Source organism: Populus nigra, chromosome 12 (assembly GCF_951802175.1).
Source record: "Populus nigra chromosome 12, ddPopNigr1.1, whole genome shotgun sequence".
In the NCBI taxonomy this organism is placed as follows: domain Eukaryota; kingdom Viridiplantae; phylum Streptophyta; class Magnoliopsida; order Malpighiales; family Salicaceae; genus Populus; species Populus nigra.
In genome coordinates, this window is record NC_084863.1 from 4,713,900 (window position 1) to 4,785,988 (window position 72,089).

The following is a 72,089-nucleotide window of genomic DNA, read 5'->3' on the forward strand; positions in this document are numbered from 1 at the left end:
CTTACCCAAACTCTCGCAGACCATAGGTTCCTAGTAACCATAATACTAATTGGCAACTTCTGAACTTTAATCATAATATTGATTAAACCCAAACCTTTTCCTTCTTAACAACAATACCTTCTCGGGAGGCACGAAAAGCTTGTCAGTGCCCCGATTTCGCACCTGTGACAACCATGATCCTTAATTTTTGATTAATTTCAAATTGTATCATTACTAAATATAATAAAATGCCTAGTTTTTTTTTTAGAATGGAGAGGTGACAGATGCCTTTTTGTTGTCTCCCAGAGTTAGACAGGGATACCCTCTCTCTCTCTCTCTCTCTCTCTCTCTCTCTATATATATATATATATATATATATATATATATATATATATATATATATATATATATATATTTCTTGGAAAGATTAGCTCATGATCTAGCTGTTCAACAAGGATTATCGAAGCCTATTCAATTATCTAAGAATGGTCCCCAGCTTTATCATTTGTTTTTTGCGGATGACTTACTCCTTTTTGCTAAAGCATGAATGGATCAAGTTCCGGTCATTAAAGCTTGCTTGGAGTCCTTTAGTGTGGTAGATCAGATCATTCACCCCAGAGTCTGTTGATTAATTGTACAAGAGTAAAGATAGAGTCCCATTCTACATGTCAATATCAACAACAAAGAAATTTATATTAAAAGAAAAATCCGTCGACTTTATAAATCGTGGGGGTTCAAGTCCCTTTATCCCCAAAAAAGGGCTCACTCAACTCCCTAATTGTTTATCTTATTCTCTCTTTTCGTTAACGGTTCAAAATTCGTTAACGGTTAAAAAAGTATGCAATAGTCTAAAATAAAAAAAATGGTCAATCTAAAACTCGGGGAAAAAGTTCTTTTTAATAAGCATACTTTTCTTTTTTTTCCTTTAACATCCCTGTAGTTTTTGTAATTTCAATGTTGGTCCTAAAGTTCATTTTCTTTACATTTATGTCCCTGAGTTTGAAAAATAAGAGAGAAAATCGCATGAAACAATAAGAAGAGAGAAAATCATCGGTTTAGCCACTTTTCGACTATGAAACTCGTTATTGATGGTGTTAATAGGTTCTATTTAATGAGGGGAATTTGATTGTGCTGGTTTTTTCTCTAAGAATCCATGAAAAAAAAGATTGAGTTCAATCTAGATTTTTTTTTTAATAACTTCAATTTTAGATCCAAAAAACTCCTCCTCTAATTTTTCAACCACCACAATGGTAATTGAAATCTAGGTTAGTGGCCAGTAGATGACATGTTGCTTGCTTTAAAAAAAATAAAGGGTGGACGACTTGTTGTCCTCCCTTTAAAAAAAAAGGCTCAAGCACATGGGCTTGCCTCAAACCCGTGTATCTGGTTTTTTTTTCTTTTTTTTTTGGTCTTTTGATTTTTTGTCAATTTCATCTTTCAATATTGGATTTTTGTTTTTCAATCTTATTCTTAATATTTGATTTATTTTGAATTGGTTTTTGTATTTTTATTTATCATGTAATAAAATAAATAAAAAAAATTGAACCTAATGGAGTTCGTGACCTTAGTCATAGATTTGACAGGTTATTTTGAGTGAACAAGGGTTGATTTTTTTGGACATGCCAAGTCAACATGGTCTTATCAGGATAACTCTTGTAACGCCCTGAAATTTGACAACATTGCATGATACTTTGAACTTTAAACTCAATGAAAAATAGGGTAATTTATTTACACATACACACAAAGCTCATCGCACTGCATAAATCATACTATTATGATTTGTGTCACTTAATTCCTATCAAAATTTTAGCAGAGTTTCCTCTACCCCGGTCCCTTTACAGTTTTTCTCTTCACTTTAAAACATCTATACATCTCATCTCAACTAAATTCACATTCATTTAACATCCATAATCACAATTAGAGCCTTAGGCCCTTCTATCAACAATTCTAATCATAATATTACATATGAATTTATCTTCAAACATGTTAAACTCATGTATAATAACATTTCGTTAAAGATTCATTTATATCATGTTAGGCTTTAAATTCACTAGTTATAATTTCCAACAATAACACCATGTACAAGAGGAAGAATAAAAATACATAACTACTCATTTATATGACATAACTCCAAACATATGAGCAAACACCTAATGATATCTAAAAAAACTAAAGCACCGTGTCAAAAAACCATACCTAAAGATATAACCTGCAAAAACACATTTCATATACAATATCTATTACAGTATAACTAAAAGCACCAGTATAGATTTATCACATCATTTTGAGAAAGTCCACTACATTTCATAAACAACACAGAGTATTTTAAGATCATCTACTTCCATACACATTGTATAACCTCTCATTATACAAATAAGTTACTCCTTTTCTTCTTATTTGAATCCTTATCTTTTAGTTACTCATTGTCTCATACCAACTCTTTTTTATTATTTTCAAAGATTCACATCTGACCTCTATGACTATGGTTGATTTGTTACTTAATATTGGCTCTTACCCTAAAGGCATATTACATGGGCATATTTTCTATGACTTTATTAGTGGCGTCGTTTGTGGAAACTTGAATAAAAAGCCTATTAATACCCTTTCAACTTCTACAAATATTTTTCATGGTTGATAAGACTTTATTACATTGGAGATTAATTGATCCCCTTACAAAGACTTCAGTTCCCCTAGGTATCCAACAACTCTCCCAACAAATACAAGTACTCAACAACGATGTTTTAGCCATAGAGGAACAATTTTGCTCTTTTTAGTACAATCAATAGCAAAGTCAATCCATAACATTAGATGCATAAAGACAACTCTGATTTTAGGAAGAAACTAGACAAAACAATATGTTAAGTAGATATCATACTTCAACTCTCCAAATGAGAAAACACTCATCAGTAAATCCAAGCCACAAACATGGCTATCTGCATCAATCATTTTCTAAGTCTTAGTTTTCTTATTCGCATACTCCCCATCAGAAAAAAAAACTAGACGCGATGTGTACGAGACTGCACCAACTTTTGCATGTCATTCCCCCAAGTTGAAGCGTCTTTATTTTATCACAAAGTGTTATACACTCACCTCACCAAGGATTGTGTTAATGTTAAAGCCAATTTAGACAACTATGATGGCCTTACTTATCATAGAAAACATGTACAAAAAGTTAGAAACATATTAAAGCTAGTGACAAAAGAGAGTGATGTCATGTGCAAGATTTTCCCTATAACTTTCCATGGATATGCTAGGGTGTGGTATTGTAGTTTTAAATCTGGCTTCATTCTAAGTCTTTATAATCACTGTATAAAGTTCATCTCTCATTTTAGCACCAACAATCCTTCTAAAAAGAGCACACGGAGCTCTTTACCATCACTCAATGAGATAATAAAAACATGAGGGCATATCTCTAGAGATTCAATAAAGAAATACTAAGCGTGAAGGATCTTTTTGAGTTTATCACCATTGAAACCCTAATCAATGACGTCTACAACTATTCCTAATAGGAAAGGTTATACACACTTCCTAACAAAAATCTTCTTAACATCAAACACGGGATGAAAAATTACATCAGAGTGTAAGAAGTTAGTGTTACCAGATAAGGTCATCCACACTTCTATACACAAGAAGAGTCTCTACCATGACATCAATCTCCAATAAGAGCATAAAAAAAACACCAAGAAGCACATCCATGATTTTCTGATATTTTTTAAGATTACGACCACACCTCTTATAATGATACTTAATGAGGTGTTGGCTAGTATAAAGGGAAAAGACTTTCTGCAATACCTACCTCTAATGAAATGTGGTTCAAACATAAAGAACCCTAACAAGTTTTGTCTCTATCACTATAACTGTAGATATGACATAGAAAAGTGCCTTGAACTCACAATAAAGGTATAAATATTGATCTCAAATGGTAACTTTAATAATTTATATATATATATATATAAAAGAGATACAATATGAACAAATAGAAAACAATCTTCGTGATGTACTTCCTCGTATAAGATAAATCTCAAAAATTATATCTCTATTATATTTTAAATTTTTAAAAAACAATAATAATGCATCTCCATGTCTTCAAACACAGAAGATCTCCATGAAATTTATGTGAAAAAGTTTTCATTAATCTCTATTATGTCACTACGTCCCCATGATCAATTTTCCCCAAGTTTAGTGATCAATTGTGTTTTAAATCCTTGTGACCATGCGTCTATAAGTCCTGGTGACCAAGTGACTTTAGGTCCTCATAACCAAGGTGTCTCTAGGTCCCTGTAACTACTGTTTCTAGGTCCAGCGACCAATTTTCTCTAAAATTTTTTGCATCTTTCTCCATAAATTATTGATGAAAATCTCTCACAAATTCACCAAAAATGACAAACATTTTAAAGCATACAGCATTTTTGTGCAAGCATGGAAAAGGTTAAATTTTACTTTGTAAATATTTTCTCTCTTCTTTTGATAGTTAAAATCTTCCAAACATGTATGTTTACAAGACTTTGGGGGGAAATGATAATACATAAAAAAAAATGTTGTTGGCTCAGTTAGGCCCAAGCCTTAACAAAGTCATACAATGCTCGATTGGGTCGAGCCCCACCAAGCTCACTTCGGCCAGGCCCTAACTTAGCTGAACGAGATTTAATTAGGTCGAGGCCCAATGGAGCTTCACGAGACTCGATTAGGCTGCGGGCCAACAAAACTCCACGAGGCTTGATCTTCACCCGTCCAAACTCGGGCTGGTTTTTCTAGCCTAGACAGATTTTCAAGCCTATATTCTCTCTCTCTCTCTCTCTTCTCTTACTCTCTTTTATTTTACCACCTGTACAAGCCACAAGTTCAGCTAAGTGTCACCTTTCATAATAGGCTATTCCAAATATTTTTCTAGATATTTTTCAAAGCTAGATATTCTCAAGTTTAGTGAGAGAGATGGGAGTGGATGATTTCATCTCGATAATACAAAAAGACATTAAGCTAATCTCTTCGTATAGAAAACACACAAAGAACACAAATCTCTTTTCTACTAAAAAAAATACATCTTTTATCTTCTTAATTTTTATGATTGTCACTTGAGCATCCAAAACTCAAATAATAACTTAAGCATAAGAGTGTCTCGTATTCTACAAGGGACTTGTTTTACAAGTACAACTTCAGGCCCAAAACTCATTAGCCAAAGAAAGTCCATTCTTGTAAAGTTTTTATATGACTTCATTAGTTCCATTTTATTATTATTATTCATAGTTGTTTGCTATCCTTGCTAGCACTTCAATTTCCCACACACACTCCTTGATTTCCCCTTTCATAATTTTTTGTCCCTTATCTTTTTATTAATGACTCAATTGTGCATAATTCACCTTTTATACTTATTGATATCTTAAGACCAATTTTGTTCCCTTATTTTCTTCCTTCACAAACCCTTAAAATCATATGTTTTTTTAGTTGTTGTTCCTATAGTATTAGGCGACCAACACTAGAACATGAGGAACTAACTAGTTATTGTCTAATTAAGTAACAATAAGTAAAAATCTCGCAATGAATAATTAATAATATAATAACTTTTACACTTTAAAAAACTTATTGATAATACAATTGCAATGTAATATTCTTAATTTCCTAATAAAATCAATTTAATTATCTATTAGTTTTGTATCTTTTTTTTAAATAACAAACAGATTTTTATGCAATGTAAATATTACGCATTCAATATATGTATCAAAATTACGTGGTTATTTAAATATAAAGAACATGTGGAAAGGAAAAGAGAATCCTAAAATTAAAAACAAAAAAAACTTAAACTTGCTTATTTTTTTACTGTGGAGCAAGACTAAGTGCACTATATTTGCCACAGGGCACTAACGTTCTTGCCCTTCATGTTTACAAGGAAAAGGTTGAATTATTGGAGGGGAGATGGTTTTTTTATTGGGCTCAATTGGCATTTTCAATTTGTATAGGCGTAAATCGATCTCTTTATATTTTTATTGCATAATAGAATTCCTAATCTACCTTTTAAAACAAAAAAAATAACTTACGGGGAAAGGGTGTTTTTGGTTTTTTTTTTTGAAAATGTATAATTACTTACCTATCTTTGTAAATTGTTTTCTTCAACTTGGGTCTGGGAGTGTTTTTGTCATTTCAAATTGGCTTTTCTATAATTATCAATTAGAGATAGGGGCAATTGGATATATATATATATATATATATATATATAAAGAAAAAGTTGTTGGTATGTGCGTTCAAGTGGGAAAAGCCTGTGCCATTCGGGCGACGCGTTTGGGTTCCTTCAACAGTCAAACACTATTTTTCACAACGATGTATAAAGTGGTGTATTAAGATCTTTATAGTGGTTGTGCGTGTGGCGGCGACGAACGGATGGTTTAGTTCTAATAGACTTTTTTTATATCTTTTCCTCCCTTCTTTTCTCTCTTCTCTCTTTAGCAAAGTACAACAAAGTACAAAAGTTTCCTTTTATTTGTTTTATGTAAATAAATTGGTCATTATTCTTTTTATTTTTATATATTTTGTTTTTTTGAATCTTTTATAGGTTAGTTTTTTTCCAATTTCACCTCTCATCATTTAATTTCATTTAGTTTTTATTTCAAATTTGGTTCTCATTCTTTTAATTTTCATCTAGTTACTTTCTTCTTCTTTTTTATCTTTTGTAGGTTTTTTTTTCAATTTCACCCCTCATCATTTGATTTTATTTAGTTTTTATTTTAAATTTGGTCTTTATTATTTTGATTGCTATTTATTTTATTTTAATCATTTTCCTAACTTAATTTTTATTTTCAATTTCATTTCTCAACATTAAGAATTGCAATTTAATATGAACCTGATAGATATTGCCTCACCCTGCCCCGAACAGGTTGGTTTTTTTTTTTTTTTTATGGTTGTCTTACCAATAAGTAATGAATGTGGTATAAATATTATCAAAACATACTCGAAATCCGCCCGAACCGAACCTGAAATGTATATTTATATTATACAAATACATTCATAGAAAATTTAGATTTGTTTAAATATAATGTGAGATGTATGTATGTATGTATAATGTTTTAATTTTATAGATTAATAATTTGATACACACACTTCAAATTTATATTTTAGTTCATTTATTTTTTTATATAATAATAAATAATAGTTAGATAATAGATATCCATAACAATAAATATTATACAAATACATTTGAACTTGATGGATACTGATCCGACTTGAACATGTCAGTTTTTTATGGTTACCTTACTCAATAAGTAATAGATATAGTATATATGTATCAAAACTGACCCAAAACACGGCCGTAGTTAACATGAAATGTATATATATTTTTATATAGATATATTTGTTGAACATTTATATTTTTAATACAATATCATAAGGTGTGTAATATTTATAATTTTATAATTTAATACACACACACTCTTCAAATACACATATTAATTATTTTATTTTTTATTGAATAATAAATAATAATCAGGTGATTGATACCCATATGAATACTCAAAACCTGATGGATAGTTTATGAATATCTAAATTTCTTACCAAATAAGTAACAAGTAGGGTATGAATATTAAAAAATCTAGCATGTGAATATTTATTGTCATCCCTACTCAACATTTGATTTCAATTTATTTTTGTGTCAAATTTTATATTTTTTTTTATTACTTTTTTTTTTTAGTTCCTTTTTATTGCTCTTTTTTTTCTTCAAATTTCATCTCTTAATGTTTTGTAATTGAGAATTTACTTATTATTTTTTAGAGTTTGCTTTCAATGAGGTTAGTTCTGAGCTTGTAACTAGAGTCACGAGTTTCAAATATTAACACAGATTGACCTCGGTCTCTTTTTAGGTTCTTTATTGAATTTTTTTTCAAATCTCATCCTTCAACGTTTGATTTATTGTGAATTGATCTTTGTATTTTTTTTTTACTTTTCTTTCTATTAGATTATCCCAATATCATGCTCATGGTCACGAGGTTAATAAGTTAACTCGGTTTGATATGTTTTTTTTTTCACTGTTTTTTTTTAATTTGTCATTCGACATTGAATTGTTTGATAATTGAGTTTTTAATTAGCTTTTGATGGAATTACCTCGGTGTTGCGGCGAGGTCACAGGTTTTACATGATAACCTGGATGGATTCGGGTCAGGTTTTTTTACTTTTTTTTTTCTTTGTTATTTTTTTTCTTTTTTATTCATATTATCAAAATTATGCAGGTTTATTAAATTGGATCATGTTAATTACCCGAGTGTCAATTTCTTTTACTTATTTAGCAATGTTTGTGTTGCCTTAACTTCACCTTTTTACTATGAAAAAAAAGGGTCCGCTCATGATGGATCACGAGCCACTCATCTAGTAAATCTCTGAACTATCCAACAATTCTTAATTGTATCCAGGATCTGTAAAGTATAATTATATTTCTCAATCAAGTACTTTACACAATAAAACAACACTATTTTGAAGAAAATCTGAAAATTGTGATACTTTAAACAAAAACATGAAAGGATAAATTTGACAAAAGTAATATATTTGAGATGAAATTGAGAATTAGATAATTTATTAGTGACAAAAATGAGGTTTAATGGATCTGTCGAGAGCTATACAAGAAAAGCAAAAGAAGATACAAAACCTGAGTTACAACAAAATAACTAAACAGCACATAAACTATATATGAATTACCAAAATTATGAAAGTTAACATCCTTTTCTTATTATTCTCTCTTTTAGTTACCAATTTCTCTCTGATTTCTTCAACCAAATCATCTATCATTTCCCTCCTTGGAGTTGCCCCTCAAGGTACCTATGCTTGTGCCTCTTCTTTTCTTTTATGAAATTGCGTTTTCTTTAATTTGTTTTGATTTTTGAGTTCATGAAATGATGGTGTAATTTGGACCCAGATGAGAATTACTACAAAACAGAGACTATAAAGTGTAGGAATGGATCCAAGAAGTTCGCTAGAGTTCAACTTAATGATGATTTCTGTGATTGTCCTGATGGGACTGATGAGCCAGGTATATTCTCTCCTTTCTCTTTATTGTTTTAGTTTTAGTTTTAGTTTTTGTTTGATTGTTTTTTTAAATGGGTTTATTATTGGGATTTTTTATTTATTTTGAGTAATTTGACACTAAAGATGGGTTTGGTGCATAATTGCAGAAACTAGTTGGAATGTTCTTGAGTCTTACATGTATACACTTGCATTTAGTTTTTTTTTTTTTTTGTAATTGAAATGATGGGTATTGTGTTTATGATGGTAATGTGATACTGGAAATGGGCTTGCTTTATAATTATAGAAAGTTCTTAAATTTAAGGTAGATACGTTTGGGGTATTATTTAATTTTTTTTTAGTTTGCAAAATGATGGGTTATTATTTACTTAAGGCTCTCTGGTGACTGCAAAATTTTGTAGAATTCATTACCATATAGCTTTTGTAACGGTAACGGTTTTGTTTGTTTCTTATATTTTTGAAAGATTTTATGGTATGCAAATTGTGTGTGATATCTTTTGTAGGAATTATATTTCCTAGCCGAAAATTGTTTTTCAATTGCTGTGTTGGTTGCAGGAACATCGGCATGCCCACATGGAAAGTTCTACTGTATGAATGTGGGACACCTTCCCGTTTCATTACATTCTTCAAAAGTGAATGATGGAATCTGCGGTAAGATGGGTTATGGATTTGTGAGTTTTTTTCTTTTTTTATTTTTCCCAGTTTGTAAGCACATAGAGTTATGCTGTTTAAGTTAAAGCTATCAAGTCGCATGCAAGCTCGTCTGCGTACATTCATATTTCATGTAAAGACTTGGGTGCTCCAGGAGTGTCCTTCTGTAAAGACAAAAAAACATGTGAGACTGACTGATTTGGTATAAGTTGAATAGCAAGAAAACGTGTCTACTGGCTGGAGATAATGAATAAAATATTGATTGACTAGGACTTAATGGTGAATACTTAAAAGATCTTAGACAGGACCAACAGATGAAGATGGATGTGTACAGCCTATGCTAGTTGGAATTCTTCAGTGGAAGCCTTAGATGGCATGTTGCTTTTTCGCTGTTTGATGACTGGCATCTAACTTTAGAAATGTGTTCATGCCACATGATTACAAAAATCTCTTTGTAATATTCAGCATCTGTAATTATTAATAAACCATGTTGATAATCTCTTTTTTTCTGGTGAGAAATTGATTCCTTTATAAATTCTGCCACTTCTCCACCCTCCTCTGGGCTTGAAAACATGGTCTGGATGTCAACCAGGGTCTGAGAATTTCTCAACATACCAGAAGCTCGTGCCTCCCTTTTCTTTCCTGTTTTCGTGCTTCATTAACACTACCATTTTTATTAATAAACCAGTGAAATTGTTTCGTCTGTTTTTTATGGCAGTGTTTTTTTTCTTAATGTTTGCATGTTTAAAGGTCCTTTTTTAGTTAATTCATTGATCGGGAAGTGTCCTTGTGGTGTACTGCTTCAAGGGCTTTTAGTGGTGTTTCCCTTGTTCATATTCAGGAAAGATTAGAATGCACTTTAGTTTGTTTTTCGTTCTTCTGTGTTAATTTGGAGGATGCTTACCATCAACAGTACTTCTGAAAATTTAGTTCAGTTTGAGAATCTTTATATCCCTTTCTTTGTAGATTGACTTTCAGAATTCTCTAGGTGTTTGTGTACACTGAATATAAACCTTTTAATTGTTGAAATTTCTTTTATTGACCATTCTGTATTATGAAATAAAATGAGCAGATTGCTGTGATGGAAGTGATGAGTATGACAGTGAAGTGAAGTGTCCAAATACATGCTGGGAGGCTGGCAAAGTGACCAGAGACAAGCTAAAGAAAAAAATTGACATTTATAAAGAAGGTGTCACCATAAGGAAAAAGGAAGTTGAGCAAGCAAAACAAGCAATAGCGAAAGATAAAGAAGAACTGTCAAAACTGAAAAACAATGAAAAGAGTCTTAAAGGGCTTGTTAAAAATCTTAAAGGTAATTCATCATTTTCTAGTAAGGTTAATTTCTCTTCAATTTCAACATTTTGTTCAATATACTGTCACTGTTAACTGTCAAGTTCTCCTCCCTTCCCTTACTCTTTGATTTTCCAGCTTTAATTCCACTACTAATGGCCTTATGGAATTTTTAATCAGATTCGGTTAACACATAGATGCGCTTATGCCAAGCAAAATGAAAAGGCTACACATATGCATCTATATGTATTGTATAGTTATGCATGCCTGCTTGATATTGGCTCTAATTTACAGTGAGTTTGCAGAAAAAAGAATACATGCTGAAGGTTGAACTGCATAGTCTCAATAAGAACTCATAGAGCAACCTTAAATGAACCAGTTCTTTAAACAAAGCAAGTCCCTTGTTAGATATCTATAATTCAATAATCTTGCAGTATTTTGATTGAAACACTCCACTCTGACTTGTTTAAGACTCTGCTTCTGCTCTGTTAAAGAATTGAGAAATTCTGTTTCTTCTTGCTATCTTGTTAATGCTTAAATTTATAAATTTGTTTAAATATAGCAGTTGTGTGACCTTTCAGCCAAGTAACTGATTATTCACGTCTACCTTCCATCATTTATTTGAGCTGTTAAATAGCACGTAAGGAGCAGATTGAGAAGGCAGAGGAAAAAGAACGCCTGGCGAAAGAAAAGGAAGAGATGATGAAAATGGCTGCTGAGGATAAATCTGATGATGAGCATAAGGAAAGCTCTAGCTCTACAACTTCAGATAGTGAGAACAATGGGCTGTCCGATGAACCTTCAGTAGATCAGGTTAGTGAGCGTGGAGGTCTGCCTTTTAATTTCTCTCCCTCTCCCTCTCCCTCTCCCTCTCTCCCTCTGTGTGTGTGTGTGTGTTTGTGTGTCATTAGATCAGGTTATCGAGCGTGGAGGTCTGCCTTTTAATCTCTCTCTCTCTCTCTCTATCTGTGTGTGTGTGTGTGTGTGTTGCTGTGCTTAACTGCAAATGAGCATGTACTCGCTCATGGTATTCAAGGGCTTGAATTTGTGTACAGACAGCAAATTTATATACAAGATCAAGCTATAAAATATTATTGAGGCTTGAGCTCTGCTTCGGCATATGAATACATGAAAATCCTATGCCAAGTTCAGCTCAAAGATAATTTAAGCTGTCAAGCCAAGCTGCTTGTATCACTTTTGAATGTTAGAGAAAAGAAAATTGACAATTGTACACTTAAGTATTAAATGATCAATGTGCATTAGCAATAAATAGTATTTACGTCAGTCACATTGAGCCCAATAGTAGATAGCTATGTATACAACTCTCGTGACTGCCAAGAGCACCCTTGTACATTAGCAATTTGATATTGATGATGGTGAACTTCAAGATTGCTAAAGAAAGTACCTGGACAATTTGCTGTTTCCTATTGAACTGCTGTACCCTTAACCTGTCTCTCATGAAGTTTGCTTCTTTATATGTGATACACTTTTGCAAGAATCAACATCAAATTGAGCAGTGGAGGGAACAATAGAGAAGCAAGTTGATTACTACTTATTCAGGATGTCCTTTACCTGGGACTGCAATGAGTTGATTTTTCCTTTTTAGTTTCATATAGTTGTAATAACAACACATGAAAATTCTATTTAATAGCATTGAAAAAATTGGAAGTTCTCCATTTAAATTAGTATTTCTGTATTTATATTGTTGAGTTTCGCCATGAACCTGAATAGTATTCGTTGCTCTCAGCAACAGAAAGATGAATATGAAAATACTGAGGGATTGCCAACTGATGGATCTGAAAGCACCGAGGGGTTGTTAAGAGAAGACCTGGGTCGCCTTGTTGCTTCGCGTTGGACAGGAGAAAAAACTGAACACCAAGTTGAGGAAGTTAGTCCTAATAAAGATAACTATGGAGGCAACAATGAGATTCCAGAGGGCACTGATGACAAGGACCATGACAATAGTGATGGTAAGGGAATCAGCTGTAGGAAATGATCTTAATAACTCTGGTGCCGCATATATGTTTGGCATAAGTGCAAAAAGATTTATCAGATTAGCAATTGTTCTTTTGAAGCAGTTGTTTTTCTTCTCTCTGCTAAATTTTTCTCCTATTTTTTTCAATGCCGTAAATTCTCATAGTTACAGTCTTTTTCTAATGTCTTTAGGAGTAACTATTTTGAATGGCCCATCTTTGTTGGAAAAGATACAGGATGCTGCTCAAAACCTGTTTCAGGCGATTAATTTGTTTCCTGCTCCACTAGATAAACTAGGTGAGTGTTGGTTTCCATATGGCATACCTTTTAAGTTATTAATAATTGCATGAGAGTGTGTGTGTGTCTTGCTTAATAGATGCAAATCGTGTTCGGAAGGATTATGAGGACTCCACTACAAGGTTGTCTGATATACAGGAAAGAATAGCAAGTTTGACAGAGAAGTTAAAACACGACTTTGGTGAGTCAGTATATCAATGAATTTGTATTTAACAGCTAAAGGATACTTTTAACAGCGTATGGTTAATAATTTTCTTCACTTCAAATCTAATTTTGAATTCTAGGCATGGAGAAGGAGTTCTATTTCTACTACGATCAATGTTTTGAAACCAAACAGGACAAGTAATATTCAAAACCCCTCTTCTCTCTGTGTTGATGGTTGCCCTGCTCTCATATCAATTCAGATGTGTGGGAATTTACCTTCGTTGCTGGCTTTGCTTTTGGTGTTGGTTTCTTTCCCCTCCCAGGTACGTGTATAAAGTTTGCCCATTTAAAGATGCATCCCAGGAGGAGGGCTATCACATAACTCAACTAGGGTATGTCTTCATGCTGTTTTTATCCTTTGTCTAGTCATAGGTATACCAACAGTATTAGTTCTACGTTGTTATACATGTTTTCCGCCCTCTGAGCAGTCAGTACTTAAATTTAAGCTGATGATGGCAGCTGTTTAAAAAGAGGCCATTGGGGAAGTAGGAGCTAACTTTGTGAAGTGGGAGCTAACTTTGTTGTCTTGCCAATTAGATCAAACCTTTGAAGAGGAAATATCAACATTAGCATTTATGTAGAGATTTTAAATTATGGATATCTCATCAGAGTCATGATTCAGCGCTTGTTTGATTAGGGACTAAGCAGTTTAGTTGAACATAGTAATACTAGGGGATGGAAGGCTGGTGACTAGCAACATGTTTGACTCTTTCCCATCGACACAATCAGCAACAAAGAGGGCATAAATTTATGAACAGAACTTTGATAAATTGTCGGAAGGTGAAATTACAATGCTCTTTCAATACAAGGATAACTTTATTTCAGTTGAAGAAATATGGGTCTCAGCTTTCTAATGGAGGCAAGCCTTAAAACATAGCAGTATGGCTATAACCTAATCAATTTAATAGAAGTTGAATTGTAACAATGAACAGGAGAAGGAACAAACTATTGAATTCAACTTGAAAGCAAAGTGATATACTTACTTTTCAGAATAAAGGAACAACTAGTTCCCATTGTTCTCTTTCTTCATTTCCCATCACCTACATTTCACAAATCAATCCGGTCTTCATGCAAGACATTAAAATGCAGGATGTGTCTCAATATGTGATGATAGCACCATGCTGTAGAGTAAGTCAATGATCCCATATGGTTACTATACTCAAGCAATTCTTCCTAAAACAGCTACACTGGCAGATGTGGTGGGGGAGGTCAAAAGTGTTGCATGTACTTATGTTTTGGATCTAGAACTAGTTTCTGTATATGCTCGTGTTAGTGTCATTTTTAGATTAAAAAAAGTGGTATTAGAAAGAAGGAACTGACTAATACAAAATTCAAGAACAAGACATCCCTCAAAAAGCGATAAGAAACAAAAATATAGTCCTTGTGAGATAGGGTAGTTTTCTTGGCTTCTTTGTTCATGTTAATGTCTATACGCTGAAGATTCATGTTTTCTTTTCTGTTCTCTATGCAGGCAATGGGAGAAATTTGAAAACTCATATGGCTCCATGCTGTTTTCAAATGGTGATGGATGCTGGAATGGACCTGATAGAAGTTTAAAGGTATGAGAGATCTTATTATTTGTTAAAACTCTTGACTAAGGCAAATGGAGCTACATTGGATCTTAAATATGTCTAAAATACTCTCTTTTTTTCCAGTTTATTGATCATTTGAGCTGTCTGGATCCCTTTTGATATACGGACCACTTTAGGATGCATTGTGATGTGTAGAAGACAGTAAATCAACATATTTTTTGTTTGTTTTTTCCTGTCATAAAGTGTGTTCTATGGTTATGTCGACAATCAATTGGGTGACAGCGAATGACAAAATGGCTTGGTATCTAATTAAGGCATAGATTTTTGCTAGTCTTTTTACGAGTAAGATTTTTGCTAACAAGTCCTTTCATTTTAACAGGTCAAGCTTAGATGTGGACTGAAAACAGAACTGACCGATGTGAAAGAACCAAGCCGCTGCGAGTATGTCTCGCTCCCTCCCTCCCTCCTCCCTCCTCCCTCCTCCCTCTCTTACCTGCTTGCATGCATATAGTTGAACACACATCGTCACATGAAATTCAGCTGTCTTACTCTTTCTTCGTCATGGCAGATATGTAGCTCTGATGTCGACCCCTATCCGTTGCCTAGAAGGAAAGCTTGAGGTATATTTTATTTAACGAGCAGCCAGTTTTCTCTGCTCCTATTTTTCCTTGTCTTATTGAAATGTGAAAATTGATCTGACAGGAACTTGAGCGTAAACTTGAATCAATGTACAATGAACAACTGCAAGGTGGCCATGATGAGCTGTAAACTGGGTGCATCAATTGGCAAATGCTCCAGATATTGCATCAAAAAGTGGCCATCCGAAGCTATCCGAGTTAATTTATGATGATGAGATGCAGTTATCTCCTCGAGTATTGGACCAAAACAATGCATCAAAGCTTCTACATGATGTTCTTTGTGCATGTCTTTTATGGGCCTTTACTAAATCTCCCAGTTTAGATTATTTTCCCCACGGCAGAGAAACTAGTTTGAGATTTTACCGAAGTTTTGGGTTGGGATCCCATTTATCAATTTCAGAACTAGATGTTTATCTTTATAGAGTAGCTTTGAGTTTTTAGAGGGATGTAATAAAGTTCGTCAATTTTGTTTGTGTAATATTTTTCTTCAGGCTGTACAGAGAGACATTAGAAACTGGCAAGTTGTGAACTTGTAATTCTTCATATTTGCATCTGCACCAATCCCTTGCTAGTTGTGGTTTAAATGTATGTATTGACATGCAGGGTGCTAGCTTCAAGTGCCCAAATAGAGGAAATGCTTCTGAACATCTTTAGCCGTGCTTAATTTGCACGCATTCAAAGATTGCTCTCTCTTGAGTTTGCAGTGGGGAAGACTACGCCTGTTTAGGATTGTTATAGTGGTTATGGTTTAAAGTATTTTTTATTTAAAAAATATTAAAATTTTATTTTTGATATCAGTACATTAAAAATTATGATATAAAAATATAAAAAAATTATTTTAAATAAAAAAATTTTAAATTTTTTTTTAAATATTGTTTGCATCTTTCTAAACACAAGTAAAGAAGAAAAGCCACCGTATTGGAACTGACTTTTCATTCTACTCTTGGCGTCAAATCCTTCCTCAAAACACTCATTCTTAAAATACTCTGGACACTTCCAAGCCCCAGGCATCCGGGGGCGTAAACAGGAAAGCTCCCCCTTCCTAGGTTTCCTATAAAGAGATCCTCCGGAACCACAAGAAATTAACAAAAGCTTGATCCTCTTTGAAAAACAGTGTTAAACCAAATCTATTTGCACCGTTAATTGGAATAGTATAGTAGTGATTTTGCCTCTTCACCTAAAAGAATTAACATTAGCTATGAAGAGTATTAAAATCTTTTTACATGTTTTATTTATTGTTATCAAAATAATCGGGAATAAATAATTTTTTTTCATTTTAATTATATAGTAAAATTATCAAAATATACTTGAAAGCAAAAAAATTTAAAACTGGTATCAAGGGTATTTTTCTATTTCACAAAGGTTTTTTTCCATATTATAATATCAGTTTAAGAAAATTTTAGTATTTGATCAAATATAAAATATTAAAAAGTACAGTGAAAAGATCAAAATATCTTTAAAAACAAAAAAAGAGTCAAGGGATTTTTTTTTTCCACAACGTTTTTTTTTTGTTTTGTTATTATCAAGTTAGTTTAGGAGCAATCTAGTATTTGACCAAATATATATATATATAGGGGTGCGTGTGACGTGCTCTCCAGCATATGAGGCGACTTCTCATGTCTAAAAATGCTCTTCCGTCGTGTTGTTGGAAGCGCTGCTACATTTTCTTTCTGATGGAGTGGCATGTGTTTGTGATGGTAGTCTAGTTTATCTCCAGTTGATATTTTTTTTTCTCTCTCATCTCTTGAAATGTATTGCAAATTCCTCTTTATTGGTGATATTTCAACTCCTTGACCTTTTTATAGAAGTTTTTTAAAAAAATTTCATCATTCCATCCCAATTTGATTCTTATTTTTTTTTAATTTTGAGCTTTTTGTTGAATTGATTTTTCTTTTTAGTTTCACACTTAAATTAAGAATTTATTTTTATTTTTTGTGTCAATTTTGATCCTTATTCTTTTTATTTTATTTTTTTTTATTTTGGATCCTTTCAAGTAATTGATAATCTTTTTCAAAATTAATCCTTCAACTTTTAATTGATTGGAAATTGATTTTTGTGATTTTTCCAGACAAAGTGTTTCCAGTCTAATACCTCAAGTCACAGGTTTGAAAAGTTAACACGGGTTGACATAATTATTTTTCCTTTTATCCTTATGATTTCTTATGTTTTTTTTTTTCTACCAAGTCTTATGATTTGGATCGCAGATTTAGTGGGTTAATCTAGGTTGACTCATCTTTTATTCCTGGAGTTATAAATTTGTAATATTAACACAAATCGACTCAAGCCAGTTCTTTTTATCTTTTTTCTTACTCAATTTTACTCAATCATATTTAATGAATTGAGAATTAAGTTACATCATTTGTTTTCATTAACAAAAATATTTTTTTTATTATAATTTTTTTCATAAAATTTGATCCACTTGTTATTATTATTAATTTGTTCATTATCTGGTCAAAATAAAAAGAAGATCTAATATGGTGTACAATTAAAGTCACATATTTCTTTTAAAACATGATCGTGCTAGCTAAACATCAATTTTCAATGTAAAAAAGAAGAAGAAGAAGCCACTAACAGAGAGGGAAATACCAATATTTTTCTGAAGCTTGATTCGCAATAGCTATGACTCGCAGCACGAAAGGTGGTCTTTCACCAATAATAAAATATTTTCTCGAGGAAGAGGATTATAATTTAACACTTGTCTTTATACTATGGTTCTGGAAATCAACGGTCCAAGTTAATACAAGCCACTAACAGAGAGGGTATAATAATGGACGGTGGATTCACATGGCAATGCCTTTAGAGGGGATTGTACCTTATGCTTCTTCAGCTTCCCGGTGCAGCACATGATGCCACCAATCATTGTTATTCCTAAAATGAACGGGTTTTAATTGACTGTTTCACTGTTCGACCGTGATATTATTTTTTATTTAAAAATATATTAAAATATTTTTTATTTTTAAAAAATTATTTTCAATATTAACATACCAAAACAACATAAAAATATAAAATTATTAATTTATAATAAAAAAATTAATTATATTCTTTGTGCTATATATATATAATCAAAGAAAGGAACTTTATTCCACATTAATTGTGGAAAATGCTTTGATAGAAAAAAATATATATAAAAAAGTAAATCACAATAATTCTTTTTAAGATATATCGTAAAACTACAATTACCATCCAGTATATATATAAACTATTTTTCATCCAAAGTACAATGGGCTTATTTTCTTTAAAAAATGAAGGGTACGTATAAATTATAATACTAATTAATTCATTAACATCTATGAAAATATTATAAAAATCTCTTTTTATACTCAAATTAATGATCTTAGTATTTTTAAAACCAATATCCACTTTAATTAATAGTGAGAAAGATTTTAAAATATTAAGGGCACTGTTTCATTGAATGAGGTTTTTTAATATTTTATAATGCTTTAAAGGGTTAATAATTTACTCAAAAAATGAATAAATTAAACCATATTAAACCCTTAAATTCCCCTCTCTATTTTCAAACAAAAAGAAAAAGAAAAAAAGAAAAATAGCATTCTAGATTAAGGGGAAAAAAAAAAACAGCTACGTACTTTATTGACAACTAAAATAAAACAGCTCATCATATTTAATGTTCTTGGGAAACCCATAATTCCTATTTAATATATCTTTGTTTGTCCCTCAAGAAAATATTTTCCTAAGAAAACCAAACAAGATCTTACCAGTTTAATTTCTCCTTTTTTGACTTGAGTCATAAGGGAAACTAATTAATTAAATAAACATGATATTCTTTTTTTCTTGTTTTTTTCTCCGATTCACAAAGGGTTTTAAATTATACAACTATTTGTACCATAATTAATGGCAGTACCAGCAAGTAAAACCCGTAAACTATCCCATCAGGAAGACGACAACCCCATATATAACCCTATATATACACAAACATGGCCCTTAGCCCTAGTCATTAACTACTTGTGTCGTGCACAAAAACCCTTGAAAAACCCTTTTAGGCTCCCCCTACTTTTGTAGTAAAAATCTCTGTTGTTGCTTTCTTCAAGGTTTTAACGAGAATGGAGAATATTTTGGGTGGTCAAAACTTGATGGTAGGGGAGAACACGAGGAATAGAAAGACTAAGATAGTATGCACGTTAGGGCCACAGTCAAGGTCTGTTGAGATGACTGAGAGGCTTTTGAGGGCTGGCATGAACGTTGCTCGCTTCAACTTCTCGCATGGAACTCATGCTTATCATCAGGAAACCCTTGATAATCTTGGGACTGCCATGAACAATACTGGCATTCTTTGTGCTGTCATGTTGGACACCAAGGTATATTTTCCTCTTTAATGCATTAGCGTACGTCTGTTTTTAGATTTTCTGTTTTCTTTTTTTTCCTTTGAATTCTGTGACTTTGTTCGTTTGCCATGATATCACTGATTCGATGTTATTAAACTTAGTTTAATTAGAAATTAACTAATGGCAATTCTGGATCCCCCAAGCATGCAGTTCGACGAACAAATTTTATTAATTTGCTCTAGATCAACTAGAAAATTCTTCGTTCAATTCATATTGTTTTTCCAGAAGAATTCCAAGAAAGATACAAAATATTATGTTTTTAATGGTTTGGGATTTGATTATTAAATATTAAGAAAAGCAATATAAGGTGCAGACACTCTTCTTTCTGTGGCCATGATCATCAGTTTGTTGTGCTTCTATCTGTGGAAAATATTGATGTTCTCTTTAGGCCAACCCGGCCTGTCCCGTGTATAGGCATAATTCTAAGTATAAACTTCCATTTGCTGTTGTTTTAGTACAATCAATGAATTATGGAAAGAGACAAGGGAATTAATGTTAAGTTCCACAGAATATAATTAAGTTCTCTACTTTTCGAAGAATAAAATAAAATTGTTGGTCATGTACTGTGTAATTGCATATGGGGGATAGGCTGCCTAGGGAATCAACTTTGGTCTTGCATGGTATTGGATTTGGTTTGCAAATATTTTCTTCTTCCTTATGTGCTACCTTATTTTATTCTCAATGATGAGGGTTTCAAATATGGCTTAAAGATCATGCTGAATTTTTCCATTTGCTTCGGAATTCTAGCTGCAACACAAGGAACTTGGCTAACTTTTAATGTTCTTAAATTGTGATATGCTCAGGGACCGGAAATTCGAACTGGATTCTTGAAGGATGGGAAGCCTGTACAACTCAAGCAGGGTCAAGAGATACTTATTTCTACTGATTATAGCTTAAAGGGTGATGAGAATATGATCTGCATGAGCTACAAAAAGCTGGCTGAAGATGTCCAGCCAGGGAGTGTTATTTTGTGTTCTGATGGCACAATTTCACTGACAGTGTTGGCTTGTGACCAGGAAGGAGGGTTGATCCGTTGTCGCTGTGAGAATTCTGCTGTTTTGGGTGAGAAGAAGAATGTCAATCTTCCTGGAGTTGTCGTTGATCTCCCTACCTTAACAGAGAAGGATAAGGAGGATATCCTGAAGTGGGGTGTCCCCAATAAGATTGACATCATCGCACTGTCCTTTGTTCGCAAAGGTTCAGACCTCACCGAGGTCAGAAAGCTGCTAGGTGATGATGGAAAGAACATCCTTCTCATGTCAAAGGTTCTAACTTTCTCATTTAGAACTAAAAAGTGACTTCTTAAGATTGATACAGATTACTATGGTAACTCAGAAATGCCTACAAATTGACTCCACGCTATGAATAGCTAATATCGAGCTATAACGGATTTACAGTTTTGAAGCAAAAATATCATCAAATTGACCTTCTGGTTCTGTATTTTGGCAGGTAGAAAACCAAGAAGGGGTTGCTAATTTTGATGACATTCTTGCAAATTCTGATGCATTTATGGTGGCACGAGGTGACCTGGGAATGGAAATTCCAATTGAGAAAATATTCCTAGCTCAAAAAGTGATGATACACAAGGCCAACATACAAGGAAAGCCTGTAGTGACTGCTACTCAGATGTTGGAATCCATGATCAAATCTCCAAGGCCGACTAGAGCTGAAGCTACAGATGTTGCCAATGCCGTTCTTGATGGTACTGATTGTGTGATGCTCAGTGGAGAAACTGCTGCTGGAGCCTACCCTGAGCTTGCTGTTCAAACCATGTCCAGAATATGCATGGAGGCAGAGAACTTCATAGATTATGGACATCTTTTCAAGGCAATCATGGTTACTGCTCCTATGCCTATGACCCCATTAGAAAGTATGGCTTCTTCAGCAGTCAGGACAGCAAACACCATCAAAGCAGCATTTATTTTAGTCCTGACCAAGGGTGGAACCACCGCAAAGTTGGTGTCTAAGTACCGACCAAGCATGCCAATTTTGTCAATGATTGTTCCAGAGATTCGAACTGATTTCTTTGAATGGTCATGCAGTGACGAAGCTCCAGCAAGACATAGCCTTATTTACAGGGGTCTTATACCCGTTTTGAGCTCAGTGTCCGGAAAAGTTTATCATAGTGAGTCAACTGAAGAGACAATTGAGCAGGCCTTTCATTATGCAAAGATAAAGGGACTATGCAAGCCAGGAGACTCGGTTGTGGCATTGCACAAGATTGGCGCTGCTTCTGTTATCAAGATCTTGCAAGTGCAGCAGTGATCATATCGTGCACGGCTTCAATTGAAAGATTCTACAGATTTTGAGGCATTTAATTTTTTGTTAGTTTATCTCTAGTTTAACTGGTGTTGGATCAATGATAAATAATTGAATATTGGAAGAGTGCATCTTCACAATTTTGGCAATTTATTTTTTGCTCTGCTTATGGGATCTGTTTTTTCCATGTTCCATTAGTCTTTCTGCACCTTTAAATATTTTCTAAGCCCATTTAGTAGTAGAAAGGTTTAATCCCAGAGGCCAATGCTATGTTGAGTTGTTTAGTTTGGGCACCAATCCGACCGCAAGGAGAAAAGGTTCCATAAAGTATAGCAGTAACAAATTGGAAGACAGCAACAGAAGCAATCAATTTCTCAAACCATAAAGTTGTTTCTATACATAAACGGTTTGCAGGAAACCATTTTGCTAAGATAAGATGGCAATACACTGAAGAAAGGCACGGAAACATATAAAAGAAGCACAAGTACGTTAGGAACACAAGTGTTCAAGTTTCATCGGAGTAGGAAGCACTTCCACGCATGGTGGTTGATGAGGGTGCTGATGAAGAACTCCCACCATTTTGAGATCCTGATAAAGGAAACAAACCATCAAAAGGCCATGGGATAGGGACCCAATACCTTCTCCCATTATTAATGATCCTAGCATCGTTGCTCTCCGTTCTCTCTTCGTCACTTCTCGACTGGCTTACTCCAGTCGTGGAATCATCAGAGGGCATTAGGAACCTGCAAACTGGGCAGGAACTATGAAGTTCCAGCCATGGAACAATACACTCTCCATGAAATTTGTGTTTACATGGCATCTCCTTTGCTTCACATCCAATGTCGAACTCTTCCAGGCAAACTGAACACTGCAAATTCTGCGTAATGGAAATTGTTGGCATTGCTTTAACTGCTTCTTTCTCTGCTGGAGGAGTCCCGTATCGGTTAGGACCACTCTCTGCCAAATGATGTAGCAATAAATCCACATCAGGTCCTATAAGATAGTCCTGGAAAGAAATTGACACGTTTTGACTCGGGTTTTCTGGTTGGTTCATATTATCAGGACTGTGAAGAATTATTGCCTCTTCATTGAAAGGATTGACCAAAATCACACTACTGCTACTACTACTGCCGCCGCTGCTCTCCCTGTCATTTTCAGGATTCTCTGACCTCAAATGAAGATCTTGAAGTAAGCGTTGGACTGAAGATGTGCTTAGTCTACCTCTTCTTCGAAGCAAGGACTCAAAGTCTAGCTCATCATCTTCATCTTGGGAACTGGTACTGCTAATATGTTCTTGAGCTATTCTACGTGAACCAGAAGTGCCTAAGCCACCCATAAGGTCCAGCAAGAATGTATCCCAAAGAGAGAATGCATGTTCTGATCCTAAATCAAAGATATTATTATTGACTTCTCTCACGCTGCCCATCTCTTCCAGAAAACCACTCTCACAGAATGGGCATTTAATCTCAGCTTCCGTTACCGGGTTCACCATCTGAGAACACATGTGACACCAATACTGATCCACCATTTCATCTTCCATCTCCCTTTATCTACACAACAGCCAAACAAACCAAACAATGAATCAAAAGAAATAAGGAGAAGAATCAAGCAAAAAAGAAAACAGAACCTACTCAAAACAACTTGTTAGAATCTCCAGGACATAGAACCGTATGTACTTATCAAGAGCACTTGCTTGTTTATGCCATCATGCATACATATCTAGTAAGTAGAACTCTTGATGGATCCAAGGAACGGGGTATAACTCTTGATGAAAATATGATGTGCCACAGATTGAACCATTGGGCACTACCAAATATTGAATCTGCCTCTATTATTTAAGATTGTGATAAAAATGATTTATATTTCATATAACCTCTTCACAGTGTACAAGAATTTTTCAGAATAAACAGAGAGTGAAACAACTCGCTATTCTTTCATTTCATGAAAGCAGAATAGATAATTGTTCCTCGAGACTGAAAAAATCCTACTCCAAAATCCTGTCAAAGGTATGCATGAAAAGAACTACGAAGTAAGCTGTCAAATCTCTATAGAATTAAGACAACAAATCAAATCTAGAACTCCATTGAACATTATCAAAGATTGAAAATGAGAGCGGAAGAGTAGGATGAAAAAAAGACGGCCTTTCTCGTTTTTGGCAAAGGGTGAGATATATATAAGAATGTTCTGTACCTTATGGATGAAGAAATATGGAAGTTTCTTACACGCTAACAAGCATTGTCACAAGGAGATGGCAGCTGGTTATATATTAATCTTCCGGTAGTTATCATCTGATACAATAATCTTTGAGGTAGCACTGCAGCTTGGTTTGTGTGTACACACTACCATATCCTTCAACTCATTCTCAAGCCTAGCAACTTATCAACAAATTAACTACAGAAACAGGAGTGGACAGATAAAAGTAAGATTGCTTCTGTGCACCTTGTGGATAGAGGAAGTGGGTGTTGATTTTTATCTTAATGATTTGATGTTCGTTGGAAAATAATGAAGTTAGCTGGTTGGTAGAGAGAAAGAAGGGAAAAAAGCAATGGTGCTCTCTCTTTTTTATCGCTAAACCTGTCAACTTCTTGATTTAGTATTCTTATTGATCAATGATTTGTTTAATGAATCATGGTAATTAAAATAATAGCAGCTTGTTATTTTCTTATGTTGAGTTTTGCTGTTGTTTGCTTTTCTTCCAAGTGTGTGGTCCATTGGTTGGTGTTCATTCGTTTTCTCACGAGAAAGCTTAACACCGCGTTAATCTATTGAGAATTGACTAATGACAGATAAATCCGAACATTTTAAATTAAATTTCAAATGCTTGGTCTCAATTTGAGCTTGTCAAGACTCAAGAGTTGCTGCAAAACACTAGGACTGGACAAGATGAGCCGAAAGTATGGATCAAATAACAGTGCAAAACCCAAATATGCAGGCCTGAAGTTGAAGAACAGACTTGTGAAGGCATAAGAGATCAATACTTGCAGCTCTCCAGCCCAGCATAAACCACTCTTTCCAGAAAAAAAGAAAGAAAAAAAGCAGTGCATATGTTCAACAGCATGACAGAAGATAAGCTGGGAGAATAATTGAAGAAATCCATCAAATGTCCAGCCAAAATTATATCAGCAGAATAGGAGCATCGAAACAGAGATCTATTACTCTATATACTAGTTTGCTAAAATGCTTCTCTCTAATTTATGCTCATGATATGTTTTATTTGCAATGATTTTTTTCCCTTTCATTTGTCGAAGCCTTCTACTTTTCAGGGATGTTCTGAGTCAGAAAGGTCTCCCTCCCTCCTCGAAAGCTATCATCCATTTCTTCTCCAATCCAATATATCATATCTCATCATGTTTTGCCAAATGCAGCACCAGCAGCCTCTCTCCAGACATCAATACAACTCCTTTCTATCACTAGGCCTTCAAGTCATTTTATATTTTGTTTCATAACTTCTTCCTGTTTGAAATTTCTTTTGAGTGGTTTGTTATTTTCATCAACTCCTTCCATGTATTGGCATTTCAGACATGAAGAGGCTGAGAGGTGAAGGAAAGAAGTTGTTATGTAAAGATGGATGAGATTGTAAGCAATTAAAAAGTATAATGTCATGATCTTAGAATTTTATAATTTTTATATTCAAATAAATATTTAAAGAAAGTGTACCTTGATTCATATCAAGTCATTTGAGAGATTAGAGTCCTTCGTGTAATTTGACGACCAAGAAAATTATGTTTCTCTTCTAATCCTTAATTATTTGCTTAATTTTTTATGGAATAAAACATTCAGTTTGCTTAATTCTACTTTATTTTTTTTTTTTGAATTATACAAAAGACAAAACACCCTTGATTGTATGAGATAAATTCAAGAAAATCAAAGTTAAAAAACCTAAAATACTCCTTGATCTTAGGGCGAAAAAAACAAATGGCTACAGGAGTTATGCAATAATTACACAGTATAAAAAAATATAAAAATTCAAAAACACCCTTTAGATATTAATTATGTTTTGTTTTTTCAATAACATGAGAATAATTACACTGTAAAATAAATATAATTCTACCTTTAATTATGTATTTATTATTTTGATCATTGAATAACTCATTATTTGTTTTATTATAGATTGCATTGTACACTATCTACAATAAAATAATAATAAATTTTAATTTTATTAATATTATTGAATTTACATTGCTGTAGTTCGATATTTTGTCTCCTAGAATAATACCCTATGCTATAGATGCCCTCTACTTTTTTACCAACTTTTTATCACCGGCTGCAATAATGCAAGCCTAGTAAAATGTTTGTTACATGAATCATTTAATTTATACTCAATTATCCATCCTATATCAGTCTTATCAATCATTGGTGAGGGCGTACCTAAAAGTGGTCCATGCAACATCGGCCATCAAGTAGTTTAAAAACTTATCATGGATGAATATTTCAGAATGAATAAATTTTTTTAATAAGTTTTTTATGAAACATAATTTTTAAATTATAACTCAAAATAAAAAAAATTATAATTCAAAAATCATAAATTAAGATTGTGTTTGATATGATTTTTATAAATAGATCTATGTTAGTTTTTTACTAAAAAAATTACAACTTTTTTTTGTTATAAATAATTTTTTAATTTTGTTATAAAATCGAGCAAAACTCTTTTACTTAGAATGTGTTTGTTTGATGGAAAGTGATTTCTTGAAAATCACTTTCCAAACTTTCATGTATTTGTTTATTATTAGAAAATGTAATCAATAAAAAACACTTTCTAGTCATAGAAAAATTTGGTTTCATTTTCAGAAAAGTGTTTTTTTTTTTATTTTGAACGGAAAATATTTTCCGGAAGTTGTGAAAAATTTAGAAATGTCATATTATTTGCTGATTGTATTAAATTTGGTCCTTAAACTTTTGATTGCTATATATATTTTGTTTTGAATATTTTTTTTTAATTTCATCCCTTACAATTTAATTTTTATATTAAATTCGGTTCTCATTTTTATAATTATTATTTGCTTTTTTCTTATTATTTTTTTATTGAAATTTTTTATCTATCAAATTTGATTCTCATTCTTTTGATTGTTAATTATTTTATTTGAAATAATTTATGAAATGGTAATTATTATTATTTTAATTTCTTCATCTTTCAATTTTTTTATTTGTTAGATTTGATCTCTATTATTTTGATTATTATTTATTTTATTTGAAATAATTTATGAAATTATATTTTTTTTTCAATTTCATTCTCATTCAATTTTTTAATTTGTAAGATTTGTTTATCATTATTTTAATAAACTTGAAAAAAATAAAACATTAATAAGTTATTTTCCAGTTCATTTTCCATGACATAACCAAACACTGGAAAATATTTTCCAACTTATTTTCCATTACACTACCAAATATCAAAAAATAATTCACTTTCCCGAAATTCACTTTCCAAAAGAAAACTACTTTCCAGCAAACAAACAAGGTCTTAATCAAAAATTGAACTTTGTAACTTTAATATTTAGATTATAGCTTATGCTAGATCATTGTCTCCGCTACGTTGCTATTGTTAATGTGTTTTTTTAGGGGGGAAAATTAATTATATAAGTATTGATATGATATGACCTGATTGATTTGATAAATTTAAAAACAATAAGGACATCTAAGAAAAATATAGTCTAATTTTAAAAAAACTAAGATACAACTTTTTAAAAATATTGAAATGACAACATATTAAATTGATTCAAATCAACTCGGGTTAACCTGTTAAATTTGTTATTTAGGTTATAAGACCCTAATAACCTAACAAAAAAAATAAAAAAATTATTAAATCTAATTTCCAATCAACCCAATGTTGAAGGATGAAATATAAATAAAATTCAACTAAAAAAAGAGCTAAGTCAATTCGGGTTAACCTGTCAAACATGGATCATGAGACATGGATAGCCCAATAGAAAGTAAATCAAAACAAAATATGAAGTTCAATTTTCAATTAACCCAATGTTGAAAGATGAGATTGAAAAAAAATAATTAAAACAAGGATAAAAAAAATACTTGAGTCAACTTGGTTAGTCTGGTCATGAGACCACGATAATTTTATAGAAAGCAAATCAAAAAATAATTATGAAGCTCAATCCAATCAACTCAATATTGAAGGATAAAGTTGACAAAAAATTAATTAAAAAGTAATAAAAAAATAATACTAGTTAACATGGTTAACTCGTAAAACTCATGATTTACATTATTAGATCGAAAAACTCTATATAAAAAAAATTGAAATAAATGATAGAGTTCAATATCCAGTAAATCTAATATTGGAGGATAAAATTAAAAAAATCAAGTTTAAATAATAATAAAATTTTCATAAATATGAATACTAAAATGAAAAAAAAACTTGATTTTTCACTATTCATTGTTAGAGTGAAATAAGCCAAGTCTTTAGTATATGTTATTACATTCATACTCTACGTTAATAAAAGAAACATATTTCTATTTAAAGTAATTTAAAGTATTTTTTTTGTAAGTTAATTATAAAAAAAAATTCGAATTATAATTTAAAATAAAAAAATCACAATTCAAAAATATTTCAAACAGATTTTAAATTTATAATCATCAATTATTTTCTATAATTAAAGCTAGCGGGGATTTATTTTAGGTATACGTGTCAATATTTGCATCCCAGTAGAATTGATATAATGAGAAAAATAAAAAAATCAACGAGACAAAAACAATGGATGCAACCACAAAGAAAAGGTGTGAAAGGGTTTATGCTGATTAGGGGTCTTCATGGCTAGGATATTATACATAATTACATTCAACTTAATTTTTAATATTTTATAAATTATAGGTTCGATGTATTTAATTTTTTTAAATCCAAAAAAAATAGATATTTTAGATTAAACTAAAATTTATACAGAAATAAATGATAATTGAGATAAAAAATGATATATATAAAAATAAAATAAAAAAAGAGAAGGATAAAAAATATATTTATACAGGAAGGGTTATTCACTAACTAAAAGAGTTATACGGAATAAATCGGGTTGAGTGATTTTTAAAAATCTCAACTCATATCTATTTATTTAATTATTTTAACCCATTATTATTTATAATATTCACATTAATTAAATTTAACAGAAGATAATACAAATATTACAATAACTCAGTTTTTTTTAACACTCCTAATGCTGATCGGATGAAAAGGAGACGCGTCGTTCCAATACATATGGTACTGGCTGAACGAATAGCATGTCAAGCAAGGTTCTGATTGGTTACTCTGCAAACAATTCTACTTCCATAAATACCCTTACCATTAAGACGGAAACATACATTACACTTAAGTAAATACTCACCAACCTCAGAGGCATTTAAGAAATCACGAAAAAGGAGAACAAGCTAGGTTATCTACCTAACCACTATAAAACCAAACTAAAACCCTAACACTAAAACTTCACTACGTGATCTTATCTGAGCAGAAGATCTGGACTCTCAGTTAAGCCAAAACCCTCTCTCTATCTCTTAATAGAGCCACCCTCTATGTTGCCATGGCTGCTGGCGGCTCCGCCACTGAGGAAAGAGTGTGAGAGATTCGGTTTTCGGTCGATTTTGAGGTGTCCGATTCCTGCGATGAAGACTGCCTGCGGTCAGAGCCCGATCTTTGTTCTTCGATTGGGCAGTGATGGCTTCGCGGGCTAACTCACAACCATCAATTTTTTTTTCATTATGCTTTTTCTTAGTTATCTATGCTTGATTTTTTTTTCTTACAAGTAAAATATAGAAAATTTTATTTTAAAACAAGAGGGCTTGTTTTCTATCCCCTCTCTAGCTATATTATGAATGTATTTAAAATTCTATGTAAATTCTTCTGTACAAGCAAAGCATGAATTGGAGTTCAATCTAATTTTGGATTCTCGTAATTTATAATGTTTGCTTTTGTCCAACAGGCTGTAGGTTTCTGCTGCTTGTTGCATACCATCATCTGCAGGTAGTTTTAGCGACTTTCTATGCCCGAATGTTTGTGACTTGTTTTTCGTTTGTTAAAGGACATTGTAGGTTTAAGTGTGATCAAATAATGTAAACTTTCAGACTTTTTTACGGCAAGTTTCATGTGTTTGAATTAGAATTCTTAATAAGTGTATATTCCTTTCAGATGTATTCTGGTCTCAGATGAGCAGTGACTCCAATATAATAAACTCTTTTTAATAGCTACTTATTTTTTTTTAAATAATGATGTATTTGTTCATGTTGAATCCGAGAATATTGATTGTATTTGTTAAAAGATTGCTATGGTTGAATTGATTGATCGGCTGACTTTGCTAGGCCGAGTTCTTAGCGCGATATATTAGAAAGTGAACAATAAGGATGAGAGTTGGTAGAATTAGTTGTGATATGGACTCTTAGATTATTTATGCGTTTTTAGTTCCTATACTTGCCAATGGGATATATGTGCACGTGCATTATACATTTATTGTTTTGATATATCAACTATAATAACAAATTGCTATGTAGGTTTGGTTCACTAACTTGCTCATAGACTAAATTATAAAAAGACAACACAAATAAAAAATTCAATCATTTCAGATGGTGATTATGGCTTTTTCTATCTTTTCTTTATTGGTTGGTTTATGGAGGGGGTATATTTGAACATAGGTAGGCGGTAATAAGAGAATTGTTTGCATTTGTTACAATTGATGCATTTAGGTCTTGCATGTACTATATTGAATTATAAGATTTTGATAATACATCTATTGTCTAGATGAGTTAGATTTTTATGACCAACTTTTCTTCACTATCCTACACACCATGTTTGTTATGGTGGTGGGGGATATATGGCTTTATGGAATGTGAATGATTGCTTACATCTGTTAATTGCATGCAATACTTGGGGAATGAAATCATCAAACTCTTTTATCATAAATAAATTTGTTTCAAAGTAGAAGGAAGTGGAATATAGATGAGGGAATGAAATCAAACTCTTTTCATTTTCCTGCTTATCCATCTCTCTTCCAAGTCATTCATCCTGTATAACTTCTAACCTCCCATTCACAATGTTAGGTTCTCAAGTTTCAATTTTGGTTATCTACTATTGAGTTATGCTTAAGTCTCATGTATGTGATCCTTTACATTGTTGAACAATGACTATAAGCTTTTTGTTAGTGTTAATGGTACTTTGCCTTGACAGAGAGATGAAAGATGATGCATAATATTTTTTGTCAAGTGCTAAAATTTCCACTCATTGTTATACAATCCAAGTTTTTTACTTGTTATGATCGGTGGCGTGGTAAATTTGATGGATTAGGAATGTAGCATATATTTTGGATCAGGAGAGGTCTAGCTTCTGGAAAATCCTTTGAAAGTCAGTTGCTTATATGTTATTGTCTAACATTAAATAACTAGAAGATAATGGTTTTCCTTTGGAATTAATCCGGATTTGAAACGCATGATGCATGATTTATTTTTTCTGTTTTCGTCTGTAGGCCTGTGGCTTTATAATGTTGATGTGGAATATGTTGGTAATCAACTTTCACAGGTTTGTTGTCATGGCATAAATGGGTCAATAGATTGATTGTCACAATGATAGATATGTTGACATGATAAATTATATATTGATCATGTCGACTTATTTATCAATATAGCAAACAATATGTTGATCTCATGTTATCAAAACTATCGACTTGGACTAGCTAACATGTCCTTATATCAACACTATAACTTTGCAGGCTTGTGGTATGTAATCATGCTCTATTGATGATCAATAAATTTTCATTGCTATATGCTCCACTCCTTGGCTGTTAGGGTGGGAGAGAATATATGGCTTTGAAGAATTGCTTACTACTGTCGGTTGCATTTATGCAATACTTCAAGGAATGAATTTATCCATCTCGTCTTTTAGAAAGACGTCCTGTTTTTTAGGCGTTTCAAACTAGAAGGAATTGGAGGGTTGATGTTTGAATTGCATTTGTTTTTCCTCCAATTAGCTCCTATATTTCATCCATCCTATATATCTACTGACTTTAATTTCACGATGTGAGGTTTGTCAAATTTCAGTCTTGGTTATTTGATTGGAGTTGTGTACAAGTCCCTTGTAAGCAGTATCCAATTGTTATGTAGAAAGCGATGCTAGTGTTTCTTGACTGCCTGACAGTGTAGCTTTTAGCATTTTATTGGTGTTAATGATACTTGGCTTTGAAAGAAAGATGAAGAAAGATGATGATACTGTCAATTGCTACACATTGTTAGACAGATCCAATGATTATTATAAACTGGGATTGATGGCCTGTGCTAATGGATCAGTGAAGGAGCATGTATTTTGGATCCAAAGAAGACCTGTGCCATGAAAATTCTCCGAAAGTCAATTGCTTATGTAATATCTATCGTCCGACACCAAAAAACTAGAAAATAAGTATAATAATCCTCGGAAATTCATCTGGGTATGAAATGGGCAGTGCTTGAATATTTTTTTCAAGCATGTGTGGTTAATCATCCTCTATTACTTGCAATGTCATAACTAAAGGAACCTGCTTAGCCTTCGCTTCTGCCAACCTTTTCAACATTAATGGTTAAGGGACATTGCTTTTGTTTTACTTTTGCGAACCACTAGTGCAATAAAATTTAGCCGGCGAGTGCAAGAATTGTGGTTGCTCGCTGTTAATACAAAATCTGCACGAGCTTTTTTCCGAGGACTGATGGACTTCTCCATCCTGTTAAGCTTTATTCTGAGGACTGATGGACCCCCCTCATATAATGAGCGATTTTATATCACAAGCAAGCTGAAAAAACACATTATACAATCTCTCTGCTTCCTGCTCTCACGTCTCAAACTGATCTAGGTTTTGCTTGGACTCTTTTTACAAGCAAATTCACTAACCCTTTGTACGTTGTGCAGGGAAGGCAACAAATGCATCCATGGCCATTTCTAAAAGGGCCCGTAGCTGTAACACCATAGTCAACTATGTCACAAACACTTTTAACACATTTGACGTATGCAGGTCCTATATAAACTAATCAGAAGATAAATTTTCAATACTAATCAATATCTTCTTCCCTTGAAGGCTAAACTTTCAAGTGGTTTCAGGTTAGTTTGGGCATGGGATATGGAATTTAGAACTGCCCTCCATGGAAGGTTTGACCAAAAGCCCAGTTTGGAGGAGCCACATTGCTGGAGATGATAGATCGTCCGTCACTTGTTGTGACCTTGAAAGAGAGTGCTTGACCATTCAGGTAAGAATTGCTCTGCCAATTTTGGCCCCAATTGCGAGACATTGGCTGCCAACCAGTTCTAGATCCTTTGATGGAGACTGACACAACATCACCAGCACCACCAACATTGGTTATAAGGACAAGGTTGAAGTATGAATGACCATTTATAGTGAACCTGATTCCTCCAGTTTTCCTACAAGCAACTCTGTAAACAAAATAAAGATTGTTTGGTTCAGTATATTGTGGAGATTTTAGAGCAAAGTTGAGTCATATTTATATGATGATGAGTAAGCTCACCTTCTGTATAGAACAGGGACTATTCCTGCTTTGTAACGAGCTAGATGTTGAAAAACAGGCTGAGAAAGATCGAAGTGTTGGGAAGGAGGATTGCACCACCCTCCTGCACTGTTTGGAGGGCAAAAATTTGTTGCTGTGACTATGATAGATCCTGAGAGACACCACCTGGCATCATTTACACATTTGAGTTCAAAGCAAGCTCCACAGGTTAGTCCATTCTTGAATAAAGCTGTGCTTAATGCTGCCGTGTTTGTCCCATAACCTTGGCTGTAGAGGTTTCCATAACCACAAGCTCCTCCTATATATTGTAGCATACACATGAATTGATTGAGCTATGAACTACCATAGACTAGCAGGTATCTCATTGGATTTTGGTTCTTACCCATTGTGCCAGAAGCATCACCACCTCCATAGAAGGTAGCATGAGCATTAGACCATCCACCTCCATAGCCATGAATTGTTTTCAACATGGTTAGGAAGACTACGAGACAAATTCCAAGAAAATTCATTTCCTGCAAAGTAGAAAGCAAAAGAAACACAGTTTGAGATAAGGATTATTTTTTCATGTGGGAAAAGGAAATCAATGATAACTTTGTGCTTACAATGGCCTAATAAATTTGAACTCAAAGAAATCAGCTTGGAAAACACAAGCCAATGAATAGGAAAAGGCAGGGAAGAAGCTGGGGAATGAGCCTGTATTTATAGATGTTGTGGAGAAAACTATATGCTATCCAAAGGAGGAGAGGTTTGCCAAAAGGTAGTGCCATACTACCAATTTTATAATCTTGACATGTAGAATAAAAAAAGAAGAAGGTAAGTATAATTAATTTCAATCTCCGAATGGCAAAGAAGGTTTGCTCTTTCCCTTCCTCTGACTTTCTAGGTTCAAACTTAGAAAAATATATTAAATTATTTTGAATGCACCGTATCAATAATACAGGAGGGTGTCTATAAAATCATTTGAAAAAGAATATATCCTCATTTGGTATATAGTAGCTTAGGAATATCTTTCCTAAAAAATATTATAAATGACTGTTATATGAAATATATTTCAAAACATTTGAGTTTCTTAAAGCTATTGGTAAATTTATTTTGATTTCAAATTTTAAAAACTATATTGGTATTAAAATGTATAAACTTTAAGGAGTTGACCTAGTTGTTAAAAAGGTTTGTTTTCTTTGCTTTACTTCCTAGTTTCGAACCTTGGAGTTAATATTCATTAAAAAAAACATTAAATTCATCTAATTCAAGCTTGGTTTGGAATTGCGTTCTAAAAAGCGTTTTATAAAAAAAAATTAAAAAATTTTGCTTAAAAATTATTTTTTTCTTATGTATTTTTGATTATTTTGATGTGCTGATATCAATAATAATTTTTTTAATAAAAAAATAAATTATTTTGATATATTTTCAAACAAAAAATATTTTAAAAAATAACCATTACTACATTCAAGTTTCAATCCTAGTGCACGCAAACTAATCCAAGAATACTTTTATGTTGGTAAAAAAAAAAACTTCAACACCTTATTTTCTTAAACTTCACATCATTTACATTTACATGTCTAAAGGTTAGTTATACAATAAAAGTGTAAAATTTCTTATTATTTTTATTATGTTTTTTCAAAACTCATATCTTAGAATTTAAGGGTTTGTTTCACATTTAAAAAGTATTTTTAAAAATATTTTAATTTTTTTATTTCAAATTAATTTTTTTATAATTTTAGATTGTTTTAATTTGTTATTGTTAAAAATAATTTTTTTTAATAATTTTTATTTTTTTAATATATTTTCAAATAAAAAATACTTTAAAAAATAACTGTTATAACAATCACAAAAACTACCGAAGGATAAATGATTGTTTCTGCACCATTATAGAGACTTATCTCTACTGCTTGACATCATTTAACATGTTAAATGTATTGTTGAAAGTTAAATTCCATCATACCTTGCAGCATAACAGCCTGTATACATGCTCTTTTTGGCCTGCCTTCTGTCCTTGCTATACATCCAAATTTAACCTAATCTTTTCAATACCCTAATACAAACCTGTTTTTGCATGGTTAACTATCTTATTCTCCCCTTGACGTCTATAGGGAATCCTTACTGAAGTAGAAAAGTTTCAGATTTCTTAAGGAAATTGTTTTAATAAATGATTGGATGTCTGTTAAAGTTAACTAGAAAGATAAAAAGATAGCACCGACCAAGTTCTTTGAATCTCTAATTTCGAGTGGATAAGAGTAGATGCATAAATGTTACTTTCTGAGTTCCTGGTCTGCTATTCTTTAGTGTATATATATCCTTTTGTTTTCTGGTCTACCACTCCTTGACGTTTTTGGAGGGCAGAAAGTTGAGCTTCTGACCTTTCACATGCTGTCAACATACCGAGAGAACATTTCTGCTGTTCAAGAGTGAGCTGAGAACAAAGATCTCCTGTTGGAAATAATAATCTGTCAATGATTATTTGGTGCTCTGCTTGTTGCAGGCAAAACCTTACCATGAACGTCATCCGGTAAGGAAACAATTTTACCACTGCTAAGAAAAGAAATTTCTCTTTGAATACATGTTTTCCAACGCTAGCACCCAAAGGCAAAGAACAAAATATAGGCTGCTGCCTGTCTGCGTTGATAAAAAGAGGTTTGACAAATGTCTAATCAAATTTCTGTGCACGTGGGAGACCGTCCATGGTTGAAAAGATGAATTATACTGTTTCTGCACTATTTATGAATATATCCCATCATGCTTTCATGCTTTTCTTAGCTGTGTCCAGCTGATGAACCTTAATGCTTTCTTGCTGCAATTCTATTTAAAGAATAAAGTGCTTCTGATCTTTACAGCTTAACCTATAGTTAGCAACGAAATTATTAAGCTGTGCTAATCATTTTCAAAAATCTTGGATATTGGTATGGAGATGCATCAAATCATAACAGAAGATTTTCTCTACCAAAGTATTCTTCACTTCTGATTTGCTCTTAATTTCAAGCTCTGCGGATCTTGCTGGATGCAGATTTCTTCACCCAGTTACCAAAAACATTAACTGATTAATATTCAAGCTTCATGTAAAGAATCCACCAAAATATGTAATCTCTTCGAATCTATTGATGCCCTCAAAATCCCCATGAATAGAATAATGAGTAGCTGGTAGATATGTTTGACATCCAACTTTCTTCGATGAAAAATGCTCAACAGACAACTTAGTCATTCCCCCTTGTCTTCTTTCTTTTCATTCCCTTATGGATAGAGTGTTTTTGAAAAGGACCAAACCAAACGCTAGAAACACAACAAGCTACATAAGAAAAATACCAAAACATCAGAGCAACAAACAAACTACAGCACATGGATATATCATCATTAGATTTTCAAAGGGAACTGTCCAAAAGCATCAGTTAGAATGGAAGTTAGGGGAAATATTTTTTTATCTGCTTCTTTTACCTAATTCATGTTCCCGCGTTTCTATTGATCGACAGCTTAATTGATATGCAAGAGCACTGCAGTTCTTTGGGTACGTGGATAGGCTTCTGTACCTAATCAAAGTTGAATTATTTCATTATCTGAACCCAGATGTTTAGTTTTTTTATGCTAGGGAATATGGTTGTTAGGAGTAGAATTGAGGGTAGCAAATCCCAAGTATTCTTGTCATTAGTGACTATTCTAATGGAAAAAATGCAACAGACAGTCCAAGGAAGTGTCTATTGGCAACAGGAAATGGATAAATAAATAAATAAGTCCAGAGGAAGATAACAGATCAGAAGAACAATACCTAATTGCACATGGGATCACATGGCCACTGGCTCAAGCTGTAGAATAAGAAGTAAAGGTAAGCCTAGGGACCTAATTTTGAGACACCTTGATAGCTGGGGCATATAATTTGCCCCACATTTTATCCAAAATACAGGGTCTTCTCATCGTGGTTTACAAATATGGTTTTCCAAGAACAGCTCTAAGCCACATGAAGCTAGAAAGTACCCACTCTTCCGAATCATGGAGAGCCCACTGGGGTTTTCTTGTAGACTTTTGTGGCATTAGCCACTCAGAGTTGAAGCCAGCAAGCTACTACACTTTAGAGGAGGCAGGCATGTGGGTATATCATGCAAACCTCCAGATAGCGGCATACATTGAAATAGATTTGGACTTCACACAAAAGAGAGGATAAATAAAAAGAAATGGATGTGCACCACCACCATATATTCAAGCCACCACCAGCTTGGTGGAAATCTGTCTTAAATCGATTAGTAACCTTCACAAATATTGAGCAATTTAGATATTTCTCACCCCTTGCCTGCACACTCCTGACAGCAGCAACAAACAAGCTACCATGTCTGATGCCCGCGCTTCATTACTGTTCTGGATCAACATAACCATGCAACCGGACTCTGTCCTCAGCTCATTTGGATTGACCACTGAAATCCATGTCACTTAGACTTCCAACACTAGGGGGCCTAAGCTAATTAAAATGCTCTAGTCTTTAAAACTGGATGCAATATTTGCTAATCAATAGCTTGAAGAGTTGAAAATAATGAATGAGAGAACTCACATGGATAGTCATGAGTCAGAGAGATCTGCCACAGCTTATATATATATATAAATTAACAACACGCAAGGGTTCTTACCACTGTCTTGAAAAATGAACCCAAGCAGATTTAAAAAGGTATCATGAAAGATTCATCAAACATCTAAATCTTGAAATCTACTTGCGAGTAATTACATACACGAGGCTATTCGACAAACATTCGGTGTCAAGCTGGTTTCTGGCTAGAAGAGGAACCAGTCTTCTGGAACACCTTAGCGTTGAAAAGTTCTTTTCCAGCCTTAAATGTAAAATGCCTTCTAAGACGACAGGTTATTGAAGACCCATTGTCATTCCGTGGTGACACTGTACAGGGCCAGTTTCTCCTCAATCTGTCCTTGATATGATAAGAGGCTTCCGTATTACTGTGACTACCCTGGGCCTCAGATATCACCACCCCTCTGCTTCTCCGTACAGATCTTAGAGCCATCTGCAAGGGCTCTGAAACTAGTGGGGACTCTTCAATTGATCCTACGGTTTTCAAGCACAGAGGGCAAGGAGGGTCATGAATCTGGGTCTTTGGGGTGACTTGTTCCAAACATTCAGCATGGAACACATGGCTGCAGGGTAATACCCCAGCAATTGGCATGTCACTACCTCTCATGATTCGATGTGAGCTCCACGGAGACTTTTGCCACAAAAGTTTTCCACAAACTCCACATTTTTGTTCCACTACAGGACGACTAGGGGACCTCAGACTCTCCATATCCATGTGCTCTGCAATGTCAAACCTTTCTCCATCAATCCCCATATCATAACTGCTGGCACTGCTCCATCTAAAACCATCTCTTCTAGAGCTTGCACTGGGGTCTGGTGACGTCTCCAACTTTTGAAGTTCAGTGAGGGTTTTATGGAACTTGTAATCAACACTTGAACTGTTATCAGGCCAATGAGATGGCGATATCCGATCCTCACCTGGTGTTAACCTACCAAGACTACTGTTATCTGCATCACCAAAGGTTTCACAATCTGACACAGGGTTGCGAAATACTAATGGATAAACAGCTTTGGACATGTAAGAGCGTTGATTTGAAAAGTTGCGACTGGAGAAAGCAAATGGTCGCTTGCTAGTTGATTCCCAATGGCTGGACTCAGAAAGTGAGGACGGAGAACCAAAACCAGGGGATGTCACACTTGTTCTGATGGCAAATCTTCTCTGAAACACGAAACACCAGAGAAGGAAAATGTCATGCAATAGAAACTTTTCAGCCAGTTCTAAAAAACCAAAGGAGTGTAGAAATAAGTCACCTCAGTGGAGCATGGAAACCAAGTGGGCTGGGATCTTGATCCTGGAAATTGAAAATACGTTAAAATACAAACCTGTAAAACAGTAAATCATAAAACCGTCCAGATATCTGGCACAAAACCAGAAACTCAAGCAACATAACACTGCTGGATTTTATTCAAATCAACTACCAAAAAGCTACACATTTTCCTAAACATGAGTTTGCAGACATGCACAAAAAGATGGTCTCCTGATCCTACATACAAGAGAAGACTTAAATGAAACATTATCTTGTGTGATCTAAATCCACCAAAAAGATAAGGATTCCTGATCATATACGCAAAAGAAGCCTTGGATGAAAAATTCTCTTGTGATTGAAATCCACCATCAATATAAATTAATGCACAGATTTCACTTATTTATTTTCAACCATCTAATTTTAACTGCAATATAATCATGGATTTTGCCTCAATAGGTTTTTGTTTTCAAATAATAAATAATATTCTTAGTTTCCGGTCAATCATTTTGGCTTTCACAAAGGTTATTTTATATATACGAGGCATTAGATATAGCTACCGACCAACTTTGGATGCCATATTAAGCGTAGAGAAGGGGGATAGGAAGGCCTAACTTCCATTCTATATAAAAGAAATTACTTGAACCACAGAGCAAAGTATCGATTATGAAAATGATATGATGGAGGAACCTAAAACCTATCCAAACTCCATGCAACCGCCGGTACATGGGCTAAATAACTTGCCTACAAATTATGAGTTCCTCTTTTTGCCTTACTTTCTTTGGTTAAGTAAAAGTGAATAACTTACTTGACTGTAAATTATGGTTAGGAAATAACATGTAAAAATACTAATAATAAGAAGAAAATGGGTACCAATAAAGAGTACAAGAGAGGTTATATCAAGCTTGATAGCATATTTCAATAATTATTAACCAATGGCTAGCTTGAAAAGAAGCTGCAAAGAGAATGAGAACTGCGAAAACTGGTCAATTTATATATGTTGTCAATTTCTAATTATGCTAATTCCAATATCTTGCTGGTTTCTAGTCTAAGGTCCATTTGATGTAGAATCTCATGGTACTTTCAGCAACATGCCCAAGATGCTAACATATTACTCAATGTCTTTTCCAACCCAATATCTCATTCTGGATAATCTTGTTTACATTTGTAGACATCACCGCTCCCCTCAGTTATTACAAGTATAAATTTACAGACCACCATGCTACTAAATCACCTTAAACACGACCAGTTGACCATGAAGAAATCATATGCAATACAGTTAATCCCTGCTGAGAAGCTGAGGATGCCCTTTCCCAGCATTGCCTCTCCAAAACGAGAGTATCAAATTGGCATTTTTCAAACCCTGGATACCATTAGGAATTTAAAGATGGATAACATAAGATAAAAAGTTAAACCTGATTTGATAAATGTGATTAAATTCAGAAACTCTGTAGTTTATATAAAGTTTTTGTCAAAAAAGAAGAAGAGAAAAGCAAGGCCCGCAGAGTAGGTAATAGTTTAAGAAACTTCTACACCACTTTCTTTTTTCTACTAATTTTCTGTCCTCAGCTTTATGATTTACCATTAACATGAGCTGCATAATAAAAAAATGGTGTGGAATATGAGCATTAGATTTAGAATGTGAATCTTAAGACAAACAAGAGAATGAATCCCTGCAGAAAAAAGAAGGTAATCTGCGAACAGAATTGGGCAGGACACCCAGCCTCTAATAAAATTTCCCGAAAACTAACAGAACATCCAGTGGATTTTCAGTATTTGGGAACTAAATGGCATCGTAGATGAGAAACGACCTAATCAACACAGATTTTTATATAATTAGGGTATTCAGTTAATTTAAGACTTGATTCACCAAGTATGATAATTAAAATTACAATTTTCTATGTTTAGCTGACTAGTGTTAGAAAACCTTTCAATAATGGTTTTAACAATCCCTTAAATGATAAAAAAAAATGAAGGTGATAAACAGCTTGAACACACAAAAATATATGAAAAGGAACAAGACAAAAACCTCATTTTTGCACTGCTCCATCAAAAAAAAAAAAACCTCTAAACAGGACTTGCCCCTGTCATGATGGGTATACTAGCAGACAAGATCAGGATACCATGAATCTAATATTGAAGAAAAAATTTATTAAGATTACCTCCAGCAGTAGAGACCGCAAGGTCACTAAGATTAAATTTTTGCACTGGTGATGTCCATCGGGGCTCCTGAACATTGTCAGGTGTGCTATCTGAATAAGAGAGTGCACCATCAGATACAGAATGATGATGATTGGCATACTGTTCACTTCCCACCCAGCTTCTGCTTCCCCTACTATTTGAGGAAAATGATGAATCATGAACTGCACGAGACCCATGTGATAAACCATCTGACCGTAACCTACAATCCCACATCCTCAATGGAGGAGGTGAGAAACTTGAGTTTATTCGCCAATGTGGTTCACCATGATTATTGGAAGAGTCCCTACCAGTGGCAGGTGATTTCGCTCCATGTGGCCCAGCGGCCACACAACAAAGTGCACCCGTGTTAGCTATTTCTATTAGCACAACAAAGTTGTTTTGTAATTAAGTTAAATACAGTTATGGTCAAATGAAGGTCCACATGGGCAAAGTTACTAAGTTGGGTATAATGGCAACACTAGTTCTGAATATTGCAACCAAGGATCACTATGTATGATGATGACAGAAATCATTGAAGGTAGCTGCCACCCAGTACTTTGGAATCGTCATAGAAGGCATATCAGATTTCCATTCTGAATCAATTTATTCAAAACTTCAGCATGCTTAGACAAGTTGCTGAACAAATATGATAATTTCTGATGCCAAGTTCCACCTGAAGTCTGCCCTTCTCCACTGCATTTATCCAATTGCACCAGTTTAACAACTGAACTAAGATGATACGTTCAAGAACAAAACAATCATCACATATTCCACAACGATAAAGAAACAATATTCATATTAAGGATCTAAAATTAATCAACATTTGAATACAAGTCTAAAGGACACACAAAATGCTTATACTTCAGTCAGAGACTGACCTCTGATAGAACACCAGTCAATGACATGAACAAAGAAAGACTTCAGTTTTCTTTAATTTTGGAAGTAACAAATGTAAACTCAACTTGAAAGTGGCCTTATTGTCATGACACGGACACATTTTCAATTTTTTTGAGGTGCATTGACATACTCTTCTAAAGGATAAATGACAACAAATGCTGCTGTATAATCAATTGTAAGGGCCACTATGCAAAATCATAGTAAATACTGGACACCTAGACCATCATTCCAGTGATAACTAAAAGGTCCTTTCAACATGAAAGAGGGCAATAAACAAACAAGTAAAAATATGTTCGAATACAAAATTATGTTTTCAGTTCTATATGCAAAATAACACTAATTTACATCATTAGCACAACAATACAAACAGTGCCTGAATTATTACCTTCTATTTGCAGAAAAAGTAATAATAACAGAGAAGATGACACCACAACAGCCCCCAAATAAATCAAATCTTCCAAACATTTAATTATAACCAAAACTAAAATTGACCCAAAAAGGCAAATCTTTTTAAACTCAAATTTCCATTAAGAAACAAAGAGAAGAAACACGCGAAATCAACATCAATTAAAACACCCAATTAACAAAACTGTGCCAAAACTACACCAGAACACCCAGATAAAAAAAAAACCCGCCAACCCTTTTCATATTTCCAACCAAAATGAAGAAAATTTCCCAAAAACAAAACAAAATAAGGCCATTTACATATAAAATAAAAAATGGGTCAAGAAACAAAGTACCTCAAAATGCCAAAAAGAAACGAACTTGATTGCAATTTGCACAGGGAGAGATAAAAATGAAGAGAAGAAACGAAACCCTAAGCTTAAGAGGTTGAGGCTTTGATAATTGGAGACTAATTGGTGAGGGTGTAGTAATAAAATATTCACCTTGTGGAGAAATGAGACAAGAGAAAGCAAAAGGTAGGAGCTTCGAAAGGGATGGGCATAACAACGTTCCTATGCTTATTTTTTTTTCCCCTTAATTAATTAAATACTTTATAAATAATTATTATTGTATCGATTAATTGTATAATTAGTATGGGCATCAGGTATTTAAATTTATGTAATCCTTCACTTTAAAATGATTTAAAAATATAGAAAAATATAATTTAAAATTAAAACAATATATATATTTAAAAACACGATGTAATGAAATGCCACGCTGTATCTTACAAGGTTGGATTTCGAAACAGTTAATGTAATGATTATAATTTTATACCCTTGCAATAATGAATCAGATTCTTGTACTGTCCCAGAGACACATACACAGCTTCCTAGGTATCGCTTGCCATCAGATTGGCCGCAGTTTGATGCTTTTTTCCCTTCTTTTTTTTTTTTTTCCAAATGGGATTTAATTGTTTTAAGTACAAGGTTAAATCTTTTGGATATTAAATGGGATTTAATATTTAGTCTGTTTTTTCCAGGTTTTTGAATTTTTTATGTTTTGTGGACTTTTTTATTTTCTTAAAAGTTTTAAAATATAAAAATTAGTTTTTTTAGGCTTTTCAAATATAGCAAAATGATGTGTAAAAGAAATATGAACATACAAGGGAAAATTGATTTAATGATCAAATTAATTATCAGGGTATATTAAATAATGAAAATATTTTTTGTTGAATCTAAATTTGATTTTTTGTAAAAGAAAATTTTGATTTTTTTATTTCAAATAATTTTTTTTTGTTTTCAGATTATTTTGATGTGCTGATGTTAAAAATAATTTTTAAAAAATAAAAAAATTTCATTTCGATGTATTTTTAAATAAAAAACACTTTAAATCGTCATCGCTACTACAATCTCAAACATGCATTAAATCTATTAAGTATTATTTTCTTTTATCCCAATATTAGTTTAAGGGATTGTTGGAACTATATTTTAAACTGTGTTTTTTTAATTTTAAATTTTTTTATTTAAAATTAATTATTTATTATTTTTAAATTATTTTAATATGCTAATATTAAAAAATATTTTTTTAATATATTTTTAAATAAAAAATAACTACCACCATACGGTGAAAACCATTTAACTATCATGAATTAACCATTCATTCACTGAACTAATAAAAAATGACACGTGAAATTTTAGAAAATGGATCAGAAAAAGACAAAAAAAATACCTTAAAATAACGGAAGAAAATGAATTGTTTTTTTTTTTACACGTTATGCTCTGATACTTTAAGTCAACACATTTCTCTCTCTTCCCTTTTTTCTATATTTTTTTTACCTCTTTCTGAGCCCTTTTCTAAAATTCCACGTGTCATCTTCTGGTTGTTTAGCAAATGATTGGTCAACCTTAGTCCCTCAAACTAATAAACTTGGATGGGTGGGCAGTCTTTAATGAAACCATAAATTAAAGGATAAAATCCATATATATATATGTGTGTGTGTGTGTGTGTGTGTGTGTGTGTGAAAAGCAAGAGTACAATGGGAAAATAGGCTACTTATCCCGTTAAAAGCACAATTGCTTATTGTAAGATCTATTTTTCAAAGGTTAAAATAACAACTTTCTTAATTATTATTTTTTAAATTACTTGTGCCAGATATACTGGTGTTTTAGGCAACTCTATTTTAAAATTATTTTTTCAAAATCATTGATTTTCTTAAATGATATATATATTATCACCCTATATAATTTTTTAAATTTCTCAAATTAAAATAACTCTTCTTGTAAGATATGCACACACATCATGTAAATTTAAAAGTTATTAAACATATAATATAAATAAAATATGTATAGTAAGGTGGAAGAACTTTAGGGTTAATAATAATTCTATGAACTCCTGTGTTAAATTAAATTATGACTTTAATGGGCTTAACATATTTAGAGATAAGGATAGTAACATGGACTAAAGGTATTGGATGTCAATAATAGGATGGATCTGATAAAGTTCATAAATCTTATTATTAGAATTTTCATATGCAACAACAGTCATGGTCTTTATTAGTCATTTTATATCTTAAAAGCACAACAATAAAATATAACTAATCATTAATGTTGTAAAAAAAAACCTAGTTTTAGTAATTATAAATTGATAATCTTTAATGTTGTCAAGAACTAAAATAAAAAAAATATCAGCAACTATATTCAAAGAAACAATACAAAAATCCTAACTAGAATAAGCTATGACATTATTTAATAATAAAGTTTAACTAAAAAAATTAGTGTTCCTAGCATTACTCGTTTTCCAATATATAAAGTATTTTTATCCATTTTAGCTAATGACATGCTCACTGTTCTCTCAAAATGAACAACACATCTATGGTGTTTGAGAAAGAAAGGTGAAAAAAGAAACTAATACTAATCCTTTCTTAAAATAATATTCAATTAGAATAAGAGTTTTCTGGTAATTATTAATAATGTTTTCAATAGTGATAAATACATTTATTTATTTCTTTCATTTTAACACAGAAAAAAGTCATGGGAGATGCTATAATTATAAATTTATTCTTGACTCTAATGTTTATGGATATTTTAAATTGGGAATCTTTAATTGTTGAATCTCAAGATTGTGTTCTTCTTCTTAATATTTAAATATTTAAAGTAATGGCTCGTTGTGAGTTCAATTACCATAAACCTTAAGAATGAATAACAATCCATTAAAGTAATGGCTCGAATATTGAGCATTGGACTCATATAGATAGTAAAAAATCTTTTTTGTATATCAAAATCAATTGTAGAAAACCACATCTAAACCACACCACAAACTCAACACCTCAATTTTTCACAATCCATCTCAACAATATGCAATCAAACTTAAATCACAATCATTTCATCATAATATGCACAATATATTCAATAATTATTTAGATCTAATCATCTCATAATATTTTTCAAATCAAACACTAACGTAAAAAAAAATATAAAGTATAAGGTTTGAAATTGACCTTTCAAGGTGGTTAAGGTGATCTAGGAGTTACTAGAACGTTACTGGAAACATTTTGGAACAGTGATGGCATATAGGGTTCACATACCACCATCACTTTCGGCATGAAAAGGCCATGCACCATCATTGTTGGTAGCTGTCACTTAGTTATTATTGTCATCATTTATGCTATTATTATTGGCAATGTTTGACTGGAGGAGGGCTTTTATTATAGCGATGCACAATTGTAGAGGCTAATAACGGTGACAGTGATAGCTTATGGTAATTATGGGTATGATTTTCTTTGTTTATAACATTGAGGAAGGAAAATGGAAGGCTATTGTTTGGTGATTGAAGGTTGTGGGCTATTTACCATTTTTTATGGATAAAGGTTATGCGTGTTGTGGTGATTGAAGACCAGTCGGTGGCGAGTAGAGGTTGGTGGTGGTTTATGGTTATTGAGGATAATGGAGAAAAGGCTATAAAGAGCTTTTGCTAGTGAGAAAACTATTGTGACCATTGTTAATGTTGCTAACCTTAGTGAAAAAAAAGAAAAGTTGTTTGGAAGGTGAAGAGTCAATCTACTAACTTAAGAAAGATGGAGAATTAGTTAATTGAGTTGTTTGACAATATAGGTGGCCACAATTGTTTTTGGATTTTAAGAGTAAATGGAAGAAAGATGGTTTTTTATTATTTTTTTTCTAGGGTCCCCCTCTCCTTTTTTTTCTAGCACAATCATGACTAGGGTTTTGTATGTCTTTTTTTTTTTTTAAGACAGAATAAGATAAAAGCTAGTTTTTTTTGTTATCAAATAATGGTCCCCTTCTTTTTTTTCTTTTTTTTAACTCAATCTTCTTAGCAATAATAACTAGGGTTTTGTCTATATGTCCCCTTTTTAGAAGAGATAAGGGCTTATTTATAACCCCACACCTAGGTATATTCCTATTTTGATCCCTTACTCTAGGAATGTTTCAATTGTGTATTTTTTATCATTCATTTTTCTTATCTTGTACTTTAGTCTATTTATCCATTTTACTTTCTATTTTTATTTCATTTAGAAAAAAAAAACAACATTAGCATCAACTTAATTAGGAAATTAATCGAGAATTATAAAATGGACTTGTTAATAATTAAAATGTATTGAAATTTAATTTTTAAATTTTTATTTTTCAAAGAGACATGAAAAATTTGAATATGGTGCAACTTTGTTGAACACATATTTTTAAAATTTTTTATTTTTTCAGGAAAATATTAGCAAGAGAAAATAGTCAACAATTGCAAAATAGACGCACCGAATAGCTTGAAAACGTGTTAACTGGGGTTTTGTAAACTGCAGTAATTTGCTGCAAAATCATATCAACCGGGGTTGCTTGATTCGACTAGTCATTTCCTTGTGGATGGATTCGAGCTTTGGGTCATTTGAAGAGAGCCAGTTGTTCCCTCTATAAATTTATTTTGTCCTTTTAATTTCTCTGGAAAAATCTTTGACTGCTCTTATTTGACTCGTCTGATGATGATTTTTTTATATTAGCACCTTTAATCTTATTGTTCTTCCTTTCTATCTTGAGATGCTAACTGTTGTTTTCTATTATTTTGTCTGTAATTCCTGCCACAGAGGTGTTGCAGCTAGTTACTGAGGTTTGCCGTTTTCTGTTCTTGATTCACCATCACACGCCACAGAGGTGTTGCGGCTAGTTACTGAGGGTTGCCGGTTTCTGCTCTTGTTTCATCATTACAGGCCACAGAGTTGTTGCAGCTAGTCACTGAGGGTTGCTGGTTTTTGCTCTTGATTCACCATCACAGGCCACCAGTATGATTACTTGCATTCCATTCTGTTGTTCATACTATATTTGGATTCTTGGGTGGCATAAGATATTTTGTTTGTTGGAATTCTGCTTTATCTTTTTTAGGCTTGGCTACATGTTCTTAGATATTCTTATAGTCGATCTTGTTTCACACTATTATTTTTTATTTGTTAATTTTATTAGACAAAGTTTTAAATCTATTTATTTTCCCCCTGCTGTAAAGATTATTTAAACATTTTTTTTATTGAAACCAGTCGTGTGTTTGTTAAAAGGAAAATTGCAGAATCAACTATATGTTTGTTTTTGTATTTTAAAAACATTTTTAAAAAGAAATTAAATTTTATTATTATTTTTTTCTTTATTTTAATTAATATTTTTTTGATGTTTTCATATTATTTTGATGTGCTGATGTCAAAAATAATTTTTAAAAAATAAAAAATATTTTTTTTTTTTGATATATTTCTGTTTAATTAATATTTTTATGGTGTTTTTAGATTATTTTGATATGCTGATGTCAAAAATAATTTTTAAAAAATAAAAAAATATATTATTTTAATGTATTTTTAAATGAAAAACACTTTGAAAAACAACCACAACTACACTTCAAACACGCTTAGAGCACATGCCAAGTGTCATCAAACTAGTTAATTTTCAAAGACAATTAGATGGGAGTGGAAAGACATGTTGGATTCAGTTTCAAGAACTAGGCCTGTCCCTCACATATGCTTTCTTGTTTATATCTCTATGGCCTAACGTTAGAGGTTTTGAAATCCATTTAAACTGAGCCATGAAATGATTTAATTAACTCGAAACAAACGAACCAAAGCAAAATTAACTCAAGTATTTATTTACAATGACAGAACCTAAACTCTAAATATACAAGTTGAAAAATAGAGGAGAATAATTTCTAATAAAATCTTAATCTAAAAATACGTCAACTTCATTTTAAATTTGATTGAAATGTGTTCATTACGTAGTGCAATAAAACAAATTCTAACAAAAATATGATTCAAGGATCAACAAAGAACTCTTTGCTTTTTTTTTTCTCGTATTAATCCAATCAAACCAGTAGAAACTGAGAATTTAAAGCAATTAGATAAGGATCTTTCATATCTAAATGAGAATCTTTTACAAATAAATTATATAGGTAAACTAGCTGATATTTTTATGAATTATGGAACAGAGTTGAACTTAAGAAGAGGCTTACTCATGCCAAATCAATATAGTTGCAAAAAACAATCATGATTTTTAATTTAATCATTTAATCAAATTTAAATTTATTTTTCAGGAGATTTCCAAGCTCGAATTTATATAATGGCAAAAAAAATTATAATTTTCAACTCAATTATTTAATCAAACTCAAATTTATTTTTCTAGAAGATTTCCAAGCTCGAATTTATTATTTGAGACCCGAATGGGAAAAAGATAAAATATAGAGTTAAAAACTCATAAATTTAGCACCAAAAAAATCTGTTTGAGCCAATTTTGTTATTTTTCCTTGATTTTTTTAGATTTTATCTAATTTCAGATTTTATGTTACTTTCCTTTTTATTTAGGAATTTTTATTTTATTATCTAGTATAGCCCCATGTTTTACCTATTTAAAGAGTTCTCATTTTTTTTAAAGAGACATAATACATTAAACTTTTATTTCATAAACAAAACTATGAACGAGAGTGATTGTGTTATAACATTATTTTCAACCAAAATTCTATCTCAGTACTTGTTATTATCTTCTTCTTCTTCTTCTTCTTTTGAAATCTTATTTGTTAATATCACATATTTTAAAATCATAGAAAGTTGCAATTCATTTTCTTCTTCTTCTTCTTCGGGCGATGTAAATCAAGGAAGTACTGAAGTGCAAGTTACAAGAACAGGTTCAAGTATTCTTGACCAAATTCATGAATGTTACCGTTGATTGCAAGAGAAATTAGTCCTAGGAAATGCATCATATATCTTTGTGTACCAGAGGTACGGCAAATGACATTCACATGCAATCTTATGGTGAAAAATATAAATATATTAAATAAATTTACATTCCTTATTCTTTACTTTTCCCAACAATTACTTTATTAACGTGGATATCCGGACCAGTTTGCACGCACCTCGATTAACGAACCCTGAAATTAACGATCATATAAGTCTCCTGTGGTCATCATATTAACAACCATATGGCTCGGACTTCAGACCACAGGAGAAACAAACTTTTATCACTAACCCACCTACTAGATGGTTTAAACCCCTTTAATACTTAAATTAAAAACTCATCATCTTGCGTTATCTTAAAGGACGAGTAACTTAAATATTTGTAATAAATATTATACTTGTAATGTAAGACTTGTTCGTTCTTTAAACTTAAATATTTTAGATATATTTTTAAATAAAAAATATTTTAAAAAACAATTATTATCTTTATTTTTTAAGTAATAAGATTTTTTTTCATTGAAATTTTTAGATTAATTAAAAGAATTTATTCTCTACATTTTAGATTAATCTTTTACTCTCGGTTTTGATGGCTTTCAAATAGGTGTTTTAATAACATCGTCTACTTTTTATGAAAGAAAAGAAAAACAACAAAGTTTGCATTTAATTATCTTTTTTTCTTTCTGTTTATATGATCACAAAAGTGAATCACAAGGCCTTTTCCATGAGAAGGACACAAGAGGTCTCTCCCTTTTTGTTCCAATCATGAGTGGCGGTTTTATCCGATCGGAACCAAAAGAAGCAATATGATCCACTAACATGAAGATAAAATGAATTATATATGAGATGTATTATTTCACGTCTAGCAATAAATAAATAAATAAATAAATGTATTCTGGAGCCACACATGCAGCTACGGTCCTGAAAATAGTAGCCTTTTGGCTCAACAAAGAACAACCAAAACTTCTGTTTTAATTTGGATCATCAAACTCCAATTTTTTTTTCAGCTGGCAATGCAAAGCAATATATCATTTTCCACTAGTGTGTCAGGTACTCATAGTAACAAGAAGTGCGAAGCCTAACCATCTAGGTGGTACTCCAGTGATAAGAGCTTGGGATCAAGAGATTTGCTCCCTCTATGATCACAGGTTCGAGCCCTGGGGTTGCTCATATGATGGCCACTAAAGGCTTACATTATCGTTAACTTCAGGACCCGTGGGATTAGTCGAGGTGCGCACAAGCTTACCCTGACACCCACGTTAAACTAAAAAAAAAAAAGACGAAGCCTATAATTCTAATAATTGGAGATTTTTTTTGTTAAGGTTACCAAAATTATTCAATAATACATGGGACTATACTAAATAATCATCCTGCTCTATACCACAAGCCAGGCCAAAAAATATAAACATAAAAAATAAATGTTTAGGAGTAGCCTGGGTTCAACTTTGAAATCTCTCAATCCAACTCCTTATTTATTTCAAGTTTTGAATTGTATAGAAGTTGCCTCAACAAGACTTAGTCTACTTAGCAAGCTCAAAAACAATCTGAACGATTAACAAAAACATAGTTTGACTTCTAAATTTTATTTTATTTTTAATATTGTGATGGCGTTATATTAGATCAACTCGGATTTCACAGCTTAACCTACTAAACTAGTGATCTAGATCATGGACTCTATTGCGCTTAACAATTCTTTTTACATTATTATTTTTATTTAATTATATGATAACAAAAATAGTCGCTTACAATGTCGAGATATTTGTTAGAAATCACGATAACTCCAAATAAAATAAACTGAAATAAATTATGAATTTTAATTTTCAATCAATTCAAATTAACCCGTCAAACCTGTGACCCATTGACTTCACTGGATTTATTAATATTTTTCTATTTTCTAATAATAATTTTTACTAAATATCATGTTTACGAAGCATGGTATCATCAAACTGTATTAGTATTTATCAAAAAAAAAAAAAAATTGAAACAATCGTATTCTGTCAAATTTTTACATTTTCTATGCTGATTTGTTTTTAATAAAAATCCTAAAAACAATCCAATCATGTGTGAAAGCATGATAGATTTAGTTTACGAAATCCAATCTATACAGACGATTCGAATCCGTAAGAACTGACATGATTTAGATTGATAATAACATATTATTACATCATAAATTAAATAGTCTGCGCATTGAAATCTGCCTGGCTGTGATCCTCTGGTTCTAGTCCAAAATATATACAGCCAGAGGTTTTGTATGTCTAGCACATGTCCCGTGCCTGACTTGACACTGCATGCATGCATGTTTCCCTTTCAAAATCTTTCTTTCTTTCTTCTGCTTGTCCGCTTGCTTGCACTGGTCCTCCCCATCTCTTCGCCTTCCCAATTTTGAGTTGGTAATGCATATCTCCTTAATTTGCTGTTTAATTATATCATATACTAAAATATTTTTCATATTAATTAATTGTACTATCAAAGAATTATCGAAATTGTCAAGTACATGTAATCCCTATTGAAGGAGAGAATTGAAGGGGAGGTTTTCTTTAATTCTTTGATGATGTACGCATCAAAATATAAAATCTCAAATCTCTGAAAAAGTAGCCCCAATTATTGTTCACTCACGTATTTTTCTCTCATTCTTTACTAGAAAGGAAAGTTTCCATTTCCATTCTTTAGTGAAGATCACACGAGGAGCTTGCAAATAATTAATATTTAAAAAGTAATTTTTTTTATTGATACAGACGATATAAAACGACTGCCCCAATAGTTGGATGGTAAGTCAGAAGTTTTTCCATACTACTTTTATATTTTTTTATAATTCCACGTAGGATCTTGGGTATTTGACATTTGTTTCGGGTGATTAATTGTATGTTATTGGTCTTGGAAAGAATATGCTTTAAAGATGAAAACAAATAGAGGTGGATGAAATGATAAAAAAAAATCAATCTAAAAAAATTATCTTAAATAAAATAAATAAATAAAAAAATAAAAACTAAATATGAAAGATGAAAACATTGAAGAAATTGAACTCTAATTTTATAAATTATTTCAAATAAAATAAATAATAATCTATAGAACAAAGTTCAAATCTTAAGAAAAAACAAATTGAATTGTTGATTTGAAATTTAAAAGGGGTTGCTGTTAAAATTAAAGAGAAAAAAATGAATGGAAAAAAATAAAGATATTCGGCGTCAAACCAGAGGGTTGCTGGCTTCACGAGTCTCCTCATCATGGAGAGGGGTTACTGAGACAATTCAAATATAGTTGTGAAAACATGGTGTTTTCTCACTGAAAGGTCCCACATGTGCCACCCACTTCCTAGCATTGCATGCACTTAAACTTTTAAAATAATATTTAATATTTATTTAAATACAGAAATGTTCTTGGGTCAATTCGATACTAACACAAAAAAAAGGATGAAAGAATGAAAAAACCCTTGGGTTAATTCGATAATAACACAAAAAAAGTACTAACACAAAAAAAAGGATGAAAGAATGAAAAAACCTTTGAAAGATAGTTTAACAAACTTTACCTTTAAAGATAATTAAATAATTTTGTGATTAAAAAAAGTTGAAAAGACTAAAAATCCTGAGTGTAAGTTTTATTTTTTTCTTATTTTAGAGATAACAAAGCCATTTTACTATAATTAAAAAGTAAAAAGATTATTTTATCTATGCATAATTTAAAAATGGCAATTAAATTACTATGAAAAGATTGTTTTGGCCTCGGTGCTTAATTCAAGGTTTTTATGGTTGAAAGGTAATTTCATAATTACAGTATTTCAATTTATTAGTTTTTCCTAACTCAACACGGACAATATTTAACAAAATATTCTTTCCAATTCTTTTTTCAGTAACTTAAATTGAGAAATCTTAACATGGACAATGTTCATTTGATGAATACCATTTTTAACTGATTGATGTGGTGTCACATTATTTCTAATTATAATAAAGGAAATAATTAATAATTAATATTGAAAAATAATATAAATCATATTTTATAAGTATACCTAATATATAATTTAAATTTGTAAATTGATATGGTTTATAATAACAGACATGTATATCAATTGTTTTGGCCTCGGTGCTTAATTCAAGGTTTTTATGGTTGAAGGGCAATTTCATAATTATAATATTCCAATCAATTGTATTTTGCGTCTAGATGCGAAGTAATTTTGCGAGGAGATTTAGTTTTTTGTTAATTAATATTAAATCCATTAGTTTTTCCTAACTCAACACGGACAGTATTTAACAAATATATTTTCCAATTCTCTTTTCAGTAACTTGAATTGAGAAATCGTAACATGGAAATAGTTCATTTGATGAATACCATTTTTAACTTATTGACGTGGTGTACATATTATTTCTAATTATATATATAAAAAAATTAATATTTAATATTAAAAAATAATATAAATCATATTTTATAATAAGCATTTCGTGTTTAAATTATTTATAATAATTATATCCTTTTAAAAACTTTTTTTAAATTGAGATGATTATCCGATACCTAACACATGTTTTTTACAAGAATTAGTTACATCAGAACCTATCTATACACAGGCTGAGATATCTGATAAAGCAATAAGATATAGTTTTTATAACTTCCGAACTCTTTAGATAACAAGACAGAACAGAGCCATGACAGGAATCCTGGCTCGCTTTGCCGATGATGCTGGCATCTGTCTTGGCAGTAGCTGGTGCTTGTATTGCTAGCTACAGTAGAGTACTGGACAGCAGGCTCAAGTGCTAATTATTAATGTTAAATCAAAACGAGGTGATGATTAATACTTGGTTTGGTGCAATGAAAGAGAGGCAATGGACACCCCATTCTAGTTAAAGATTGTTTGAAAGTATTTTTTAAAATATTTTTAGCTTAAAAATACATCAGAATAATATATTTTTTATTTTTTAAAAAATAATTTTGATATTAACATATATAAAAAGCAAATCGCCTTAATTTTACATAGTTAATTAGCACTAATAAATTATATGAATGTATCAATTAAGGTGATTATGAAGAACTTTAATATCTAGTGAAAAAAACTAGTTTCATGTTACATAATTTTGACACCCCATTCTAGTTAAAGAAGAAGCAGAGATTCTTTCCTTCTTTCTTTTTTACATTTTATTTGTTTTTTTAATAGTAAAAAAAAATTTAAACTCGAGATTTCTTTAAAAAATTACATTGATGTTAATATAGCAAAATAAACTAAAACGGAAGGTTGCGATTTACTACTCTAGCTATAGACTTACTGGCATTGTGGATACTAATTATAAAATTACGGTTTCACCTCTCATGACAAATAAACTTGGCCTGACTGACAGTAAAAGGATTTTTTTTCATTGATGAAATTACCCTTGGAACCAAAAAAGTTTGTGCTGGGTATGGATGCAGTTTTGGGTTTTTGATTTTTAATGTATAATAACATCATTGTTATGCTCTTTTAGCAACAACCAAAAAAAACATTTTGTTCAAGGTTTTTTTTTGTTGTTGAGTAGGTTGAGGGGCAAATTTGCACTTTGCTATATAATAAAAATTATACAAAAAAGTAGTTGACATGTCAATGCGTGAAGGATTGTCGTGGTTTTTGTGTTGTGCGCACCAACATTGACCAAGTAGAGGCTTCCAGAGAGGTATCTGATTCGTCTTGGTGGCCCTTTAATCCCCCGACAATATATGTCATAATCTGATCTCCTCGATTTTATCATTTAATTTTAATTTTTAATGTGTTATTTTTTCAGTTTGGTTCTCATTCTTTTGATTTATTTTTTTAATCCCAACATAAAAAATATTAGTTTTTCTCTAATTTATTTATTTTTCAATTTTAATCCTCATTCTTTCAATTATTTTTTTTCTTTTGATCCTTTTGTGTGATTGGGTTTTATCTTAATCTCATCCTTTAACATTTAACTGGTTGGGAATTGAGCTTCATTGTGTTTCAATATAATGTGTTTATGATCTAATGATCCAGGTTATAAGTTTAAGAAGTTAGCATCGATTAACATTTTTTTTTAATTTATTTATTCAACATTTTTTTTTTAAAAAAATGGGCTTCTTGTTTCATAACTTGGGCTGTGGATTTGACATATTAACTTTGATTGACTCAGAATTTATTATCCAGATTACAAGCTTGTCAGACTTGGGTTTACTCGGGCCGAGTTTCTTTTGTCCTTTGTTTACCTCATTTTGTCGTTCCATAATCAATCGATTAAGAATTGAGTTGTATCTTTTTTTCCCCTTTTGAAATATGTTTTTTTCTCAAATTATCATAACTATTTTTTTATTTAATCTATTTGTTGTCATTATTTTTGAAATTATCTAATTAAAATAAAACCAATTTATTTGATCTAGTTAGGTATATAACCTGTGTTACAGATTTTTTTTGTATAAAAAAACACACTTGCAGCAGTACTAGAACATAATTTTTTATGAGGGCGTTTGGCAGAGTGGTGGCTTCTGTGGCTCCCCCAAATGCAGTGATTATGTTGTTTGGTAAGAGGTTTACATTTAGCTAAAGTTGTGGACCCCACGTGAAAATAGTGGTGTGACCACATATTAAGGAAAAGTAAAAATTATCAGCTTTTCACGTGAAAAGCTGATAATTTTATATATCCAAACATTACAATTAAGATAGCTTAATACCGTTGTATTTATTGGACAAAACTGTCCTCCCAAACAAATCAATTTTGATCTGTACCAGTTTCTCAAAGCTTCTGTTAGTTTCTTCACCATTAACCTCCTCATCTGCGAGCCTTCACCTTTTGTTATTTCAGTTTCCTTCTTTACAGATTGAGAAACCTAGTTAATAGCCGATGTTGTATCACGTTCTTAAAGTCAAGGGAACCATAGGCCTTCTCAAATGAATTATAAGCGTGATGGCATCGCGGATAGTTTAATGGGATGACTGGAGGACAACAATAATGTAACATTTGTTTTTTTTTTATGTATTCAAAGAATTTCCCAACAAATTTTACTCATAACTTCACAAAATTCACACATGTCCTTCTAGGTAATTTTACCAATAGAAGCACTTACAAAAGTAACTAACCAAACACATATCAAGTGCTTTTTAGACAACTTTAATTGTAACCACAATAATAACCAAACATATATTTACTTAACAAAATCACACAAAAAAATGATTTTCAAAAAAGTACTTTTTACCAATCGCGGTTACAAAAGCTACCACTCTTCCAAACACACTATATAAAAAATGTGGCCTGCCTCAACAGCATAGCGTAGGCATGCGAGCTCGTTTGGTATTGTGGTAACAATTACTTTTCAAAATATTTTTTGCTTAGAAATACATTGTAATAATATTTTTTTAAAAAATAAATTTATTTTTGACATCAACATATCAAAACGATTTAAAAATAAAAAAAAATTATTTTTTTTAATTTAAAACCAAAAACAAATAGACTCTGCATATAGTTTGAGCTTTTTGTTACATTTTCTAGCAGTTAAAAGCGTGTTTGTTTCCGTGGTTGCTTCTGCGTTTGAAGCAAATCACAGAAACATATTGTTTGGTAAAATGAGAAACGTTATTTACTATGCGTAGGACCCACTAGAATTAACGTTTCAAACGCCGGTTCGCCGAAAGCAACATTTATCTGCTTTTTTCTTAGCGTTTGTGCAAAGAGAATTAATTCACTCCGCCTGTTCACTTCAAGAAAAGTGCTGCAGCAGCTGCATTAGTTGCCTTGAAAGATCAAGCAAATCTGCCAGTGAAGTTAGATGAATTTGGCAGAAACATCAACTTACAGAAACAGATGGATATGGAGAAAAGGGTTAAGGCTCGTCAACGTAGGAAAACTCGTTTTGATTCGAAGAGATTGTCATGCATGGAGGTGGATAGTTCTGACGAGAAAATTAAAGGAGAATTGAGCACGGATGAGAGTGAGAGTGACAGTGAAAAAAATTATGCTTACGAGTCAACCCGTGATTTGTTGCTCCGGACTGCTGAGGAGATCTTCAGTGATGCTTCTTCTAATATTCCCAACTTTTAGTGGTGAAAGAAAGATCTGAAACATGGAAGAAAGAATATTGAAGTGAACAGTGTCCAGTGAATTAATTCACTTGTCATTGTTCACGTTAACAATGTCTCCAATGTGCATTGGACCCGTCTGACCCATTGAATTTTTTTTAAAATTGTGTTTGACTCGAAAAAATATTGTTTAATATTATTCAATAACACTATATAAATTAGAAGTAGATCGTATGATGACATAGTATTTGCAGAATTTGATCGCAATTCCAATTTCATTTCTAATGATATTTTATCTGATTTTGTTGCACGGTAAAAAAACTATGAAAATTGAAATTCTTATTGGATGAATTTCATACATGATGAAATTATAGATAAGTTAATGGAACAATAAAAAATATTTGACATAAAATATTATTTATTTAATAATGTAATAGTTGTATTTAAATTTACAATATTTAAATTAAAAACCATCAATATTAATATATATATATATATATTTTTTTTAATTTTTTAATTTTTTTATAACCTCAATTTGAAAAGCATTTTTTAACCAAACACATTAAACTACTTTTTGTTTAACCTCAATTTCAACCACAGTTTTAACCAAACATATATTTTTTCAAATTAACTTCAACTAAAAATACTTTTTATAAAATAATTTTTTTCAAATCACAATCACAACCACTACCCAATACCAAACACACTCTATATCGACTCGAGTTTATCTGCTTTTAATTCATCAATGCAAAACCTCCGTGCATCTTATTTGTGACATAGGAAAGAGAGAGAATCTGGAGATAAAAGGGAGTCGGTGCTTTTTTGTGCAAACCAAGGAAACCTTAATACAAGAGCATCTCCTGTGGATATGCTAAATAAAGAGATACAAATAAAAAATATATATATTATTTTAATTTTTTCAATGTTTATGCAAAATACTATTTTATATTTTTTTATATAAAAATATTATTTCTACATGTCTTGTAAAATTATTAAAATGCAATTTATTACAATAGTTTTTTTTCACTAGTTTTTTTTTAATTTTTAAAATCTATATTTTTATTAGTTTTTTTAGTTTTTTATGACCTGTATCATGAGTTTAACGAGTTTATTAAGATTAACTCAGGTTAATTTTTTATTTTTTTAATTTTATTAAAAAATAATTATATTATTTTGAGATCTAATAAATCGACTGCATGATATCACACCGTTAAAGAAGGCATTGGCTATGGCTTTTGTGGTATTGAGTGCTACAGAGGCCTTGTTCACTTCCCTAGAATGAACGGTTTTGCAGTGCCGCCATGCTGCCTCTCTTGCTTTTGATAGAGATGAGAAGGCAGCAGCCTTCCCTAGGCTTTCTTTTTTCTTTTTTTAACATATATGATTATATATACATCAAGCTTGCAAGTTTTCTAAATAATTGAGTTCAGTCTCTGCTCTCGTATACTTGTTTTCAGTTTTCTTTTTCCTTTTTTTTTTTTTTGGAAAAATAGGCACACGCAAGCTCTCTCAATCATTGTGGCATGGTCCCATCTATGAAAGCAACTTATTAAATGGTCTTCACGTAAATATGGCGAGATCTCTTCAATTTGCGTAAACGTTGTCTCGTAATATTCTCTCCTGTACTAAAAAAAAACTAGGGAAAAAACCTATTTTTCCTTTTTTTTTAATTATTTTTTGATTTTTTACTTTTGATTTTATTCTTTAATATTTTATTATTTTTTAATCATCTTATAATTTGTTTTAGTTGAGATTATACAATCTCAAACAAACATCGTGTTATATAATTGTTGCTTAATCTTGTGAGCGTTTATTTTTTGTTATTGTATCATTATGTAAAACATAGTTTAAAAATATAAAGTTGTTAAGCCTGGTCAACAACAAGCATTGGTGAATATTATAAAACTGGTCTAATATATAAAACTTGCAATTTGAGAAATCTTAGATCTATGTTTAATTAAAAAGATTAATTCCTAACTAATTTAATTTTAAAAAATGAAATTATGAAAAAATATTAACTGAAAAAACTTGCAAAATCCAAAAATATGGCAACAAAAAGAATTACAATAAAATTTAATGGAAGAAAAACCTACTATGAAATTGTAAAAAAATCAATCTTAAAAATTAGCCCAAATAAAAAAAAATAACAATCAAAAGAATATGAACTAAATTTAAAAGATTAAAAACATCGAAGGTAGATTAAAAACCTACTAGGAGAATGTGTCACTCTATTGCATTGAAGGTGCTGAGACTTTTCAAACATCATCTCGAAAGGTGGTGTTTAGTGGTCGGACATCCCCACATTCGTTGCCCAAATAGCATAGAGGTCGTTCACACACGTAAAAAACTTTTTTTTAATTGTATTTAATAAATATAATTTACAACAACGCTCCTGGATACCCTCGAAAATTACAATAAAACAATGTAAAATAACAAAAGGGTTCTTGGGTGAGAGCTATAGTGGTTTTATCTTTAAAGACATCAAAGTAATTATATTATTCTAAAAAATAAAATAAAAAACAAAAATATCCATAAATAGCAGGCATTATATTATTTTATTCTATGTTTAAATTAGTGATTTTACGGTAAGAAAAGAAGATATAATAACTAATTTAACTTTATATAATTTATAAAAAATAATTATGTCATAATTAAAAAAAACCATCTTATTATTCCCGATATCTAGTTAAAAGGTTTAATCAGCAAGGGAAGAGTTCATCATTACACTGTTAAAATGAATAATAATCTTAATCTTGTTTTAGAGTTACTTTCCTATGAATTTTTTTTTAATAAAGTATAAAGATATTGTCATCTTTCCAAGATATCAATCAAATGACATGAATTGAATCTGAAATCTCATACTGGAATAACAAGTCTTTTCCACAAATTAAAGAACCCCTCGTGTAACATGCATTCTTTAATCAATGACTAGTTGCTTGCTAATAAGATTAATTCATGATTAGTTTGCTAATTCAATGGCGACGAAGGAATGAAAGAAAGGACCTCTGTTACTTTATTCGGCTGGGGCCAAAACTGTATCCTCTTGCAAGAGCTGTCCCAATTGCCTCGGTAGCAGATAAATAGGCACAAAATAATACTGCAGTGTATTTTATCACAAATTGCAGCTCATGGCCCCTTCATTTGTATTTAAGGCTCCTAAGCTTCCTTAAAATCTCGTCCCATCTTTCTCCTCTTATCTTCCCATCCTTCCCAGCTCTCCTTCTACGTCTGCAAAGCAAAGTGTCCATGTTTCTTGCTTCAGTTGCTGTAGTCTCACTGTAACAGCCTTGCATGGAGGATCATAAAGATTGATGCAGCCAAGGATGACTTGCCGACGACTCGTTTTTGCTTCCATCAATATACGCATAATTAAGAAGAGATGAATCCGTTGGCAGGTTGTTCTTGGCTACATTTTTCTTTCTGCTCCTCATGCCAGGCTTATGGTGATAATCCTGTGAACTTGCAAGGATCTCCTTCAAGATCACTGCTTCACTGATATGAAAAATCATATGGTAATGTAATAGTATATCATCAACATGGAAACCTCCAGTTATTATCTTCTTAATCTCCCTCTTAACACATGTCAATCATGATTATCATCTTAATATTGTCAGAGAATTCCATGCAGACATGCCATTCACAGCTTCTTGCCTTCCTGATCGACACAAGTTAGCATTACCATGCATCGACACAAGAAAAGACTACATGAACTCTTTTATTAGCATTTAACAATTATATTTGTTCTGTTCGAAGCTCTCAAGAGATTTGCTTCGTGATTTAGTATACTATTTTTAAAACCTCAATACACATGTCCACAGATCCCTAGGATAACTAGACTGTCAATTTTCAGCATTAAGTATTTAATTTAATGTATTGGGAGTTCAAATTTGTTCCTAATATTTAGTTTAGTTTTGTTTGTGTTTTTGTTATCTTAATGGTTTGTTAGTCCATAGTTATAATGTCTTAGAATTAATTAACACGATTAAACAAGAATTGTTTCTCCTATAAATTTACACTTTATCTCATTCAAAGTCAAAATAAGATGATAGTCTTATTACTTTACCTCCTTCCTCTAAGAAACAAGCCCTTCTGATTCTCCGCAAGGCCAGAGACAAATTGCGTTTGGCCTCATCAGACGATATAAGGATGCTCAAAGGAACCACGCCTGCAAACAATTAGATAGAGTTTGGATGGGGGGGGGGGGGGGGTGGGAATGCCCCTTAGGGATTGGCACGACAGAGGAAAAAGGTAGAAAGTTTGCTAAACACTGATTTTGATTGAGCACAATTGTGACTGGAAATAATATTTTTGTATATCGTTACTATTTAAAAATGAAATCACGTTTAAAAAATATTGTTTTTATATATATCTGCTATTTGAAAACACAATCACGTTATTTTTTGTATATAATTACTATTTGAAAAAGCAATCATGTTAAACAAAAACCAACCTAAAATTTTATAAAGATTTAATGGCAAAAAGTTAAGGGTGGTATTATCGCTAAGCCTTCTGATATTAAACAAGAGGTTGTGGCTTCCTTCAAGAATTTGAACGCTGAGGAGAGAATTTTCAGACCTTCATGCTCTGTTATCAATTTTAGGAGGTTGAGTCTTAGCTCATCTTCCCTTTTGGAAATTCCAGTTTCTATGGAAGAGTTTAAAACTGCTACATGGGAATGTGACGGAAATAAAGCTCCTGGTCCGGACGACGTCAATTCTTTCTTTATTGAAAAGCATGGGATTTCGTGGGTCTGGACATTTTTAACATGGTAGAAGATTTCTTCTTTTTGGGTTATCTACCAAAGGGTACATGCAGCTCCTTCATAACACGTATCCAAAACTCGCAGGGGCTACATGTCTGAAAGATCTCAGACCTACTAGTTTGTTTGGCTGCTTATATAAAATCATAGCAAAGGTTTTGGCTAAACTGCTGAAGGGTGTGATGCCTGAGATTATTGGAGGGAACTAGAATTCCTTTACCAAAGGAAGTCAAGTCCTGGATAGTGTGTTGATAGCGAATAAAGTAATCAGCTATCTTAAGAAGAACAAGCTCCAAGGTTATTTATTTAGTTATGCTTTGTATGGGCTTCGAAAACAAACGGAGGGGTTGGATTAGGCAGTGCATCTCCACAGCCAGAGTATCGGTGGATTTTTAATGGAGAAAGGTTTGACACAAGGTGACCCTTCATCTCCTTTTCTGTTAAACATTGCAGAAGAGGGCCTTAGTAAGATGATTGAAGAGGGCTGTGATTTGGGTACAGTGGAAGGTATATCTGGGGTCTGATGATTTCAGATTCTCTTGTCTTCAATTTGCTGACGACACACTTATTTTCAGCTCAAAGAGTCTCTCTTCTGTTCAGAACATCAAGCGGGTGCTGCAATGCTTTGAATTAATTTAGGGATTGAAAGTCAGTTTTTTCAAGAGCTCTATAACAGGGGTTGGTTTGGACAGTAGCACCATAGCGGGCATGGCTAAGGTTTTGAGATGCAGGGTGCCAGGTTTCCCTCTTAAATATCTGAGACTGTCTATTGGAGCTTCCAGCTCTCATCACCATTCCATAGTCACAGAACCAGTTCCAGCAGTGGTTGGCAGCACCAGCAGCCCCTCTTTCCCTCGTCGCCAGAAACGACGACCTCTCCGCCGTGAGCTAAGCCCTTTCCTCCTCATAGCCCGCGACAACACCGCACAGCAGCAGCTTCCTGTCTCTTTTCTCTCCAATGCGAGCAGCAACGATGCTAGAACAGACACCGTCGAAGACCATCACGCAAGACAACAGCAGCAACAGCCCGATCCGAGTGTTTTTGGGTGTTTCTTTTTTAATTTGAGGGAAGAGGATAGAAGATGATGAGCTAGTTTTTCTTTCACTGTAGTCGAAGAGAAAGAGAGGAATTTGAAGGTTTGTTGTGGGCTTTTTCGTCAATTACTCATGAGAAATCTGATAAAAGAGATACATTCAATGAAAAAATCAAGATATTTTTTGTGGGTATTTGTTTTTTTCACTTAAATTCAGAGAGTATTTTACAATTTAGGCCAAAAGAAAGATGCGAGAGTGAAAGCAAAAGCACGCGTTGCGTTCTCATTTTCTGATTTTTGACCAGTATTGGATGTGAGGCCGAGTTGTGGGCTTAATATGGGCCTTCCAACATACCGAGATGTAACCTGCTTAAGTTGATTAATGGTCTAACATGAAGCTAAAAATGATTTCGGCCCAACTTCCGATATTTGGAGTTTCGGAGGTTTTCTACTCTTATTTACTTTGACCATTCAGAGAAGAAGGTAATTAAGTTCAGGTTTCTCTATTCATTTCGGCCCATATAAGTGATTTCGTCATTCAAGCGGCACATGTGACGACATCCTACGACAAAAAACTACCAACCACTTTGTCTTCTAAAGGTTTCAGCGATGACGCAATTGATGGGGTTGTGTATGTGGTGATATTCATGGTGGTTTGGTGGAGGTAAACTTTTTTTCTCCCCCCCTTCTTTTCTTTCTCTTGACTCCTGGGTCTGTGTCTCATCAAATTCAATTGTGTCATCTTGTTTGTATTTATTTTAATTTTAGTTCTTATTATTTTGATTGTTATTTGTTTTGTTTTTAATATTTTTTGAAGTTTATTTTTTTTCAATATCATTTTTACGAATTTAATTCATTTATTTTTTGTATCCAATGTGGTCTTTATTTTTTTGATTGCTATATTTTATTTTTATCATTTTCTTAATTTATTTTGTTTTTCAATTCAGTCCCTAATTATTTTTTTTAATTTAGTTTTTATACCAGATTAAGTAATCATTGTTTTGATTGTTATTTTTTGTTTATTTTTTATGATTAAGCATTTTGCTTTGCTTTTTTTTGTGTCTACCTTCTACAGGGTAATCCAAGTCTGATAACCCGAGTCATTAATTTTAAATATTAGCTCAGTTTAAGTTCAATCCTTTTCTTTTAAGTCTTTTTTACATATTGAGTATTTTTTTTTTTTCAATTTCATCATTCAACATTGGTTTATTAGCCCTTGAGCTTCGTGTTACACTTTTTTATGAGGTTATCCCGATCTCATATCCCAGATAACAAACTAATTAAGTTAACCTAAGTTAACTTGAGTTTTTCTTTTTCAATGTTTTTTTTATGAAATTAATTTTAGTTCACCTTCATCCTTTGTCATTAAAATATTGGTCATTGAGCTTTGTAATTTTTCCTCTTTTTTTTTCACGGGGTTATCTCGGGTGTTGGTTAGTCAAGCTAATGTGAGCTGACTCAAATTGTTTTTCAATGTTTATTTATTTAAAACTTTGATTTTTTTTTTCTATGTCCTTTTTTTTAAAAAAAAAATTAATCTTTTTATTCGGATCTCTATTGTGTGTAGTGAGTTAGTCAAGTTAACCCAAGTTGACTCTGATTTTTTTCTTTGATGTTTCTTTTTAATTTTTTTTTTTCAAATTCATCATTTGACATTAGATTATTGGGCCTTGAGTTTTTTTTTATTTTTTTATGGGGTTATCATGATCTCATAAACCAAGTCGCGTGTTAGTCAAGTTATCCGGATTGACTTATGTTATCATCATCTGGACATTATTTTTTAAAATTAGAAAAATTGACATGGTCTACGGTGCAGCGTAGACCACCCATCTAGTAATGGAACTAAAACTAAGTGCTTGTGCCATTCATGTTAGACACACATAAAATTTGATATGCTACCGCGTGTTTCATACTCGCATATAAAAAATAAATTGATGTGTTGGAATCATAGTTATTATAAACCCGACCTGAGAGTTGACCCGACCAACGAACAGAATCTTGGGTCACCTGGTTTGACCCGAATCAACCTAAATTTTTTTTTAAAAAAAAACTTTTTGAAATTTTAATATCTTACGTAAAAAAGTTATGAAACAGTCAATGTGGATTTAGGTTATATATAGGTATCCCACATGAAAAAGTTAAGAAACATTCAATGTGGAAGTAGGTTATATATATATATATATATATATATATATAGTTATCCCACATTGAAAGTTAAGAAACAATTCATGTGGATGTAGCCTATAAAAAAAATATTTGAGGCTAAGTGTAACAACCCTGATTTTTCTACATTCTTTTCCGTGATATATTGGAAATTTTTAGGTAATTTTTTTTTTGATATACAGGTTCCACCAAATTTCTACCAAAATGTCGGCAGAGTCTCCCCTATACTGGTAGGTCCCAAGTTATCGACATATACCCTGTTTACACTTCTAATATCTCACATCTCATAACTCAAAATCACGACCCAATCATCCTGGGTCACAACACAACTCATTATTATCAACACAACACATTTTATTCAATAACATCATATAATGTAGTTCAAATGAAAGATTCAATTTCAACTATAAACATGTATGGTCAAATAGGTACTAAGAGTTTCAACCATTAGAGTAAAGACATACATTCAAATTTATGGATTAATATTACATCTCAAGTTTTAGGAGATAAGTCGTTTAATTTACAAATAATTTACATGGTCAAAAGCAAAAGATAACTAAACAAAATAAGAGGCCACCAGTTCAAAAAAAAATAATAGAGAAAAGCGGAGAGAGAAAGAGCTACAGATTTTGGAAAAAACCAATAATGCTCTAGAGCCCATATCTTTGAAATCCGTTGTTGGATCATGTTGTGTTTTGGATATGTTGTTCTTGTTACACTCCTCTACTAACTGACCGGAGGGATTGGAAGAAACACAATCCATTTGATAGAAAGCATCATCGGAAATTTCCTGAAAAACAAAAAGGAAATGCACCTGCATGGCAGTTTGGTTGTCGACTAATTTCTCTCTCTTCCACCGTTGAACATGCTCATTCTAGGATATATGGTGCGCCTAGATGTTGCCTTCATTCTGGACGGTGGAGATCGGAAACTCATTCTCCAACAAGGTTTCATGCATGTTGAACTGTAGCTCGTTCATTATCAGGTAAGCTTGGTTTCATTCAGATCCAAGGAGACCTTACCGTTGGATCATTCTGATTTTGAGATATATTATGCACAACTCTATAATATGTAGTCTGACCGTTGGTTTAAAACAATAATCAGAGGTTGATGACTTATTGCCTTTTGAATCTATTGCTAGTTTTGGCAAAATATAGTAAGCTTGATTAAATACATGTTTTGATGAAATTAGAATTGTGTGGGTATAGGTTTTATGAAAGATGTAATGGCAAAATATAGTAACATTGTTATATGAACATGTATAAGAATTATTTTGTTTTAAGGCTCAAAATCAACAATCACTGTCGCACCCTCGCGAGCGGGCGCGGCGTCGCGGCGATCGTCGATTGATTTCGGGGTCTTTTTTTTGTTTATTGTGAATAAGAGAGTCGCCACCTAGTATTATGGTCACTAGGAACCCTGACTGGTCTTTCAGAGATTCTAAAGTAAGGGACTGGTTGCGTAAAGGGAAGGTATTAGCACCCCTAGTACGCCCTACCTAAGGTAAGCTGCTTGGTGTTTGGTTTGCTTTATAACTGCTATGGTGTTGGTGTTCTCTTAATTAGTTTTTCTAGGATAGGTTTGCTATGATGAATGGATTTGGGTTTAAAGTCTAAAAGCAAGAAACCTTGGCCAATATTGATTATACCTTTAGATATGTCTATGAAGTGCCAAGGAGAACCAATCCAGATCCTTGAAATCTGTGTTCGATTCAAATTAAATTTATTAAGATAGAAATCCAAGGAGATTCCATGTGCTTTAAAAGCTCATTTTTCCCTTAGTATTTCATACTCTCACGTCTCGTAAACCGTGGAGTCAAAAATTGAAATGTCCTTGATTATAATCAAGGCTTCTTTCAAGGATGTGTACGGATTTATTATTTCCAGAAAATTATTTTGGATATTTACCACTCAGGGTTTCTTTATCCAAATATTAATAGTGAATAATAACAAGTTATTCCCATTAAATATTTTGGATACTCATCCTTTTGGGATTTCTTTATCCAAACATTAATGGTGAATACGTACTAGATGATTTCTCCACAAAATAAGATTTTTATATTTTTTGGAATATTGGCCAATACCCTTTGGAGTTTTACAAACATGTTGTAAAATCCAGAAATGCAAAAAAAAAAAAAAAATTGGTGTTTAAGAAATCCATGCGAAAACACATTTTTTTAAAAAAACTTCCAATATTTTTTGTACATAAAAAAAAATGTTCTAAAACATGTAAGGGTATTGGCTGTATGCAACACACATATAAAAACATTTTTTATATATTTTTTTAAAAAACACAAACATCACGGTTAATCCAATTAAAGACAACAAACCCAACCCGGTTACTGGCCCAAACCAGTAACCGGTTCTGCCACAGTTGCATGCATATGCATGCTACAGTGGCAGGGTAATTAATTAGGCAAAAACAAAGAAAGAAAGACTTACCTGCGAGGCAGCAGCTGGAGGCGAAGTGGGCGACGACTGGTTGCTGCTCACGTCTCATTTTCCCCTTGTATGCTTAATTTATCCTCCAAGTTTAGACGAGGCATTGCCATGTCAAATCATCCCAACTACGGCTATGATCATGCCCAGAACCACGTGTAGATTAAGACCATCTTTTCCAAAGAAAAAGCATCCCATGATCAGCACAAGGATCGTCTTTATATGACAGCTGCGAATCCTTCAGCCTCCAAAATAAACCAAATCCACATCACAATGTCCAGCAAGCAACACGCTTCTCGTAGTAGCTCAAGAATAGTGAAACGGAGAGATGGAATTATGCAGGAGAGGAGGGTGTTCCGACGTGTCAAATGCTGTGCATTTGAAGCAATTTGCAGTTACTGTCTTTGCTTTGCTTTGGAAGTTACGGTGATGTTTTTTTTCTTAAAAGAGTCCTGAAGATTTCGAGAGAGAGGGGACAGTGTATGAAGGCAGTAAAAGGGAGTTGCAATCGGGGAGATGGAGGGGAGAGTGTGCGGCTGCTGTGGTTTGGAGGTTAGCTCTTGGTTTGTTTGGCTGGCGGCAGGGCAAAAAAAAAGTGTCAGGGGAACTCTGGTTGGCTAAGAGGGGAAGGAAGAGCTCCAAGAGAGAAAACGGGTTTAGGGTTTTTTTTATCTTTTAGGGTTTTTTTGTTTAGCTCTCTTTTTCTGAAAAATTGCCCCTTTATGAATATTTTTTTTCCCCCTCTCTAAGGGTTCATTTATATATAAATCTCTACATGTGTTATTCAAGGAAATATTGCAATAATTATTGCAGAGATTATCTTCTATAATCAGCACCAACAAATCCTATATATATGGTATTTTATATTGCATTGATTATTTTCCATAACCAGCACGAATCAAATCATATATCTATGGTATTTTATATTGCAGTGATTATTTTCTATAACCAGCACGAATCAAATCATATATCTATGGTATTTTATTTTGCAGTAATTATATATGATTCAATAATTATCTCCTTGACATATTGCTTCATTAATATAAGCCCTAATGCTCTATGTTATCGCCATATGTAAACCCTTATTATTATTTTTTATTATTTTTATTTATTTATTTTTTATTTGAAAATTTATCAAAATATGGATCAAAAATTGGGTAGCAACAATCACAATAGCCCCTTCTTTATAGCTAAAATTTTGGACAACGAGGAATTGCATTCTTTTAAACTTTCAACTTATTCTTACACATGTTCATATAGCAATGTTTAAGGATATTCTTTTCAACTTTCAACTTATTTTCATGCAAAAACAAACATCATCCAACTTTTATAAAGAAACTAACTGCCCTATTCTTACACATGTTCATATAGCAATGTTTCTTACTATTCTTATACAATAATCATTCTTCCCCTCATATAAAGAATTCACAATTAATCTATAATAATACTAATAACAAGAATATATTTTACCATTACATCTTTCATAAAACTTACATCCACACAATTCCAATTTTGTCAAAACATGTATTTAATCAAGCATACTACATTTTACCAAAACTAGCAATAGATTCAAAAAACATTAAGTCATCAACCTCTTATTATTGTTTTAAACCCAACGGTCAGACTATATATCATAGCGTTGTGCATAATATATCTCACAATCATAATGATCCAACGGTTAGATCTCACTAGATCTGAATAAAACCGACCTTACCTGAAAATGGACGAGCTACTGTTCAACATGCACGAAACCTTTTTGGAAAATGAGTTTCCGATCTCCACCGTCCAGAATGAAGACAACCTCTAGACGCACAACATATCCAAGAATGAGAATGATCCAACGGTGGAAGAGAGAGAAATCGGCCGGTGACCAAACTGCTCTGCAAGTGCATTTCCTTTTTGTTTTCCAGGACATTTCCGATGATGATTTCTGTCAAACGGATTGTTTGCCTTCCAATCCCTCCGGTCAGTTAGTAGGGTAGTGTAACAAGAAAAACATATCCAAAACTCAGCATGATCCAACCGTGGATTCTAGAGATATGGGCACCGGAGGATTATTGGTTTTCTCCAAAATCTGCAGCTCTCTCTCTCCCTCCGCTTTTCTCTATTTTTTTCTTTTTTCTTTTTTTTTAAGTAGTGACCTCTTTGCAGTTTTATTGGCACCTTTTTTCATAATTCCAATTTTATCCCTCATCATGTCTTTATGTATTTTATTTTATTTGTCATGTAAATTATCTGGTTTATTTTTGCTTAAATTGTTAGTCTTTACCAAACTTCGATTGGGATGAGATATTTAACCAAGGTAGGAAAACATATTAATAGACTTCATGCAAAATTTCAACCCGATCAGACGATTGGATTGAGAGCTCTACTTCCTAATGTAAAATTGGTCAGTTCATGGCTTTTTATAAACAATCTAGATTTTTCTTGTTCAATCTTCACAAAAAAATCATATCAATTATCGCTCTAAACCTTTAAGGTCATTTTATTATTTTGGAATGTATTCATTTTATGATTTCCACCTTTATTTATTTATTGGGCTTATTACCGTTTCAAAATAACATCATTGATTTTTAATTGGTGCTTGCACCTTCAGTCCTACCATTTTCATTGCACTATCCTTTATTATAATATATTTACAAATTACCTCATATCCAGTTAACTTCCTTGTTAACCAATAAACCCGGTAATTCTCTTAATTAACTAAGAAATCTGGCTAACTCATCCTGGTTGTCAAAGTCAATCCGTTAATTCCATACGAATTACCTAGCATCCGGTTAACCTTTTTTGTTAGCCAATTAATCCAGTAATTCCATATGAATTACCCAACATCCGGCTAATCTCTTTTGTTAGCCAATTAATCCGGTAAATTCCATACGAATTACCCCATATTCAGTTAATTTCCTTGTTAACCAATAAACCCGATAATTCTCTTAATTACCCAAGAAATCTAGCTAACCCATCTTGGTTGCCACAATCAATCCGGTAATTCCATACAAATTACGCCATATCTAGTTAACTTCCTTGTTAACCAATAAACCGGGTAATTCTCTAAATTACCCAAGAAATCTGGCTAACTCATCTTGGTTGCCACAATCAATCCGGTAATTCCATACGAATTACCCAGCACCCGGCTAACCTCTTTTGTTAGCCAAATAATTTTGGTAATTTCTCTTAAATTACCAATAATTCTTTTTTGTAATAATCACCCAACTTTTACACTAAATATTCATAAATTAATTTTATATTTTTTGAGTTTATTAAAAAAAGTAAAAGAAAACATCAAGTCTCACCTGAATTTCAGGTTAACCTAATGGATTGCCAAAGTTTAACTAGGCTAATTACAAGCTTGAGTTTTACCTATTTAAAACTTGGTTAAAACCCCAAATCACTTGGATTATATATTAACATGCCGAGTCAAACCAAGTTTTAAAACAATGATAGGAGCTTAAAAAAAACTTTAAAATATATTTGTTTAAAAATTATGATTTTAATTGAGCTAATTTAATAAGAAATTTTGCCAATTGTGAAATTGTTGAAAAAAACACTTTAACAGTACGCAAAAAGCTTGATAAATAAAAATTGAAGAGAGAGAGAGAGAGAGAGAAGAAACTCTATT

General features: G+C 32.3%; 5 protein-coding genes and 1 long non-coding RNA gene across 10 annotated transcripts; 3 read left to right on the forward strand and 3 right to left on the reverse strand.

Moving 5' to 3' along the window:
• The first annotated feature begins 8,479 nt into the window (after nt 1-8,479).
• On the forward strand, nt 8,480-16,146 carry LOC133670099 (glucosidase 2 subunit beta-like). 2 transcript variants are annotated; one of them, XM_062090559.1, is made up of 14 exons: nt 8,480-8,768; nt 8,870-8,983; nt 9,532-9,627; nt 10,700-10,939; nt 11,555-11,730; nt 12,671-12,887; nt 13,084-13,188; nt 13,268-13,369; nt 13,473-13,530; nt 13,656-13,724; nt 14,864-14,951; nt 15,304-15,365; nt 15,493-15,544; nt 15,627-16,146. In XM_062090559.1, exons 1-14 carry the CDS (start codon nt 8,660-8,662, stop codon nt 15,690-15,692), a joined length of 1,554 nt encoding a protein of 517 aa, XP_061946543.1. In that variant the 5' UTR covers nt 8,480-8,659; the 3' UTR covers nt 15,693-16,146. The 2 variants fall into 2 exon arrangements, with proteins under 2 accessions (XP_061946543.1, XP_061946542.1); XM_062090558.1 differs by having other exon boundaries at nt 8,491-8,768; nt 12,665-12,887.
• A 3,292-nt stretch (nt 16,147-19,438) lies between these two features.
• LOC133669700 (pyruvate kinase, cytosolic isozyme-like) lies at nt 19,439-22,333 on the forward strand. Its single transcript, XM_062089932.1, has 3 exons — nt 19,439-19,878; nt 20,709-21,170; nt 21,355-22,333. The coding sequence occupies exons 1-3, from the start codon at nt 19,624-19,626 to the stop codon at nt 22,168-22,170; spliced, it is 1,533 nt and encodes a 510-aa protein (XP_061945916.1). The 5' UTR covers nt 19,439-19,623; the 3' UTR covers nt 22,171-22,333.
• Nucleotides 22,334-22,512: 179 nt separating this feature from the next.
• LOC133670232 (E3 ubiquitin-protein ligase SIRP1-like) lies at nt 22,513-24,716 on the reverse strand. 3 transcript variants are annotated; one of them, XM_062090750.1, is made up of 2 exons: nt 24,387-24,716; nt 22,513-23,714 (listed from the first exon to the last, which is right to left on the reverse strand). In XM_062090750.1, the coding sequence occupies exon 2, from the start codon at nt 23,702-23,704 to the stop codon at nt 22,670-22,672; it is 1,035 nt and encodes a 344-aa protein (XP_061946734.1). In that variant the 5' UTR covers nt 23,705-23,714; nt 24,387-24,716; the 3' UTR covers nt 22,513-22,669. The 3 variants fall into 3 exon arrangements, with proteins under 3 accessions (XP_061946734.1, XP_061946732.1, XP_061946733.1); XM_062090748.1 differs by having other exon boundaries at nt 24,355-24,715; XM_062090749.1 differs by lacking the exon at nt 24,387-24,716 and adding an exon at nt 23,796-24,348.
• Nucleotides 24,717-29,459: 4,743 nt separating this feature from the next.
• LOC133670041 (uncharacterized) lies at nt 29,460-32,613 on the forward strand. The gene is made up of 2 exons (XR_009834000.1): nt 29,460-31,663; nt 31,854-32,613. It is a non-coding gene; the product is annotated as an uncharacterized LOC133670041 (long non-coding RNA).
• A 257-nt stretch (nt 32,614-32,870) lies between these two features.
• On the reverse strand, nt 32,871-34,382 carry LOC133670040 (expansin-A10-like). The gene is made up of 4 exons (XM_062090444.1): nt 34,233-34,382; nt 34,013-34,142; nt 33,631-33,928; nt 32,871-33,538 (listed from the first exon to the last, which is right to left on the reverse strand). The coding sequence occupies exons 2-4, from the start codon at nt 34,137-34,139 to the stop codon at nt 33,235-33,237; spliced, it is 729 nt and encodes a 242-aa protein (XP_061946428.1). The 5' UTR covers nt 34,140-34,142; nt 34,233-34,382; the 3' UTR covers nt 32,871-33,234.
• A 3,781-nt stretch (nt 34,383-38,163) lies between these two features.
• LOC133669787 (uncharacterized) lies at nt 38,164-43,436 on the reverse strand. 2 transcript variants are annotated; one of them, XM_062090068.1, is made up of 4 exons: nt 43,251-43,436; nt 41,595-42,306; nt 39,440-39,480; nt 38,164-39,347 (listed from the first exon to the last, which is right to left on the reverse strand). In XM_062090068.1, the coding sequence occupies exons 2-4, from the start codon at nt 41,845-41,847 to the stop codon at nt 38,361-38,363; spliced, it is 1,281 nt and encodes a 426-aa protein (XP_061946052.1). In that variant the 5' UTR covers nt 41,848-42,306; nt 43,251-43,436; the 3' UTR covers nt 38,164-38,360. The 2 variants fall into 2 exon arrangements, with proteins under 2 accessions (XP_061946052.1, XP_061946053.1); XM_062090069.1 differs by having other exon boundaries at nt 41,595-42,337.
• Nucleotides 43,437-72,089: the final 28,653 nt, after the last annotated feature.

Coding starts and splice junctions, on each gene's coding strand:
- LOC133670099 (XM_062090558.1), top strand. CDS start 8,660: ATGAAAGTTAACATCCTTTTCTTATTATTCTCTCTTTTAGTTACCAAT. Junction 11,731..12,664: donor ATGAACCTTCAGTAGATCAG/GTTAGTGAGCGT, acceptor CGTTGCTCTCAG/CAACAGAAAGATGAATATGA. Junction 13,189..13,267: donor TGCTCCACTAGATAAACTAG/GTGAGTGTTGGT, acceptor CTTGCTTAATAG/ATGCAAATCGTGTTCGGAAG.
- LOC133670232 (XM_062090750.1), bottom strand. CDS start 23,704: ATGGAAGATGAAATGGTGGATCAGTATTGGTGTCACATGTGTTCTCAG.
- LOC133669700 (XM_062089932.1), top strand. CDS start 19,624: ATGGAGAATATTTTGGGTGGTCAAAACTTGATGGTAGGGGAGAACACG. Junction 19,879..20,708: donor CTGTCATGTTGGACACCAAG/GTATATTTTCCT, acceptor TGATATGCTCAG/GGACCGGAAATTCGAACTGG. Junction 21,171..21,354: donor ACATCCTTCTCATGTCAAAG/GTTCTAACTTTC, acceptor GTATTTTGGCAG/GTAGAAAACCAAGAAGGGGT.
- LOC133669787 (XM_062090068.1), bottom strand. CDS start 41,847: ATGTGGGATTGTAGGTTACGGTCAGATGGTTTATCACATGGGTCTCGT. Junction 39,481..41,594: donor TGCGGTCTCTACTGCTGGAG/GTAATCTTAATA, acceptor TTCAATTTCCAG/GATCAAGATCCCAGCCCACT. Junction 39,348..39,439: donor GGTTTCCATGCTCCACTGAG/GTGACTTATTTC, acceptor TTCGTGTTTCAG/AGAAGATTTGCCATCAGAAC.
- LOC133670040 (XM_062090444.1), bottom strand. CDS start 34,139: ATGAATTTTCTTGGAATTTGTCTCGTAGTCTTCCTAACCATGTTGAAA. Junction 33,929..34,012: donor TGATGCTTCTGGCACAATGG/GTAAGAACCAAA, acceptor TACAATATATAG/GAGGAGCTTGTGGTTATGGA. Junction 33,539..33,630: donor GTCCCTGTTCTATACAGAAG/GTGAGCTTACTC, acceptor TTTTGTTTACAG/AGTTGCTTGTAGGAAAACTG.